Source organism: Ranitomeya variabilis, chromosome 1, assembly GCF_051348905.1.
Source record: "Ranitomeya variabilis isolate aRanVar5 chromosome 1, aRanVar5.hap1, whole genome shotgun sequence".
Lineage (NCBI taxonomy): Eukaryota > Metazoa > Chordata > Amphibia > Anura > Dendrobatidae > Ranitomeya > Ranitomeya variabilis.
In genome coordinates, this window is record NC_135232.1 from 303826194 (window position 1) to 303898282 (window position 72089).

Sequence of the window (72089 nt, forward strand, 5' to 3'; positions counted from 1 at the left end):
GCCTAAACATTGAAACCCCTAACAAGTGACACCATTTTGGAAAGTAGACCCCCTAAGGAACTTATCTAGATGTGTGGCGAGCACTTTGACCCAACAAGTGCTTTACAGAAGTTTATAATGCAGAGCCGTAAAAATAAAAAATCATATTTTTTCACAAAAATGATCTTTTCACCCCCAATTTTTTATTTTCCCAAGGGTGAGAGAAGAAATTGGACCCCAAAAATTGTTGTGCAATTTGTCCTGAGTACGCTGATACCCCATATGTGGGTGTAAACCATTGTTTGGGCGCAGGGCAGAGCTCGGAAGGGAAGGAGCGCCATTTGACTTTTCAATGCAAAATTGACTGGAATTGAGATGGGACGCCATGTTGCATTTAGAGAGCCCTTGATGTGCCTAAACATTGAAACCCCTAACAAGTGACACCATTTTGGAAAGTAGACCCCCTAAGGAACTTATCTAGATGTGTGGTGAGCACTTTGACCCAACAAGTGCTTTACAGAAGTTTATAATGCAGAGCCGTAAAAATAAAAAATCATATTTTTTCACAAAAATGATCTTTTCACCCCCAATTTTTTATTTTCCCAAGGGTAAGAGAAGAAATTGGACCCCAAAAATTGTTGTGCAATTTGTCCTGAGTACGCTGATACCCCATATGTGGGTGTAAACCATTGTTTGGGCGCAGGGCAGAGCTCAGAAGGGAAGGAGCGCCATTTGACTTTTCAATGCAAAATTGACTGGAATTGAGATGGGACGCCATGTTGCATTTGGAGAGCCCCTAATGTGCCTAAACATTAAACCCCCCCACAAGTGACACCATTTTGGAAAGTAGACCCCCTAAGGAACTTATCTAGATGTGTTTTGAGAGCTTTGAACCCCCAAGTGTTTCACTACAGTTTATAACGCAGAGCCGTGAAAATAAAAATTATTTTTTTTTTTCACAAAAATGATTTTTTAGCCCCCAGTTTTGTATTTTCACAAGGGTATCAGGATAAATTGGACCCCAAAAGTTGTTGTCCAATTTGTCTGGAGTACGCTGATACCCCATTTGTGGGGGGGACCACTGTTTGGGCGCATGACAGAGCTCGGAAGGGAAGGAGCGCCATTTGGAATGCAGACTTAAATGGATTGGTCTGCAGGCGTCACGTTGCATTTGCAGAGCCCCTGATGTACCCAAACAGTACAAACCCCCCACAAGTGACCCCATATTGGAAACTAGACCCCCCAAGGAACTTATCTAGATGTGTTGTGAGAACTTTGAACCCCCAAGTGTTTCACTACAGTTTATAACGCAGAGCCGTGAAAATAATTTTTTATTTTTTTTTTCACAAAAATGAAATTTAGCCCCCAGTTTTGTATTTTCACAAGGGTATCAGGATAAATTGGACCCTAAAAGTTGTTGTCCAATTTGTCCTGAGTACGCTGATACCCCCTATGTGGGGGAGAACCACTGTTTGGGCGCATGACAGAGCTCGGAAGGGAAGGAGCGCCATTTGGAATGCAGACTTAAATGGATTGGTCTGCAGGCGTCACGTTGCATTTGCAGAGCCCCTGATGTACCCAAACAGTACAAACCCCCCACAAGTGACCCCATATTGGAAACTAGACCCCCCAAGGAACTTATCTAGATGTGTTGTGAGAACTTTGAACCCCCAAGTGTTTCACTACAGTTTATAACGCAGAGCCGTGAAAATAAAAATTATTATTTTTTTCACAAAAATGATTTTTTAGCCCCCAGTTTTGTATTTTCACAAGGGTATCAGGATAAATTGGACCCTAAAAGTTGTTGTCCAATTTGTCCTGAGTACGCTGATACCCCCTATGTGGGGGGGAACCACTGTTTGGGCGCATGACAGAGCTCGGAAGGGAAGGAGCGCCATTTGGAATGCAGACTTAAATGGATTGGTCTGCAGGCGTCACGTTGCATTTGCAGAGCCCCTGATGCACCCAAATAGTACAAACCCCCCACAAGTGACCCCATATTGGAAACTAGACCTCCCAAGGAACTTATCTAGATGTGTTGTGAGAACTTTGAACCCCCAAGTGTTTCACTACAGTTTACAACGCAGAGCCGTGAAAATAAAACATATTTTTTTTCCCACAAAAATGATTTTTAGCCCCCCAAATTTTTATTTTCCCAAGGATAACAAGAGAACTTGGACCCCAGAAGTTGTTGTTCAATTTGTCCCTAGTACGCTGATACCCCATATGTTGGGGTAAACCCCTTTTTGGACGCACGGGAGAGCTCGGAAGGGAAGGAGCACTGTTTTACTTTTTCAACGCAGAATTGGCTGGAATTGAGATTGGACGCCATGTCGCGTTTGGAGAGCCCCTGATGTGCCTGAACAGTGGAAACTCCCCAATTCTACCTGAAACCCTACCCCTAACCTCACCCCTAACCGTTTACTGAACATTTTCTGACAGTCATAAGTGCCACGTATATAAGTGCCACGTATATAAGTGCCACGTATTTAAGAGCCACGTATTTAAGAGCCACGTATTTAAGTGCCACGTATTTAAGTGCCACGATATTTCAGTGCCACGTATTTCAGTGCCACGTATTTCAGTGCCACGTATTTCAGGCACTGAAAAATACGTGGCACGTAAATACTTCAGTGCCACGATATTTCAGTGCCACGATATTTCAGTGCCACGATATTTCAGTGCCACGTATTTCAGTGCCACGTATTTCAGGCACTGAAAAATACGTGGCACGTAAATACTTCAGTGCCACGATATTTCAGTGCCACGATATTTCAGTGCCACGATAGTTCAGTGCCACGTATTTCAGTGCCACGTATTTCAGGCACTGAAAAATACGTGGCACGTAAATACGTGGCACTGAAATACGTGGCACTTAAATACGTGGCACTTAAATATGTGGCACTTATATACGTGGCCACTGAAATATCGTGGCACTTATATACGTATATACGTATATAAACGTATATTTCAGTGCCACGTATTTCAGTGCCACGTATTTCAGGTTAGGGGTAGGGTTAGGGGTAGGGTTTTTTGTTTTTTTCTTGTTTTCTTGTGTTTTTCTATAAAAACGCATGCGTTTTACCGCGTTTACATGCATTTTTTCACACATGTGGTTTTTTTAAAAAACTCATGCAGATAAAAACGCAAGTGTGAAACCAGACTAAAAGACGCTTTTTATAGCAAAAAAGTTTTTGCGTCTCCACATTTTGAGACCTATAATTTTTCCACATTTTGGTCCACAGAGTCATGTGAGGTCTTGTTTTTTGCGGGACGAGTTGACGTTTTTATTGGTAACATTTTCGGACACGTGACCATTTTTTATCACTTTTTATTCCGATTTTTGTGAGGCAGAATAACCAAAAACCAGCTATTCATGAATTTCTTTTGGGAGAGGCGTTTATACCGTTCTGCGCTTGGTAAAATTGATAAAGCAGTTTTATTCATCGGGTCAGTACGATTACAGTGATACCTCATTTATATCATTTTTTTATGTTTTGACGCTTTTATACGATAAAAACTATTTTATAGAAAAAATAATTATTTTGGCATCGCTTTATTCTGAGGACTATAACTTTTTTATTTTTTTGCTGATGATGCTGTATGGCGGCTCGTTTTTTGCGGGACAAGATGACGTTTTCAGCGGTAACATGGTTATTTATATCCGTCTTTTTGATCGCGTGTTATTCCACTTTTTGTTCGGCGGTATGGTAATAAAGCGTTGTTTTTTGCCTCGTTTTTTTTTTTTTTTTCTTACGGTGTTTACTGAAGGGGTTAACTAGTGGGCCAGTTTTATAGGTTGGGTCGTTACGGACGCGGCGATACTAAATATGTGTACTTTTATTGTTTTTGTTTGTTTTTTTAGATAAAGAAATGTATTTATGGGAATAATATTTTTTTTTTTATTATTATTTATTTAGGAATTTTTTTTTTTTTTTTTTACACATGTGGAAATTTTTTTTTTAACTTTTTTACTTTGTCCCAGGGGGGGCATCACAGATCGCAGATCTGATAGTGTGCACAGCACTCTATCAGATCGGCGATCATACTTTCATCGGAGCAGGCTGCAGCTTTCATCTGCAGCCTGCTCCGACCCGGAAGTGCTCCCTGCAGGACCCGGATACAGCCCCTCGGCCATTTTGGATCCGGGGCCTGAAGGGAGAAAGGGAGAAGACGTTCGGTACGAGGTGAGTACATCACCTTGTACCGATCGTCTCAGGGAAGCACGCAGGGAGCCCCCTCCCTGCACGATGCTTCCCTGTACCGCCGGTACACCGCGATCATGTTTGATCGCGGTGTGCCGGGGGTTAATGTGCCGGGGGCGGTCCGTGACCGCTCCTGGCACATAGTGCCGGATGTCAGCTGCGATATGCAGCCGACACCCGGCCGCGATCGGCCGCGCTCCCCCCGTGAGCGCGGCCGATCGCGTATGACGTACTATCCCGTCGGCGGTCATGGGGGCCCACCCCACCTCGACGGGATAGTACGTCAAATGTCGGGAAGGGGTTAAGCTGTTCCATCCTGCATGTCCACATGTATATTTTTTTCTCTCTGAACCCTGCTTATACAGGTACTATACAGATAATCAGGTTTTAAATACATCAGATAGGGATTGCATACATTAGTTAGGACTGCTCTATAAGGGTATACCTTGGCGATTTGGTGGAGCAGCTTAGTATACATTTTTTTGCAAAAAAAGTATCAACTAAATACCCTGTTTTCTTTACATCTTTTGACTAGCACTTGCTTATTACTGTGATTTTTTTACAACAGAGTATTTTTGACCTCACTGTGCTTTTTTGTGTCTTCAAGTTTTCTGGTGGTGTGAACAGGTTCCTACAGACTTGTTCAGTGTGCAAGTAGCCCATGTGTTTCTGGTTCTAATTGTTCTCTTGTTTCTACAAGACTGGGGAGTCAACCACTCCTCTGTGGGTCATTTGCATTTAAGCTGTTCCATCCTGCATGTCCACATGTATATTTTTTTCTCTCTGAACCCTGCTTATACAGGTACTATACAGATAATCAGGTTTTAAATACATCAGATAGGGATTGCATACATTAGTTAGGACTGCTCTATAAGGGTATACCTTGGCGATTTGGTGGAGCAGCTTAGTATACATTTTTTTGCAAAAAAATGTATCAACTAAATACCCTGTTTTCTTTACATCTTTTGACTAGCACTTGCTTATTACTGTGATTTTTTTTACAACAGAGTATTTTTGACCTCACTGTGCTTTTTTGTGTCTTCAAGTTTTCTGGTGGTGTGAACAGGTTCCTACAGACTTGTTCAGTGTGCAAGTAGCCCATGTGTTTCTGGTTCTAATTGTTCTCTTGTTTCTACAAGACTGGGGAGTCCACCACTCCTCTGTGGGTCATTTGCATTTAAGCTGTTCCATCCTGCATGTCCACATGTATATTTTTTTCTCTCTGAACCCTGCTTATACAGGTACTATACAGATAATCAGGTTTTAAATACATCAGATAGGGATTGCATACATTAGTTAGGACTGCTCTATAAGGGTATACCTTGGCGATTTGGTGGAGCAGCTTAGTATACATTTTTTTGCAAAAAAATGTATCAACTAAATACCCTGTTTTCTTTACATCTTTTGACTAGCACTTGCTTATTACTGTGATTTTTTTTACAACAGAGTATTTTTGACCTCACTGTGCTTTTTTGTGTCTTCAAGTTTTCTGGTGGTGTGAACAGGTTCCTACAGACTTGTTCAGTGTGCAAGTAGCCCATGTGTTTCTGGTTCTAATTGTTCTCTTGTTTCTACAAGACTGGGGAGTCCACCACTCCTCTGTGGGTCATTTGCATTTAAGCTGTTCCATCCTGCATGTCCACATGTATATTTTTTTCTCTCTGAACCCTGCTTATACAGGTACTATACAGATAATCAGGTTTTAAATACATCAGATAGGGATTGCATACATTAGTTAGGACTGCTCTATAAGGGTATACCTTGGCGATTTGGTGGAGCAGCTTAGTATACATTTTTTTGCAAAAAAACGTATCAACTAAATACCCTGTTTTCTTTACATCTTTTGACTAGCACTTGCTTATTACTGTGATTTTTTTACAACAGAGTATTTTTGACCTCACTGTGCTTTTTTGTGTCTTCAAGTTTTCTGGTGGTGTGAACAGGTTCCTACAGACTTGTTCAGTGTGCAAGTAGCCCATGTGTTTCTGGTTCTAATTGGTCTACCAGATTAGGTTCCTCATAAAGCACTCCAAGCGCCAGAAAAAACGCATCCACATTTAGCAATGCAGGATCTCCTGGCGCCAGAGAGAATGCCCAATCCTGAGGGTCACCACGCAACAAAGAAATAACAATTTTAACTTGCTGAACCGGATCACCAGAGGAACGAGGTCTCAGAGAAAGGAATAATTTGCAATTATTTTTAAAGTTCAAAAACCTAGATCTGTCTCCGGAGAACAACTCAGGAATAGGTATCTTAGGCTCTGACATAGGACTGTGAACTACATAATCCTGAATGCCTTGTACTCTAGCAGTGAGATGATCCACACTAGAAGACAGACTCTGAAGGTCCATGGCTGCAGCTGAATTCTGAACCACCCAGAGATTAAGGGGAGGAGAGAGGCTAGACACACTGCAGAAAAAAAAAAAAAAATGAACTCAGGATTTCTCTTATCCCTCTTTTGCGATGCATTAACTCTTTACTGGCCTGCTGTACTGTTATGATCCGGTGGTAGGATCACCAAACTGACCTGATAGGTAAACCAGAATATTAGGACGAGCTCTGGGGATGTGGAAACTATACTGACCAACACTGAACCTATCCAAAACACACTAAAGGCAGCCGTGGAGCGTTACCTAAAAACCTAGTCGCCTCGTCACAGCCTGAGGAACTAACTACCCCTAGAGAGAAAGCCAAGCCTCACTTGCCTCAGAGAAATGACCCAAAAGTTTAGACAGCCCCCACAAATAATAACAGTGAGTTAAGGGGAAAATACAAACGTAGTAATGAAAAACAGGTTTAAGCAAATGAGGCCCGCTAACGCTAAACAGACTGAAGATAGCAAGGGATCTGTGCAGTCAGTACAAAAACTATCAAAAACTATCCACGCAGAAAATACAAGAACCCCCACACCGACTCACGATGTGAGGGGCGCACTCTGCACCCCAGAACTTCCAGCAAGCAAAAAATCACATAAAAGCAAGCTGGACTGAACTCATCATATAATGAAACATATTTTCAAGAGAAAAATGAGCAAACATGAACTAGCAAGACTTAGCTTCTCCGGATGGAGACAGGTCACAAGGAAGTCCAGAGAGATCAGAACCAGTACTGAATACGACAGCAGGCAACAAACAAAGGTAAAAAAAAAAAAATTGAGACAAAACCAGCTCACCTACTAGGCATTTGTTGTGGGGAAGCCCGGATGACGTGCAGTCTTCACGTGAGGCAATAGAACAAATAGAGGAGAAAATCCAGCTTCCAAAAATATCAAAATTTATTAAAGATAAAATCCAAAGTCCAAAAACATGGTTCACAGGAGAAGAAATAGCAGCAAGCTACATGTTTCGAACAATAAGTTCTTTTTCAAAGCTGCTCACCATGCACCAGAGTGAGGTTTAAATAGCAGCTGTGAAAATCACAGAAAATCACTCCACCACCTGATGCAGCAGTGATTATATACAATAAAAACGCAAAAATATCACAAAAAACATCACAAAAAAAAAAAGAAATATATAATATACATATGTGAAATATATAGTACAACTAGACAATGTGAATCTCTCAGTAATGAAACATGATTTCCTTGCGAGCATTTAAGCCCATGGGATGGCAAGTGTTAAGGTAAAACATCCAATAAGCTTCACGCGTCATAAGACGTCTCTTCAAGTCTCCTCCTCTGGCTGTCACTCCAAGCCTCTCAATGCCGACAACCCGAAGGAATGCAGTATTTCTTTGATGACTGGTGATAAAATGCTTAGACGCATGAGACACAGAACGATTATTATTAGTGGACACAACAATATCAGTGATATGTTCAGAGATACGCGTCTTTAACATGCGAGTGGTACAACCTATGTAACTTAATTTGCATTTCATGCATGTTATCATATAAACCACATTCTTACTATTGCAGTTAATAAATTGCTGGATTTTATGTTATTATTAAAAAAAAGGCTACCACTTTGTCTGACATTCTCTCACCCAGCCTATTTAAATCTAGTAAAGTCTCCCATACATGGTTACACCATATAGGTTTTTATCACTGTGGTGCTTCTAAATGTCGCACATGTGCCCATTCCGTTGTCACGCATTCTTTTACTGATAGCAGTGATAAACAAGAACATAAAATCCAGCAATTTATTAACTGCAATAGTAAGAATGTGGTTTATATGATAACATGCAATCCTTCGGGTTGTCGGCATTGAGAGGCTTGGAGTGACAGCCAGAGGAGGAGACTTGAAGAGACGTCTTATGACGCGTGAAGCTTATTGGATGTTTTACCTTAACACTTGCCATCCCATGGGCTTAAATGCTCGCAAGGAAATCATGTTTCATTACTGAGAGATTCACATTGTCTAGTTGTACTATATATTTCACATATGTATATTATATATTTCTTTGTTTTTTTGTGATGTTTTTTGTGATATTTTTGCGTTTTTATTGTATATAATCACTGCTGCATCAGGTGGTGGAGTGATTTTCTGTGATTTTCACAGCTGCTATTTAAACCTCACTCTGGTGCATGGTGAGCAGCTTTGAAAAAGAACTTATTGTTCGAAACATGTAGCTTGCTGCTATTTCTTCTCCTGTGAACCATGTTTTTGGACTTTGGATTTTATCTTTAATAAATTTTGATATTTTTGGAAGCTGGATTTTCTCCTCTATTTGTTCAACAAACAAAGGTACAGGTGGAGTTAAATAGGAACCAGCATAGCAGGAAATGAGGCAGCTGAGCCCAGCTCCAGACCCGCAGTATCGCTAAAGGCCACCAGAGGGAGCCCAGACGGAATGCACAACAGTCTAGGACGTGTTAGGTACATCCCACGGCTACTTCTAGTTGCGGTGTTAGATTAGGGTTTGCGGTCAGTACAGGTACCACCTACTCCTGAGAAAGTCTCTCATGCGGCTCCAAGGTCACCAGATCATAACAGCCATGTTGCGTTTGGAGAGCCTGATGTGCCTAAACATTGAAACCCCCCACAAGTGACACCATTTTGGAAAGTAGACCCCCTACGGAACTTATCTAGAGGTGTGGTGAGCACTTTGACCCACCAAGTGCTTCACAGAAGTTTATAATGCAGAACCGTAAAAATAAAAAATCATATTTTTTCACAAAAATTATCTTTTCACCCCCAATTTTTTATTTTCCCAAGGGTAAGAGAAGAAATTGGACCACAAAAGTTGCTGTACAATTTGTCCTGAGTATGCTGATACCCCATATGTGGGGGTAAACCACTGTTTGGGCGCATGGGAGAGCTCGGAAGGGAAGGAGCGCCGTTTGACTTTTCACTGCAAAATTGACAGGAATTGAGATGGGACGCCATGTTGCGTTTGGAGAGCCACTGATGTGCCTAAACATTGAAACCCCCCCACAAGTGACACCATTTTGGAAAGTAGACCCCCTAAGGAACTTATCTAGTGGTGTAGTGAGCACTTTGACCCACCAAGTGCTTCACAGAAGTTTATAATGCAGAGCCGTAAAAATAAAACAAAAATTTTTTCCCACAAAAATTATTTTTTAGCCCCCAGTTTTGTATTTTACCGAGGGTAACAGGAGAAATTGGACCCCAAAAGTTTTTGTCCAATTTGTCCTGAGTACGCTGATACCCCATATGTGGGGGGGGGGGACCACTGTTTGGGCGCATGGAAGGGCTCAGAAGGGATGGAGCAGATGGAGCGCCATTTGGAATGCAGACTTAGATGGAATGGTCTGCAGGCGTCACATTGCGTTTGCAGAGCCCCTAATGTACCTAAACAGTAGAAACCCCCCACAAGTGACACCATTTTGGAAAGTAGACCCCCTAAGGAACTCATCTAGATGTGTTGTGAGAGCTTTGAACCCCCAAGTGTTTCACTACAGTTTATAACGCAGAGCAGTGCAAATAAAAAATATTTTTTTTTCCACAAAAATTATTTTTTAGCCCCCAGTTTTGTATTTTCCCAAGGGTAACAGGAGAAATTGGACCCCAAAAGTTGTTCTCCAATGTGTTCCGAGTACGCTGATACCCCTGATGTTGGGGTAAACCCCTGTTTGGGCACACCGGAGAGCTCGGAAGGGAAGGAGCACTGTTTTACTTTTTCAACGCAGAACTGGCTGAAATTGAGATCGGATGCCATGTCGCGTTTGGAGAGCCCCTGATGTGCCTAAACAGTGGAAACACCCCAATTATAACTGAAACCCTAATCCAAACACACCCCTAACCCTAATCCCAACGGTAACCCTAACCACACCTCTAACCCAGACACACCCCTAACCCTAATCCCAACCCTATTCCCAACCATAAATGTAATCCAAACCCTAACCCTAACTTTAGCCCCAACCCTAACCCTAACTTTAGCCCCAACCCTAACTGTAGCCTTAACCCTAGCCCCAACCCTAGCCCCAACCCTAACCCTAGCCCTAACCCTAGCCCTAACCCTGGCCCTAACCCTGGCCCTAACCCTAGCCCTAACCCTAGCCCTAACCCTAGCCCTAACCCTAGCCCTAATGGGAAAATGGAAATAAATACATTTTTTAAATTTTTGAATTTTTCCCTAATTAAGCGGGTGATGAAGGGGTGTTTGATTTACTTTTATAGCAGGTTTTTTAGCAGATTTTTATGATTGGCAGCCGTCACACACTGAAAGACGCTTTTTATTGCAAAAAATATTTTTTGCGTTACCACATTTTGAGAGCTATAATTTTTCCATATTTGAGTCCACAGAGTCATGTGAGGTCTTGTTTTTTGCGGGACAAGTTGACGTTTTTATTGGTAACATGTTCGGGCATGGGAGATTTTTTGTTCGCTTTTTATTCCGATTTTTGTGAGGCAGAATGACCAAAAACCAGCTATTCATGAATTTCTTTTGGGGGAGGCGTTTATACCGTTCTGCATTTGGTAAAATTGATAAAGCAGTTTTATTCTTCGGGTCAGTACGATTACAGCGATACCTCACTTATATCATTTTTTTTATGTTTTGGCACTTTTATACGATAAAAACTATTTTATAGAAAAAATAATTATTTTGGCATCGCTTTATTCTGAGGACTATAACTTTTTTATTTTTTCGCTGATGATTCTATATCGCGGCTCGTTTTTTGCGGGATAAGATGACGTTTGCAGCTGTACCATGGTTATTTATGTCCGTCTTTTTGATCACGTGTTATTCCACTTTTTGTTTGGCGGTATGAGACTAAAGCGTTGTTTTTTGCCTCGTTTTTTTTTTTTTTCTTTTTACGGTGTTCACTGAAGGGGTTAACTAGTGATATAGTTTTATAGGTGGGGTCGTTACAGACGCGGCGATACTAAATATGTGTACTTTTATAGTTTGATTTTTTTTATTTAGATATAGAAATGTATTTATGGGAATAATATATATATTTTTTTCTTTATTTAGGAATTATTTTTTTTTTTTACACATGTGGGAATTTTTTTTTAAACTTTTTTACTTTGTCCCAGGGGGGGACATCACAGATCGATGATCTGACAGTTTGCACAGCACGCACGGCACCCGGAAGTACTCCCTGCAGGACCCGGATGCAGCCCCGTGGCCATTTTTTGATCCGGGGCCTGCAGGGATAGGAGGTAAGAGACCCTCGCAGCAACGCGATCACATCGCTTTGCTCCGGGGGTCTCAGGGAAGCCCGCAGGGAGCCCCCTCCCTGCGCGATGCTTCCCTGTACCGCCAGCACACCGCAATCATTTTTAATCGCGGTGTGCTGGGGGCGGTCCGTGACCGCTCCTGGCACATAGTGCCGGATGTCAGCTGCGATAGGCAGCTGACACCCAGCCGCGATCAGCCGCGCTCCCCCCGTGAGCGCGGCCGATCGCGCTGGACGTACTATTCCGTCCTTGGGAATTAGGGCCCACCCCACATGGACGGAATAGTACGTCCAATGGCAGAAAGGGGTTAATAATAACGACCTTCATTTCAAAACTGCATTTTGTGTTTACTTATGTTATCTTTGTCTAATATTTACATTTGTTTGGTGATCTGAAACATTTGTGTGCCAAACATGCAAAAGAATAAGAAATCAGGAAGGGGGCAAACACTTTTTCACACAGCTTGTTGTACATGTACTTTAGTAGCAAATAATTTATTTTCTCAAAAAAATGTAATTGGGTCCCCCAAAATTTTAGTTACCATCAGAGATAAAGCGGACATCTGGGGGCAGATGTTTATAGCCTGGGAATGGGATAATACTGTCATGGTCAGGACATGGCTAATGTCCTGTGCTCTCAGGGTTAATATCGCTAGCCTCTTTTCCAAAATAGGAGGGGTATTTATACTCCTATAACAGATCTGAATGATTTACATCTGTTATCCAGCTTGATTACATGTGGGGATTCCCTAGCAACCAGGCAACCCCCACATGTACTTATGCTGGCTAATAGCTGTAAATCATTCAGCTGCGGCAAGAAAAACTAAATCTCCGAGCACTAAAAAATAGTCGGAGGTCACCTGAGCATGCTCGGGAAATCTCGAGTAACGAGTATATTCGCTCATCACTAGTAACTACTGTATGTATACAAGTCCAGTGGGCGGTCCTACTAGTGATTGACAACTATCGCTGCATGCACAGTCACAGAGAGAAGACTGTCAATCACTATTAGGTCCACCCACTGGACTGAAATATATACAAACATCAGTGATTTCAGTGAATAAAATACAAGTTATAGTGAAAATGTTCCGACAGAAAGGTATATCAGGTATATATAACGTATAGATCTGCTCCACTTCCTCTATAACATCCTGCCTAGAGGTCAAATACCATTTTCAACATGAGAAATTCCCTATTAAGGGGTTGTCCTACTTCACTGCGTGTGTACTGGGGCCCTACATAGGTTAAAAATAAAACTGCGTCATACTCACCTGCTGTCACCCCAGAATCAGATGTTCTCTAAAGTGCTGTTCTCGTCACCTTACCTCTGCAGCTAATCACAGCGTCATGTGACAGAAGAACGTGACCGAGTACTTTCAAGGCTGATGCTGACCTCCAGAGCAGCCTGCAGTGGATCCACAAGCATGTTTGGGGTTTAGGTTTGGTGCATGGTTTAGAGAAGCTTGACAACCCCTTTAAAGTGGTCCAAATCAATAAGCCAGCTGCCACTCTCAGTGACTTATGAATCCCCCAGCGCATTCACTGTACACTGCGGGGATTGGCTGGTGTCTGAGCTGGGGTCGGAGGGTATGTATACGTTATACATACTCCCAGCCAGAGCCCAACTTGTGGACGTGACTGACTAGGGGGTGCAGCCTCGCTCAATGCAAGTGTATAAAGCGAGGCCACACCCACTATACAGGCTCTGGCGGGGAGTATGTATAACTCATACATACCCTCTGGTCCTGGCTCAGAAACCAGAGAATCCCAGCAGAGCACAGTTCGTTCGCTGGGGGGGATTCATAAGTCTACAGTCACACAGAGTGATGGGGGATTCATAAGTCTGCAGTCACACAGAGTGATGGTGGATTCATAAGTCTACAATCACACAGTGATGGGGGATTCATAAGTCTGCAGTCACACAGAGTGATGGGGGATTCATAAGTCTACAGTCACACAGAGTGATGGGGGATTCATAAGTCTGCAGTCACACAGAGTGATGGGGGATTCATAAGTCTACAGTCACACAGAGTGATGGGGGATTCATAAGTCTACAGTCACACAGAGTGATGGGGGATTCATAAGTCTACAGTCACACAGAGTGATGGGGGATTCATAAGTCTACAGTCACACAGAGTGATGGGGGATTCATAAGTCTGCAGTCACACAGAGTGATGGGGGATTCATAAGTCTACAGTCACACAGAGTGATGGGGGATTCATAAGTCTACAGTCACACAGAGTGATGGGGGATTCATAAGTCTACAGTCACACAGAGTGATGGGGGATTCATAAGTCTACAGTCACACAGAGTGATGGGGGATTCATAAGTCTGCAGTCACACAGAGTGATGGGGGATTCATAAGTCTACAGTCACACAGAGTGATGGGGGATTCATAAGTCTGCAGTCACACAGAGTGATGGGGGATTCATAAGTCTGCAGTCACACAGAGTGATGGGGGATTCATAAGTCTGCAGTCACACAGAGTGATGGTGGATTCATAAGTCTACAGTCACACAGAGTGATGGGGGATTCATAAGTCTACAGTCACACAGAGTGATGGTGGATTCATAAGTCTACAGTCACACAGAGTGATGGGGGATTCATAAGTCTGCAGTCACACAGAGTGATGGGGGATTCATAAGTCTGCAGTCACAGAGTGATGGGGGATTCATAAGTCTGCAGTCACACAGAGTGATGGGGGATTCATAAGTCTGCAGTCACACAGTGTGATGGTGGATTCATAAGTCTGCAGTCACACAGTGATGGGGGATTCATAAGTCTGCAGTCACACAGAGTGATGGGGGATTCATAAGTCTACAGTCACAGAGAGTGATGGGGGATTCATAAGTCTGCAGTCACACAGAGTGATGGGGGATTCATAAGTCTGCAGTCACACATAGTGATGGGGGATTCATAAGTCTACAGTCACACAGAGTAATGGGGGATTCATAAGTCTACAGTCACACAGAGTGATGGTGGATTCATAAGTCTGCAGTCACACAGAGTGATGGGGGATTCATAAGTCTGCAGTCACAGAGTGATGGTGGATTCATAAGTCTACAGTCACACAGAGTGATGGTGGATTCATAAGTCTGCAGTCACACAGAGTGATGGTGGATTCATAAGTCTACAGTCACACAGAGTGATGGGGGATTCATAAGTCTGCAGTCACACAGAGTGATGGGGGATTCATAAGTCTGCAGTCACACAGAGTGATGGGGGATTCATAAGTCTGCAGTCACAGAGTGATGGTGGATTCATAAGTCTACAGTCACACAGAGTGATGGGGGATTCATAAGTCTACAGTCACACAGAGTGATGGGGGATTCATAAGTCTACAGTCACACAGAGTGATGGGGGATTCATAAGTCTACAGTCACACAGAGTGATGGTGGATTCATAAGTCTACAGTCACACAGAGTGATGGGGGATTCATAAGTCTGCAGTCACACAGAGTGATGGGGGATTCATAAGTCTGCAGTCACACAGAGTGATGGGGGATTCATAAGTCTGCAGTCACAGAGTGATGGTGGATTCATAAGTCTACAGTCACACAGAGTGATGGGGGATTCATAAGTCTACAGTCACACAGAGTGATGGGGGATTCATAAGTCTGCAGTCACACAGAGTGATGGGGGATTCATAAGCCTACAGTCACACAGAGTGATGGGGGATTCATAAGTCTGCAGTCACACAGAGTGATGGGGGATTCATAAGTCTGCAGTCACACAGAGTGATGGGGGATTCATAAGTCTGCAGTCACACAGAGTGATGGTGGATTCATAAGTCTACAGTCACACAGAGTGATGGTGGATTCATAAGTCTACAGTCACACAGAGTGTTGGGGGATTCATAAGTCTGCAGTCACACAGAGTGATGGTGGATTCATAAGTCTGCAGTCACACAGAGTGATGGGGGATTCATAAGTCTGCAGTCACAGAGTGATGGTGGATTCATAAGTCTGCAGTCACACAGAGTGATGGGGGATTCATAAGTCTGCAGTCACACAGAGTGATGGGGGATTCATAAGTCTGCAGTCACACAGAGTGATGGGGGATTCATAAGTCTACAGTCACACAGAGTGATGGGGGATTCATAAGTCTGCAGTCACACAGAGTGATGGTGGATTCATAAGTCTACAGTCACACAGAGTGATGGGGGATTCATAAGTCTGCAGTCACACAGAGTGATGGGGGATTCATAAGTCTACAGTCACACAGAGTGATGGTGGATTCATAAGTCTACAGTCACACAGAGTGATGGGGGATTCATAAGTCTACAGTCACACAGAGTGATGGGGGATTCATAAGTCTGCAGTCACACAGATAAAATAAAAGACCTAGCACTCAACTTAAATGCTCAAGTGAGGAATTTAATGTAGTACTCCACAAAGTGGAGGATGGGGGATTCATAAGTCTACAGTCACAGAGAGTGATTGCAGTCTTATTGACTTGGGCCGGACAACCCCTTTAAGCAATTTTAGGTTGACAATAAAGGAATTTCCACAATGGCATTTACAGCTGATCCACAGGAAAGGTTATATTAAAGGGGAGCAGTCATCAGAAACTGGCCTATTGTACAAGCTAGACTTTGTATATATAAAAGAAACAAACATTCTGCCAAGGTTTTTATTATGTCATGATATTACAATTTTGTTTTCTGCACTGGGGCTTTTTGGGAGGAGTATTCAGCAGGCTCCTTATCATCAGATGCAGGATTATAATGACAGGTAACACCTTTATACACAGCTGACTACACAGGATCCACCAGTCACCCTCCTCCCTTTACACACTCATTAGATGCTTCAGTACAAAACATTGGGTCAGAGTTTGACCATTGTGGCAATTTAGATTGTGAGCCCCATCGGGGACAGCGATAATAATATGTGCAAACTGTAAAGCGCTGCGAAATATGTTAGCGCTATATAAAAATAAAGATTATTATTATTATGTACATGTGTTGTTTCCTGAAACAACAGGAAATTAAGAGTCCAACACCACTTCAGTGGCCACTGTGAAAATTGCAAGACTTCTATATTTAATTCAGATAAAACAAATTGCAAAGAAATTGATCACGTATAAAAAATCTATGTAAAATATCTATAAAATTCTTAGTAAAATATTATCCGTGAATATAGACCAATATATGAATACGTGGATAGTCGTGAAAAAACCACAAAGAAAACAACAAGAGAAAACGACCATAAATCCACTAAAATCAATTTTATTAATATATAGTTACAAGATTTAAAAATAGCGGTAAAGAGAAAATTACAGGTTTCAAAATTGTAAGACGCTGTTAAAAGTCAATATTTCCCATAGCACTGAAAGATAAATATATACTTTAAAAATTTATGTGCAGAAAAAATCATGTGCAAAAAATGCCCGAATAAACAAATTTTGTTCTCTTTAAATCTTGTAACTATATATTAATAAAATTGATTTTAGTGGATTTATGGTCGTTTTCTCTTGTTGTTTTCTTTATATTTAATTCAGGTTGTGATAAAGAAACCAATTGCCCTCCAAAAAGTAAACATTTATAATAAAAAACTGATTCAAACATAAGGTCATTTTCTGACAATAGCTTCCCTTTAAATGGCTGATCGCCGTTCTCTCTGTCCCTCCTCACTGGGGACATGCAGTGAGTAGGAAAAGGGGCTTGGGACCCTAAAAAGGGTTGTCTGGGACCAACATATTGATGGCTTAAGGCTTCTTTCACACTTCCATCTTGAGACGGCCGTCATAATGCGTCGGCGCGACGTATCGCCGGACGTTGGAAAAAGATTGGCAAACAGATATAACGCATCCGGTAACCTGACGGATCCATCGAATTTGGTAGTATCTGAATTTTTAATGCATAAAATTCATTCGAGAGAGAGACTCACTTTTTCCCGGAATTGAAAATCCTTCCGGACATGCTCAGAGGGGAAAAACGGGATCCGTCGCAGGATTCCTGTGTGTGACGGTGAACGACGGATCCTGTGCCCATAGGCTTCCATTGTAGCCGACGACGGGCAGCGCAGGACCCGTCACTGAACGATTTTCCGATGTACAGAAAAATCGTTCCTCTGTGCGTTGTCTCCGCCCGACAGCAATTTTCTGACGGATCCAGCGCACGACGGATGAAACAGATGGCCATCGTCATAATCCATCGCTAATACAAGTCTATGGGAAAAATCAGGATCCTGCAGAAAAATTTGCAGGATCCTGTTTTTTCAAAAATCGACAGATTTCGACGGGAGGAAAAAGACGGAAGTGTGAAAGAGGCCTTCTCCACCGGTGCTGCTCCGCTCCATACATTGCTTATAGCCGGCGGATGGGTGGGGGTGCAGGGTGAAGGACCCCTACCTTTCTCATACTGATGGCCCAGCTAATCTACTAGACATTATTGGATGGAGAACCCCTCGGATTTGGGGTCTGTGGCTCTGATTTGGGGTCTGTGACTCGGATTTGGGGTCTGTGGCTCGGATTTGGGGTCTGTGCTGCTTTTCCCACTACTCAGACTAAATCCTGATAATTGTCCACTCCGGGATCTTCCTCTGCTCCACAGCGGGAGGTGGGGGTCACGCATGTACAGCACAGGAGGACCCCCGGGGCATGACTGCCTGCAGCGGTGCCCTGGGCGCGTGCACCTCTGACCCCTCCGCACGGAGCTCCGTTATATTATCCACCTCCGGGAGGAGGAGCCGGCGAGCTGTGCGGGGACTGAGCATCACTCCGGGGCCAGGAGCAGCTCCCGCAGCCGCCATCCCTCCTCAGCCTGGGCGGGATACGTGTGCTGTGGGCCCGGCACTGGGAGCCGGCCTGTGAAGCAGCAGCGCCCGCACCTGCCTCCTGACCCCGGGACACCCGCTGCCCGTCTGCTGCCCCCGGCACCGCTCACCCCTGATCATGGCCTTAGTGACTCTCCAGCGATCCCCGACGCCCAGCGCCGCCTCCTCCGCCAGCACCAGCGAGGTGAGAGCGTCCTCCCGCAGCCGGGGCTCAGGAAAGGTCGGGGCAGCTGCAGCATACCTAGGCCCCGGCCCGGTCCTGCCAGTGCCGGCTTTGTGCCAGCAGTGTCACTTATCACCGGTGCTGGGTACCAGGCTGAGGATGCCCAATGCTGCCTCTTCTAATGTACTGATAGGAATTGTATCAAAATAGACTCTGTGGTATTGTTTTATAGACTCCTGGCACAGCTGATACCGAGTGTCAGATCCTGTCATGGGCACAGCTGATGCCGAGTGTCAGATCCTGTCATGGGCACAGCTGATGCCGAGTGTCAGATCCTGTCATGGGCACAGCTGATGCCGAGTGTCAGATCCTGTCATGGGCACAGCTGATGCCGAGTGTCAGATCCTGTCATGGGCACAGCTGATACCGAGTGTCAGGTCTTATCATGGGCACAGCTGATGCCGAGTGTCAGATCCTGTCATGGGCACAGCTGATACCGAGTGTCAGGTCCTGTCATGGGCACAGCTGATGCCGAGTGTCAGATCCTGTCATGGGCACAGCTGATGCCGAGTGTCAGGTCTTATCATGGGCACAGCTGATACCGAGTGTCAGATCCTGGCATGGGCACAGCTGATGCCGAGTGTCAGATCCTGTCATGGGCACAGCTGATGCCAAGTGGGAGATCAGATCCTGGCATGGGCACAGCTGATGCCGAGTGTCAGATCCTGGCATGGGCACAGCTGATGCCGAGTGTCAGATCCTGGCATGGGCACAGCTGATGCCGAGTGTCAGATCCTGGCATGGGCACAGCTGATGCCGAGTGTCAGATCCTGGCATGGGCACAGCTGATGCCGAGTGTCAGATCCTGGCATGGGCACAGCTGATGCCGAGTGTCAGATCCTGGCATGGGCACAGCTGATGCCGAGTGTCAGATCCTGGCATGGGGTACAGCTGATGCAAAGTGTCACATCAGATCCTTGCATGGGTACAGCTGATGCCAAGTGGGAGATCAGATCCTGTCATGGGCACAGCTGATGCCAAGTGTCAAATCCTGTCATGGGCACAGCTGAAGCCGAGTGTCAGGTCCTGTCATGGGCACAGCTGATGCCGAGTGTCAGGTCCTGTCATGGGCACAGCTGATGCCGAGTGTCAGGTCCTGTCATGGGCACAGCTGATGCCGAGTGTCAGGTCCTGTCATGGGCACAGCTGATGCCGAGTGTCAGGTCCTGTCATGGGCACAGCTGATGCCGAGTGTCAGGTCCTGTCATGGGCACAGCTGATGCCGAGTGTCAGGTCCTGTCATGGGCACAGCTGATGCCGAGTGTCAGGTCCTGTCATGGGCACAGCTGATGCCGAGTGTCAGGTCCTGTCATGGTCACAGCTGATGCCGAGTGTCAGGTCCTGTCATGGGCACAGCTGATGCCGAGTGTCAGGTCCTGTCATGGGCACAGCTGATGCCGAGTGTCAGGTCCTGTCATGGGCACAGCTGATGCCACTATTGCGAGTGGAGTGACACGTCTGCATACATCAAGGGACTGCAGGCGCATGTAGGGTCTTACCGGATATACACAGTAAGGTATTACTTAGATTAGACTAACCTGATGTGTCCATAAGAAAAGCATGTAATGTGCGCGTCATCTGCAGCCGATCCACGGGTCAGTGAGACTAAATAAAGGGATATTAGTGGATGGTTTCCACGCAGCTAGATGAACTTGAGACATATAATCTGGTGAAATAAGTGAAGGGTAGTGATTTATAAGTGGAATAAACTATGACCTTTCACTTATTTCACCGGATTATATGTCTCAAGTTCATCTAGCTGCGTGGAAACCATCCACTAATATCCCTGGGTAACTAGTGTCTGGCTGCCATCGGGGTGGTATTATGCCAACGTATAGACCAAATATGCCATGAACGGAGCCAAATACACTAATCTTTAGGTTTTGATCACATGGAGTTTTTTGGCCAAGTGCATCCCTCCGTTCTCTCTGGCAGTCCCATAGACAAGAATAGGCCTGGCCATTGCTCTATTCGATGGGCCACTCCAGGGGGTCACATGTACAGTATTTCATAATAATATGGTGCGTACAGGGGCCTCGCCTATCTGATAAAATACACAGGTGACGGGGGGTTGACTATGGAATTCAAATAAACAGTTTGTTTTTAGCCGGTTACCATGGCAATGCATATGTTTGCTTTAGAGCCATAGGATCAAGACTATTTTGAAATTTGCTTCTATTTTGCTTTAGATATTTTGATGCATTAAAAATGTTTGGTGGCAAAAGTGAACATGGCAGAATATACTTTGTGCTTAAGGATATATCACTAGTGAATATGGAACGGCGATCAGTGTGTGATCAGTGTAAGTCAGTGTAATCCACAAAGGTCTGGAGTAAGAAGGGACCACTGCCCCTTTAATTCTGTCATTTACTTGGGGTCCTAGAAGAAATATTGTATTAAAGGAGTATTCCGGGCTACTGGAATTATTCCCTATACTCTGGACAGGTAATCACTTTTAGATTGGTGTATGTCCTACCAGTGGCCACATCGGAGGGTTGTGCCCCTGTCCATTCTGGGGCTGGAAGATCGTGACCAGAAGAAATGCATGGAGCAGCAATGTGCAGCGCTGTGCTCGGCTTTCTTCTTCCGTGCCCTAGTCTGTGACAGGGCATATGCCAAGTGACTCAATGGCAGTGCCACATCAATGGCCGTGTGCATGTCATATAAAAAAGGAGGAGATTAGCGGCTGCCAGGCACAGGGCACTATTTATCAGCCTGACCAACCCGTACATATTGTCCCCATAGACCAATGTTTCCTGCCTTCTTACAGTAGTAGTGGTGAATAGCAGTGATGAGCGAAAGTGCTCAGATAAAGTGTTATCCGAGTATGCTCAGGTGCTAACCGAGTGTCATCGGTGTGCTCGAAAAATGTTCCAGTCTCCACGGCTGCATGTCTCACGGTTGTTCGACAGCCGCAATACATGTGTTTCATAGGCAATCCCTGTATGTGTTGCGGCTGACGAACAGCAATGAGAACTGCAGCCGCGGGGACTCAAACATATTATTCGAGCATGCCAATGACACTCGGTTAGCACCCGAGCATGCTCAGATAATACCTTGTCCGAGCACGTTCGCTCATCACTAGTGGCAAACTCATTTCAGCCCATTCAAAGATGGTTGGCATATCCCAGCCAAATTATAGTGCTGGGCTGCGATGTGACCTGCCCCACCACCCTGCTTCTTGGCAATAGGAGTCGGTGCATCACCATGAATGGCCACCACTAGATAGTTTTGCATCTGAGAACATAATTGTTGTTATGGTACACACGTGGTCAAAATTGTTGGTACCCCTCGTTTAATGATGCAAAAGCCCACAATGGTCACAGAAATAACTTGAATCTGACAAAAGTAATAATAAATAAAAATGTATGAAAATGAACAAATGAAAGTCAGACATTGCTTTTCAACCATGCTTCCACAGAACTAAAAACAAAAACAAAACCTCATGAAATAGGCCTGGACAGAAATGATGGTACCCTTAACCTGATATTTTATTGCACAACCTTTTGAGGCAAAAACGATTCCTGTAACTGTCAATGAGACTTCGACAGGTATTTTGGCCCACTCCTCAAGAGCAAACTGCTCCAGTTGCCTCGTGTTTGAAGGTTGCGTTTTCCAGTTGGCATGTTTCAGCTCTTTCCAAAGATGCTCAATAGGATGTAGGTCAGGGCTCATAGAAGGCCACTTCAGAATAGTCCAATGTTTTCCTCTTAGCCATTCTTGGGTGTTTTTAGCTGTGTTTTGGGTCATTATCCTGTTGCAAGACCCATGACTTGCGACTGAGACCAAGCTTTCTGACACTGGGCAGCACATTTCTCTATAGAATCCCTTGATAGTCTTGAGATTTCATTGTACCCTGCACAGATTCTAGACACCCTGTGCCAGATGCAAAAAGCAGCCCCAGAATATAACAGAGCCTCCTCCATGTTTCACCGTAGGGACAGTGTTCTTTTCTTGATATGCTTCATTTTTCCGTCTGTGAACATAGAGCTGATGTGCCTTGCCAAAAAGTTCAATTTTGTCTCATCTGTCCATAGGACATTCTCCCAGAAGCTTTGTGGCTTGTCAACATGTAGTTTGGCAAATTTCAATTTGGCTTTTTTATGATGTTTTTTCAACAATGGTGTCCTCCTTGGTCGTCTCCCATGAAGTCCACTTTGGCTCAGACAGCGATGGAGGGTGCGATGTGACACTGATGTTCCTTGAGCTTGAAGTTCACCTTTAATCTGTTTAGAAGTTTTTCTGGGCTCTTTTGTTACCATTTGTATTATCCATCTCTTTGATTTGTCATCAATTTTCCTCCTGCGGCCACATCAAGGGAGGTTGGCTACAGTCCTATGGAGCTTATATTTCTGAATAATATGTGCAACTGTAGTCAAAGGAACATCAAGCTGCTTGGAGATGGTCTTATCACTTTTACCTTTAACATGTTTGTCTATAATTTTCTTTCTAATCTCCTGAGACAACTCTTTCCTTCGCATCCTCTGGTCCATGTTGAGTGTGATGCACTCCATGTTACCAAACAGCACAGTGAGTATCTGTAGCCCTATATACAGGCCCACTCACTGATTCCAAGATTTCAGACACCTGTGATGCTAGTTAGTGGACACACCTTGGTTTAACATGTCCCTATTGTCACATTATTTTCAGGGGTACCATAATTTCTGTCCAGGCCTATTTCATGAGTTTTATTTTTTTAGTAATTCTGTGGAAGCATGGTTGAAATGCAATGTCTGACTTTTATTTGTTCATTTTCATACATCTTTTATTATTACTTTTGTCAGATGCAAGTTATTTCTGTGACCATTGTGGGTTTTTCTGTCTTTAAACGAAGGGTACCAACAATTTTGACCACGTGTGTGTATATAGGAGACATAATGACCGATCACATATTACCGGATATGAACTGTGATCTGAGCCATTATGTGCTGATCATGTTTCCGAATTCTGTCATTTTTCCTTTACACAATTGGCATGCTTCATATTATACAATCAGCTTGGCATTGACCCTCAGTGGAAATGCAGTATTCATGGTAAACCAGTAATAGGGTGGATTTACTGTGCAAAATATCCAGATGGCAGGAAGCTTAGATCAGGAGATGTGAGGTTAAACATGAGCTTATGTCACATGCCTTGTGTCTGTGTGTGCTGTACTCAGGGGTTTTCTACCCTCGGCCAACATGATCTCCAATGTGTCTCCCATCTGAGTGCTAGATGTGATTCCAGCCCATTGATGTCATGACAAAGTGGCTCAGACATTCCTGCTCCCGATCCCTCTAGTGAAGTTTTGCTTTGAAACATCTTTTATGTAAAAACCAATGCCATGATGATATTGGAAGCGCTCGCCCAATATGTGGAAGTATATTACGCCAAGGGTGCATGTTTATTAGGAAGTGCACGAGCATGAGACTTGAACGCCAAGAAGAAAAAGTCGTGGAATTATGGAAATCACCGGATGGATAAACATGTTACTGATATGAAAATGATGAAAAAATGGAAACAAAGAGCCAGATTCATCAAAGCTTTATGCTAGAATTCTGACGTAAAAGCTTTGAAAAGTTACAAAATTTAGACCCAACTCTGAGTTGGGCAGGGGCTTGGCGGCCACCATAACAAATGGAAGCGTTCATTACCCCACAAGGATTTGTGGCGAGGGGGACAAAGTGGTGTACGCTGCTCGTCTGGAGCGGAGTCATGAAGTGGAGTAGGCCTGACTTCAGCACGCCCCTCATCAAGACTGCGGTGAACAATGCTGTTCTTGATGAATTGGGTCGAAAACTTTAAAAAAAAAACTCGATTTATTCGGTATCGAGTATGAGCGTCATGTGCAGAGATGCACACACTTACACGACACTTGGCATGTTACCAATGAAGTTATTAAAGGGAACCTGATATTAGAAAAGTTCCTATGAAACTAATCCCGTTACCCCGAGTCATCGGGGCAGTATGGTATACTGGTCAAGTCATCGAGTCATGGTGTGAAGAGGCAACCGTTCCCTTTATTTGATCTCTCCAGTCAGATGATGTCTTTGAAATCCAGTGCAGACACTGCATGGTCTGGTCCCAGAACTCCTCTGTGCTTGGTCTGTTTGATGAGGCTGAGGTGTATACTCCTGGGCTCACGGTACATAACGGAGGCGCCCAAATCATGCAACTGTATGCGATGGGTTTCTAAAATGTCTACACTACTACACTAACGTCACTTGGCTGGAGAGACCAGTCAAAAGAATGGACGCTTTTTCAAACCATGACTTGGTCAGTATACTGTACTGCCATGGAGAGAAGGGAAGCAGAACTTACCTATGTCCAGGTAACGCTGGCACTGCAGCCTGTTCCAGTTTCTATTGATTATCACATTTTCCGTAATGTACTGGTTAGGGGTCGAGTAGCATGGCGGAATCAGTGTGGATTTGTATGGTGGATCATAATCAGCTTGGAAAGGAGCATGGTGTGGATTTTCTGATCTGCAGCATGCTTGCTAAAAGGCGGAAAGGTTGCATATTTTCATTGCAATGCATTGGGTGTAATCTACAGTGAAATCCACATAGAATACATGGTTTGTACCACAAATTTGTAACGACCCTGCCCAGGATCTACTGGGAAATGAATTACTGAAGAAATAAATCTAACAAATCTGGACTTAGCCTAAGATCTCAGTCACACTTTAAAGTTTCACTTATCTGTTCTTTCTTTCCTGCTGATAGAACACATATAGATGAAACGGTCAATACACTAAAACATATTTATTTATTTTTGCGGACTGGTGGTCAGCCAAAAAAGAGACTAGGTATGGCCTAAGTTTTTCTGATTTACGGTCCAAACTTATCCAGACAAGTAAATTGATCTGCCAAAAAATGGCCAGTAAACTGATGACATCTGAGGTTCATCCATGTACTGTCCAACTTTCACTAATGCTGGAAGAAGCTTGGGAAACCTCCATAATTGTTTCCTATATGAGCCAGCCATATGACGCATATAGATGGTAAAGAGAAATAGACAAACCAAAAATAGCTGAAAACACTGTAGCTTCGTGTTATAACTACAAGAAAAAATACTGATATTTGAACTCGGCCTAAGACAATGTTTAGGCAGGATTTTGTGCAAACACTTCTCCTTAAAAGGGTTTCCCCACTAACAAAAGCTCATTTTAATCAGTATATCTTGGAATTCGAATAACTTCCACAATTGAATGTGTTTAAAAAAAAATGTTCCTGTGCTGAGGTAATCTTATAAATGTGCCCCTGCTGTGCACTGTGTAATGGCCGTGTCTGCAGGAACATGGTGTGCTCATACCACAGCTCCTGGGCAGGGGAGGACACAAAAGGATATACAGACAGGACAGCACATGATCAGCTGATTCTTTGTTTGAGGTAAAACATTTTTTAAAAACAGGCAGGGAAATGATTTACCTCACAAAAAGAATTAACTGTGATCCTGCATTTTATTTAAACACATCCAGTTGTGGAACTTTATTATTATTACAAGATCTGTTGATTAAAATTAACTTTTTTTTCTGGGAAAAACCCTTAAAACATAAAAAATATAAACCTAATAAAAGAATATAGAAAAAATTTCCACGTAAATACAATAAAATAAACTTAGTTGATGCTAAAATACCGATTATTTGACTATTTTTGTTAATTTTTGTTCTACAGGAGTTTGGCAATGATGAAGAGCGCAAGACAAACCTAAGGTGAGTGGTTCTTGTGTAGTCCTGAAGATAATAGATGAAGTGATTTGATGGGAAATATTACTCTAATGCAGAAGTGGTGACAATATTACTTCACCACAGCTGTCAGCTTAAAGGGGTCATCCAGGACTTTGCTTCTCTGTCCCTATGGGGCAAAGAACTTACAGGCAGGGAGTTGGTAACTACCTATCTGTTCTGCCCGGCGCCAATCTCTGCCACCTCATAGTGGTCAGGGACCGCTTCTGCCGGCGACTCTGCAGTTTCTGATGATTTCACCTCGACAGCAGCATCTTCTCTCTGCCTGCTCTGTCGATATGGCATCACTGCCATTGTTATGCTGACTGACAGCTGGCTCCCTGCTACCTATCTGCAGGGAGCCCTGTCAATCAGTGTGATGTCCCATCGGAAAGATCAGGCAGGAAGAGCTGATGCGAGGAGAAATGAAGCAGCAGAATTGCCGACAGGAGCGGTCAGTGACTGCTCTGAGCCACCAGAGATCGATGCCAGGCAGGTAGCTACCAACAACCTGCCTGTAAGTTCTTGGCCCCGTAGATGAAAATATGCAAAGTACCACATAAACCCTTAACTCTTACTGGTGACCAGGCAAGAAAAACTGTCATGGACATCAGTAGAAAACCCTGGCTAGATGCCAATCCTGTATTTCATAGCACTTTGGTTTCTTGATTCTTGGGATTTGACCTGCAATGAATATGCTGGACGTGCAGTCAGTCAGGTGGCCGCTGCACTGCAGTTGCTGCTATCGCCACAAGGTGGTGACACTAGGTTACGTCACAGCTACAAACTTGTCCCTGCCTCATTGTATTGTGCCTGTCGCTACTACATGGGCATTGCAGTGAACGGGAACATAATTGAGCCTTGTGTCTATTATTCAGAGTATAGTATTATGTCACTATTCTATTGGTGCTTCATGGAAAGTTATTTTAAAGTATCTGTATTTTGTTTAGCTTATTGCCTCTTTGAAAATGTCATTTCATAGCTGTGTAGGACTTCATACTTAGATCTACAGATTTGTTTTATGATTTATATTTTTGATTCTTTTAGAAATGTGAAGATTAGATTGGTTTTTGAAATTCCTATTGTGTTGTACTGTGCATTGCTGCATATTTGTGCTGTGTAATTAGCACCAAAAATCCTTTTAGAAGGAATGTAGTATTCAAGAACATGATATATTACCTCCATACGTCAGGAAAGGGGTGATGCACTACCCAAATCTAAAACATACTTCTTTTATCAGCAGTTGATATTAAGGTAAGGCGCCATGGATTCCGGAATGGCAGATGGGTGAGGGGCTTTCTAGTAGGAGCTCTCACTGCATTGTTTCAGGTGCATCTCAAAGACGTTAAGGGGTTATTCTCATCATTCTCAATTGTTAGAATTGGAACGTGCTTGTAAAAACTCACCATTTTGCAATTTACTTATTAAAAATCCTCTTCTAGGCCCGGATGATTTGTTAATTTTACTGTTAGCAGCTTGTTGCCTAGGTTACTGGCCATCTCTGCAGTCTCTCAGGGTGGTCGTACGTGTGCAGTGGTTACAAGCTGTTTCCAATAGTGCCTGTAAGCGCTGCTCCCGATCCCAGCTAGCTGCAGGGCACATTGGGGAGTGCAGAGTTCAGGCCAGCGGTCCAAACTGTCAATCAAGTAGGAAGTCGGAGATAGATGAGCAGAGAGCACTGCTGTAGAAGAAATTGAGACCACTTCTTTCAGTAGTAATGACTAAAAATGCATAAATAAAATGTAAAAGTATATACAGCCTCAATAAAACAAAAATGTGGGACTCTGTGTAAAATGTAAAGAAAATAAGAATGCAATGATTTGGAAATCTCTTATAGCCGAATGTTATTCACAACAGAACATAAAACAGAAATTGGCAGCAACACATCTCAAAAAAGTTAGGACAGGCGCATGTCTACCATTGTGTACACATCTTATTTCAGTAGTCTGTAAACCTCTGGAAAGTGAGGAGAACGATTTCTGGAGTTTTGGGAGAGGAATGCTGTCACATTCGTGGCTGCTGTGGGATTCTTGCTGCTCAACAGTTATGGGTCTTTGCCAGAGTTTTCTTTTCATAGTTCACCAAAAGTTTTCTATTGATAAAAAGTCTGGACTGCAGGCGGCCAGTTCATCACCTGAACTCTTCTGTGACGCCTACTACTCTGATGGATGCAGTATGGGGTATAGCACAGTCTTGCTGAAATATGAAAGGCCTTCCCTGAAACAGACGGTGTCTGGATGGGAGCATATGTGTCACGCGAGCACAGTTCGTAGTCACCTGGCAACTCCAAAAAAGCAACCATGAACAATCTGGGGATCTGGACTTACACAGGGGTCCCGGGCGAGGGCCACAGAGTCAGCTGCTGTTCGGTGATGCAAGCTGGCAAGAAGAATTGTCAGGTATCTAGATCAGATCCAAGAGGTCGCTTCAGGAACTGAATCCTAAGACAAGTGGATTGTCAAAATTCACATGGAGCTAAGAAAACTGGAGGAATCAAGAAAACAACAGAAGCAGAACACAAGTCAGATAGCAAAAGCTAATTGACTGGCAGTGGAATTCATAGACCCAGGGGTTTAAATAGCAGGCAACCCAGGCCAAGGCTCTCAGAAAGGAGTAATTAAAAAAACAGATAGTTAGCCCCAGAGCTCCAGGACTGATCCTGTCACGCATCACAGGCAACAAAGGCATGGCGCTGCCTATTGGCCAAAGCAGGGACAAAAGGGACAGGAGCCAGCACAGCTATTACAATATGTTGTTCTAAATCTCTATATAATGTAACCCCATACCATCAGAGATGCAGGCTTTTGAACTGTGCGCTGTTAACAAACTGGATGGTCCAATGAGTTCTCAAGACCATAGTGAATTTCAATTTTGACTCATCTGACCATAGGACAGTTTTCCATTTTGCCTGAGTCCACTTTAAATGAGCTTTGGCCCAGAGAAGATGGCATTGTTTCTGAATTGTGGTGTTATATGGCTTCTTATTTGCATGACATAGCTGTAACTTGCATGTGTAGATTACACGGAAAACTGTGTTCACAGACAGTGATTTCTGGAAGCCCATTCCAGGCTTGGTTTTAATGCAGTGCCGCCTGATGGCCCCTAGATGACAAGCATCCAATATTGACCACTTGTCCCTTGTGCACATGGATTTCTCCAGAATCTCTTAATATTTTGATGACATTATATACTGTAGATGGTGGGATATTCAAAGTCTTCGCAATTTTATATTGAGTAATATTTTTCTGAAATTGTTCCACAATTTTTAGACACCATTGATGATAGATGATATTGGTAGATTTCTGACCATCTTTGCTTCTGAGGCTCTGCCTCTCTAACATGCTCTTTTCATATACAGTCATGTGACTTAGGTGAAAACTGTCTCTCCATCTCTTTTTTTATTAGTACCACTTACTTTTTCAGCCCTTTGTTAACCTTGTTCCCACTTTTTTTTACTTGTGTTGCTGTCCTCAATTTTTTAAATGAGTTAGTTTTTAAAATGAACTGGAGAAATGTCTAATGTTCATCTTCCGATGTTTGTTCTATGCTCTGTTGTGAATAAAATATGGCTATAAGAGATTTCAAAATCATTGCATTACATTCTTCCCAACTTTTTTGGAATTGGGGTTGTACACAAAGTGTGTGTTGTATTCCTTACACTGGTTAATATGCCCCTAGTAGTGTAAATGCAGGAATCATATCCTGGCTATGGTGGGCAGGTGTTCCTACTGCTAAAACTTAGCAGTATACTAGTAAATGGCACGAAACCTGTGTACCGAATCAGCCATACATACGCATTAAGAGCCACTCATTTACTCTATGTACTGTTCTCTGGAGTAGCTTAGAGCGGATGTGGCCAATGACAGATCATAAACCCTGGCTTTCAAAAAGTCATAAAGGCACCATAATGTGATGGCCCCATTGTCTCTCCATCTGAAAGCCAGATATAGATAAGAGGCATGTTCACAATTGGCTAATAGGATGAAATGGAAGGTAGAAGTCCAAGGTTCATGTCTACAAAACTCATATATGACATCGGGCTTATCATAGTCTACTGCCAGGAAGAAAAAACCTTTGGTCGGCAGACTCCCTCTTGGCAACAACTGCCTTTCTGACTTGTGTCCTCCTGTGGAAACAATTCACTTTGATTTTTAGATGTTTTTTTCTTTATTTGACCAATACCTGGGTGTGCAGTTAATAGAGGCATCAGTTCCTACTAAGGCCCTTTTCACTAGGGCATCATAGATCACAATAAATAATATACATTAGTGTAAGGGGTTTTCTAAGGTATTTAAAAAATGTGCCTAAAGGATGTAAGTCCCATAAAAAAGTAAAGTAAACATTATATACCTGATGAATCCCATATGGCATGTACAGACGTGACCCACCAGCCGTTCATTGACCTCTGTGAAGGTGGCACAAGACTGTGGTGACTGTGTAGACTGGCGGGAGTAATAATGGAGTGTCATCACTGGAGTGACCTAGGAAACCTGTATTACTGCTCACCAGCTCTGTCTAATAGAGGACGGTCCTGAGCAGGAACCCTTCTGTATCACATCCATAGAACACGGGTTGTCCTCCTGAGGGAACCCCAGTCATAGCTGCTCTGGTATGGAGTACATTAACGGAATTATCATTTTATATTTTTGGAACTAAAATGTTGAGAAATGTATGTTTTACCCCCCAAAAATGACTTTATACCCCTAACCCACACCTTAATAATATTCTTGATAAATGGTGAATATAAGGGAGAACATTTACCGCCATAAGCTTCGATCTAACACAGGGGTGTACAACCTACAGCCCGAAGCCACATGTGGGTCGCCATGCCTTTCTGTGCGGCCCCCATCCATATGGACAGAAAAATGCTTGATTGACCGGTTAGATCTAAGCTTATGATTAACGCTATGTGAACAACCACATACAGGAGAGTAGTGGCCGGCAGCGGAGCAGGGACTGGCAAGTACTAATGGTGCTCTGTGTAGACATCTCTGGATGCCTGATACAGGCGAATAGCGTCCCGTAACACGTTTGGCACTGCAGAAAGGAGCATGTGAATTATACCGGAGCCTTCCGTCACAGAAGGTAATACCCTTTTCATTTATACCCAGTCCCTCGGATTGGTTCAGGATGATAATGTGACCCTTGATCTAACAGGTTAAAGATGAACATCAAGAAACTGGCCGTTTTAGCTGTCTCTGGAGCCAGTGCCGCATTTCACATGGTTTCACGGTGGGCAGAGTACATGGCATAAAATGAAGTTTGTGCCCACTCCAACCCATGAAGCTATCAATTGTTTGTTTTATTTTTTACAGACAAAACCGTGTTCTCTGTAAATTCTCTATTTGTCCCAAAATAGAGCACATTAATGCAGAACTTATGCATGTGACGTCAGGAGGTGTACAGCTCAGCACAATGGGTTTATATTTTACTATGGATGCGGCAAGCCAAGAAAAGGTTAACGCTGCTAGTAATTTTGTGCTTCTTTTAGCCACACAGCTGGATCTTTTTTTTCTTCTGCAGCCCCTTTCCTTTGTATTTCTTCCTCAAAAGGTCACTTGCCGAGGCTGAGTCAGAGCCAGACGGACAATGAACCGCATTTCTTACTAGGAGAGGGGGCTCTGTGCGCCTTAATCTGCTGACTCATATCATCAAACGTGACACACTGGGAAGGCCACCATCAGGGAAGGCCAAATATCATCTTATTAACTCGTTCCGATCGTATTCTGTATATGCTTCAGGGCTTGTCATCGTTTAAATGGAATCTATCATGGCAGGCAGACTCCGACCATATGGTAACATAGGCCGGCGGTATAATCCTGAGACCCCGGCAGAGTCGCTAACCCTTAGATCTGTGGGATTTTACCCCACTCTTGTTATACATAGCTTTCCTTTTTACCATCACATTTTATGCCTATATCAGTCATTATTACTAGGATATATCTGCTGTTATTTGGGCATTTCTCCATTTTTAGAGGTGCCTCCAACTTCTGATGATCCTTTTTAATTTAGACTTATCGAGTTTTGAAATATCACATAGTATATTTAATCATTTGTTATATTTTTATAAAAGTTGTGAACCCCGACCACCATTTTGGTTTAAGTTTTTAATTTTCATGTGACTTTAGATCTTTTTGACCAATGGTGAATTATTGGTCAACAGCTGCATAGTACAGCAGCCATTCGATGCCTCCAGCTCCCAGCATTCCCTGAGAGGTAGATTAATGGCCTTGAGAATTACAGCTTCACATTACGTGGAGAAGCAAGGAGAGTCTCACCTAAACCTTATCACTAGGGCTGGTGTCACCATGTGAGTGACTCAAGAGCAGAAGATGTTCACCCCTACCAAGGGCAGCATGAATCAGGGTCTGGCTGCACGATTGCAGCCGGTATGTTTTATTCTGCATCACTTTGAGGACGTTTCAGACAGAACATACTTTGAAAAACCATCTCGCGACTATGGGGCCGATTCATCAGGACTGGAGTAGTGCATATTCACGCAATGCCAGTCTTTCTGGCATAGGAAATGCCAAATTCACTAGGAGGCACATATCACTTAAAGAATTCTGAGCCTCTTTTGAGTGGCGTGTGCTTCTGAGTGCCATGCTAGAAATGCTCCTCCCGTCAGGGATGTACAAAACTCGGGCCCTTTTGATAATTGTCAGGCAGGCGTGGCTACGCCCCTGTCCCTCTTTAGGTTCTCCATAGTGCTGCCCATTTTATCAGTCCTGATTGAACCTGTTGTGAAAATGTCAAGTCACAAAATGTTTGTTCCTCAAAATTTTGTGAATTTTCAAAGCGTTTACACTAGTGTTTTTTTGAGTCAAAGCTTTGTTGAATTGGCCTCTGTGTCTCGGCTGACAACTATGATACAGTCCTGGGTGCATTCTCCCTGCCCTGATGCCTTTGAGAAACCTCTCTCTCTATGCACATACATCGAACTGTCAGACAATTGGAGTGGGGCAAGGAGAAGCCGGCCGGGGGCTCGCCTTGGACTAGTCAGCAGAGACGCACAGACCCCAGAACGGCTTTTCAAAGTTTCAATTGGGCAGCCATTTGTCTAATTTATGCTGCCTGGGGTTCAGACCTGTATCTGGTTGCATATTTTCTTTAACAAAAATGCCATACATCATCAATATATAAAACATACCAATATATTTTTACTCCCAACACAGTACCATGCTCGACACAGTGCTGTGTGTGAAGGGAGCTGACTGATTTCAGTACCTAAGCCAGTCTCCTCCTGTGTCAGTTGGCAGAGAAGGGCGTGGTTTGGCTATTGAAATGAGCAAGGTAGCCAGTCCCCTTCACACAGCACCAATCACATGGTGACATAGTCCTATGTTTACGTGTCAAACACGGAACTGTGCTGATGTCTGAAGATAAAGGCACCCGTTGTTGTGACTGAGCCCCCCTGATACCATGATAAATGGATCGTGTGTCACTTGAGAATTTTGGAAAGGAGTAGCTGCCTTGCCAGTAGCATAGGACATGGAGAAAGGCTTGTATTGTAATGTTTCTATGCTCTTCAGTAAACGGTGTGCTTTGATGAAGCATCCAACACTTGATTGACAGAATCCATGCACCTGTGAAAAAAAAAAATTCAGATCCATGTTTTATTTTATTTTCATGTTTACAAGCTCAAAGCTTCTTTCTTGGGAAAAGTGGCCAAAATTGCTGAAATAAACATTCTAACACATCCTACACAATGCCAATATCTGTTCTAGGACTTAGACTAAGACTAAGACTTAGGACTTAAAGTAGCCGACTTGTGCATTACCTCATTCTCACTTTACTAAAGAATATGAAATGTGTTTAAGAAAACTGCCAGTGACCTCACCGGATGCAGGTCTTCTACAGTCGGACTTTTAGGATTGGGGTTAATGCTTTGGGCTAAAGGGTCAAACTGGAGGCCATAAGTGCAATTCCTAGTGGAGGATTGAGCCTCGGTGCTTGCTTCCACTTTACTTACCACTGACTACAATACTTCTTGACTTGACATAATTGCTATTCATGTATGCTGACGGTGACCGAACCTCTCTGCTTGGCCACTTCTGGTTTGCAGCTCTCCTTACATGTCCTTTTTACTACATATGTAGTATTGAGCATCTTTTCCTATATCTCTGCATGGTACTGTTTCTCTCTTTTATTTTTAATTGACAGCTGGGTGTCACCAATCCCCTTGTGTTCCTACGCTGTCTGAGATGTCAGTACTGATTGGCAGGTGTCGGACCGAGTCAAAATATATTTTCATAAAATACCCCAATAGGTGGTGTGGTACATTAAATAATATACTGACAAATCTCCCTTGGGTAACAGTTTATCTAACAATGTTCACCTTCTAATTAAAATATAACTTTTATTGCATACTAGATGGAGGCCTGATGCTATCGCATGTTACGATGGGGGCAGGCATGCGGTGCTGTTGTTGCCTAATGGCATCTTGTGATAATCTAGTGACTTTTGCATTAGGGAACTCGTGTGCTTGACGCCTACGCTTATATGCATTGCTGTTGCTCTTCAAGAGTCTCATTTGCCCTTTGTTGTCTTCGCTATTGTGCCTTTGCTGCTTTCCTTTCATTGTCATTGGAGTACTTTTTAGGAGGAGCCATGTTGATATTTGCTTTTTAAATAGGTTTTCCCATGAACAAAAGTTCATTTTAAAAATTGTCTGTGTCTGACCGTGTACCGAACATGCCAGAGCTCCTGGGCAGGGGAGGAAGCAAAAGACAATACTGACATTACAGCAGGAGATAGCAGAGGATACATTTTGTGAGGTAAAATATTTTTTAAAAAGTCAGTGAAATATTTTACTTCACAAAATGAATCCACTGTGATCCCCTGCTGTAATGACAGTATTATCTTTTGCTTCCTCCCCTGCCCAGGAGATGTGGTATGCTCCGTACACGGTCAGACACAGTCAATTTTTAAAATGAACTTTCGTTCGTGGGAAAACCCCTTTAATGTGACTGGCTTCCTCTGTCTGTAGACACGTCGCACATCTGCTGCCGGGATCAGCCGAATGATTCACTACGCCTGCGCGTAATTTGCGCAGGCGCAGTAAATCAGACCGCCGTCATCTTTGTGAAGACAGATAGCGGTGGTCACATTAAAACTGCGCATGCACTCCTCCTGTACAAAGATGGCGGCGGTCAGTGAATCGTTCGGCTGATCCCGGCGGTGGCGTCGTCTTCACGATGGTAGTCCGCTGGTGGTACCGCGCAAGAGGCTGCGTGAGTGTGTGATTAGCTCTGTAATTGTGATGATCTGTCATCAAATGATTGGCTCTGTGTTGATTGATCTGTCATCCAATGAATCATTTATGACAGATCAATGGGGGCACAGCTACTCTGCTTTTTTGGTGGATGCAACTGGTCTTGGAGGGCATTGGGAATTGATAAAAAGCCCCTTTACTGGCATGCCTTTGTACTACTGATGATGCCAATGTGTTATATATTAAGGTGGGTATTATTATTTACTCTTTTAACTATGAATGTTGCAGCAGACTTAAATTTATAGTCAGTGAAACATGTTTTGGGGGGTATTAGTACTTACAATTTTACCTTTTATTGACTGGTACTCATAGTGAATAGTGGTGGAGACGACAGACCACAACTGATGTCGGTTTCTGCGCATGTTGTGATATGGATGAGGCTGCCAACACCATGGCAAATTAGAATGCACTTTTGAGCGATATGGATGGTGATAAAATGTGATATTTTTTTTATTATTTTTGTAGTCATAAGCAATAAAACTTGTATTTTAATTAATAGGTAGACTTTATTAGGTCATCTTGTCCACCAAAATGTCAATTTGGTAATGTAAAGATTGAGTAGGAACATGCTCCCAGTTTGATGAGCCATGATGTTGTACTTTGTGGACAGCCTCAGTGAAAATGCACAATGGACGTCTTTCAGATGGATTCGCAATACTTAGCAATATCAGTAGTGATGAAGGTGCTTGATCAAACCCTCATCATGATGGTAAGGCATTTACGGTCCTGTTCTAAATATTGTTTAATGTCTAAAAATGGCATGCAATGTTCTGGCTAGTAATGTCAAGACTATAATCCCTGGACACCAAGTGATTTTACTATATGGGGTTTGTGTCTGTATAGCATTGCCCACAATAGTCTGTAAGATATTATTGGTTCATAAAAATACAACCATAAATTCAATGTGTAATCCACCATAGTGTTTCAGATGAATCCTTTTATGAGCTGCTTATTCTTCCTGCTATCTGAATGGTTCATAAGTCACCGGCCCAGAAGTGACCTAATAATACTGCATTAGGATGACTTATAGAAATGTGAAGTCATCATCCCTAAGTAGAGAAGATGGTGCCAAGCTATTCACTCTGGACCCTTGGCTGTCTGGCAATGAGGCAGTGGCTACAAGGCTGCAGGAGATCTCCAGAGAAGGTCTTTCTTCCATCGGACTTGGAATGAGTCTTAGAAGTCTTCGCCTCGCTCACATGTCTCGCACTTGAACATGAGTGATGCCAAATTAACAACAGCCAAGTTACTTCCATTGTAGGTGGAGACATCTGTAGGCTAGTGTTATTGGTAATGATGAAATTGCGGTGGTCTTTTATTTTGGGCTGTACTCCAAATTCTATGCTGTCTGGATTGACACATACCTTTAAGAGCATCTCTTTACATAGATATTCCTGAATGTTTGGTAGTTGAGGACTCGATGGTTCCTGTAGGTTCTGGATGATGCGTTACCTTTTCTGTCATTATGTGAATATATGATTTACCCCAGAGCACGTAATGTATAAACCTTTTCTTTCCCTCTTTTATATTCTAAATGGTAAAGGTTTATTAATTTCTGCATTTTTTAGGCAGTATTAGTGCAGAACGGTGCTGTAAATGTAATGTCATCTGGCAATTTTCTTGACAGACCTGGTACAAGTCGTAATGGTTTTCTATGTATGTGCAATGTAAATCTTACAGGATATGTTTCTTTCAGCTTGAGTGACAGTTTCTTCATGGTGAAAGGAGCTGCCCTCTTCCTTCAGCAAGGAAATAGCTTCCAAGGACAAAGAAGTCTTCTGCACTTGCACAAGAATGCTGGTACGGGGTGGCCGTAAGGTCAGCAGCTTTCTGAGGGATACGGGCAAGAGGTTGGCTTTGCTACTAATTGTGTTACTTGGATCCCTCGGGGCAGATCACATGCATGCTTGTCAGCGTGACAGATGTTCAAGGACCTAACCTTCTGCATTATCCCATATACTGCTAGCCGACCTCATGGGAAGATGATGTCAGAATTGTCTGAACTGTAGCTAATGCATGGGAGGTCAAGATCAGCAATCTCTTGTTCCCCTCCACTAGGAATGGATATTAATTAAGAAATGTGCATCTTATAAAGCCAATAACCATTATTACTATAGAGTGCAAGTGATTTTTATTTTTATATATTTTATCTAGAGGATATCCCTGTGTGTAAATACTGAGCTCGGCTTCTTAGGTTGACCAGCCAGTCACGATTTTTAGTCTCAGTCCACTCCTCTTCTGGGTTCAGTCTGCAAAAGAAAGAAAGAGCTCCCATTTATTTCAACATATGACATGTGAAAGGGGGCTGGCTGACTGGTTCAATATAATAGCTAAGCGAGCTCCTGTTTCTGTCTCTGCATATACACAGCTTAATATCTGATCTATGAGCCAATTAAAAATTACATAGTCTGGCTTATGAATGGAGAATCCATGCATGTAGATGCATACATAAAAATAAAGCCCCCCCCCCCCCCCATACACTTTAGATGGCTGCCAGCTGAACGATCGGCCAAACCGCTATCTCACTCAACTTTCCTGTACACGGGAACTTTTGCTCGGCCCAGTGCTCTTGTGCTGTTTTTGAAAGAGTTGGTGCCAGACATCTTTGGCGGCACCTTTTCTAAGGGAGAACAAAAGGATTAGCTCTAGAAATTGAATATGTCAGATCTTTATCTGCCCAGAAAATGTTTATACATACAATACCGGTCAATTGTGTGGACACACCTGTTCAGGCACTGGTTTTCTTTGTTCTGATTTGAATGTGCACATCCTAGATTCAGGTTGGCAGCAAAACTACAAATGACCACATGTAGAAATAAGCCATAAAGAAATGTGTGAGAAGCAAATCAGACTGTGTTGTACTTTTGGATGGTGCCCTCTACAGCTCTTACCTTACAGCTCTTACCTTACTCTAACAGCTGTACACCCCTTTGGCATTCTCTCAAGCAGCTTCTTCAGGTAGAGACCTGGAATGGCTTACCAACAGGCTTGAAGGAGTTCCAAGACATGTTGAGCACTAGTTGCTGCTTCTCCGTCACTCTGTTGTCCAACTCCTCTCAAATTATATTGGTTGGGTTAAAGTCGGATGATTGTGAAGGCCATGTCATCTCACACATCACTCCGTAACTCTCCTTCTTGGCCACATAGCCTTTACATAGCTTGAAGGTGTCTTTTGGGTCATTGTTTTGTTGCACCGCAATGATGGTCCTACTAAGTGTAAACTAGATGGGATGGTGTGTCATTGCAGAATGCTGTAGTAGCCATTCTGGGTAAGTGTGCCCTGAATTTGGAATAAATAACCAACAGTGTCACCAGCAAAGCACCCCAATGCCCATTATATTTCCCTCTTCATACTTCAAGGTGTGCACCACACATGTAGATAACATACGTTCACCTTTTCTGCCTTTCATAAAGACATTCCTTTTAATACTAAGAAACTCAAATTTTGACTTGTCAGACCACAGTACAGATTTCCAATAATCTAATGTACAGTCTTTGCTGTGCTTGGCTCAAGTCTTTTTTTTCTAGTTTAAGTTGTCAGTAGTGGCTTCTTTGTAGCAATTCAACCATAAAGTCCTGCTTTTGTCAGTATTTCATGGGCAGTTGATGTTATGTGTTTGCCATTTCATGTCTGTGCATCATTTATGAGGCGTGTTATCTTAGGTGCTCTGAGGCAGATAACTCTGATGAACTTACCTTCTGCAGCAGAGGTAATTCTTGGTCTTCCTTTCCAAAAGCAATCCTCATGAGAGCCATTTTCATGACTGCATTTGAGAATACCTTCAAAATTCTAGCAATTTACCAGATTGAATGACATTCATATCTTAAAGTAATAAACTGTTGTTTCTCTTAGGCTTCTTTCACACTTCTGTCTTCCAAATCTGCACAGGATCCTTCAAGACGTTGAAATGACGGATCCTGTGCAGATTGTGGAAAACGTGTGCACTGGGCCCGTCTTTCTGACGGACCCGTCGATGCTATGTGCACCTGTTGTGTATGCGTCTTCGCAGCAGTTTTCCGCTGCGAAAACGCATACACAACACAAACCAGGTTAAAAAAAATAAAAAATCGCAGTATTCTCACCTACCGACGTCCCGCAGAGCGATGCTCCCGGCAGCTAGCGTTCCTAGTAATACATTGCGACTTCTCGTGAGATTTTGCAATGTATTACTAGGACCGCTAGCTGCCGGGAGCAACGGTGACGCTGCGCGGGACATCGGTAGGTGAGAATATTGCGATTTTTAAAAATTATTTTTAACATTATATCTTGTTACTATTGATGCTGCATAGGCAGCATCAATAGTAAAAAGAGAGCGAGCGAGAGAGAATTTCCCTGATGGGAAATTCTTGCACGCATGCTCAGTTTGAAAAGACAAGACCTGTCGCTGGATTCCTGCTTTTCACAGTCAGCGACGCATCCTGCGCCCATAGGCTTCCATTGTAGCCAGTGACGGGCAGCGCAGGATGAGTCGATGACCGATTTTCCGACGTGCAGAAAAAACATTCCTCTGAACGTTTTCTCTGCCCAACGGACCGTTTTTTTACGCAGGATCCAGTGCACGATGGATGGTCACAATCCGTCGCTAATACAAGTCTATGAGAAAATGCAGGGTCCTGCATTCTCAAGAATCGACGGATTGTGACGGGAGCTGAAAGACGGAAGTGTGAAAGAGGCCTAAGTTGAGTGGTTCTTGCCATATTTTGACTTAGAAGAGTTGTGGAATAGAGATCATGTCTGCACAACACATCTGTTGGTTGCAAACAGTTTCTGAAGGCCAGTGAATCTAGAAATAAACTCTTGACGAGTCATTCCTGTTCATTGCAAGAAAGCCAAGGGGGGGGTGTAAATCTGTTATCAGATGAAAAGAGGTGCTTTTGAGAAATCTTAAGATTTAATATGTATTCTGGTTTGTTTCAAAAGTGTTTCTTAGTCTGTTTCCATGTGTATTTCATGCCTGTATCCTAAATCTACAATGTGCACATTCCAATAAGAACAAGGAAAACCACTGCATAAACAGATGTGTCCAAACTTTTGACCATTAATGGACATGAAGATGCTATGTATGATGATTTCTTTTTCTCCCCAGGTAATCTTCCTCAGCATCTTCAGGTTATGATCAATCTTCTTCGGTGTGAGGATCGCATCAAACTAGTAAGTCGTTGCTTCAAAATGAGTGTTGAGCTGAGATTGAGGCGATCATTCTGATCAGTGGTATGGTTAAGACGAATCTGACTTCCCTAAGACTCAAATTAAAGAGTTTGTTCAGTGTAAAATGAAAATTCTGCAGTCACTCCATTACTCTCGGGCAGAATCCGCCTAGTGGGCGTGGTCACTTGTACGGAGTGAGGCCACGCCCACTAGACAGCTTCTGCTTGGGAGTATGCATATCCCATACATCACCGCCGTTCCTGGCGCAGAAACCAGCGAGTCTTTGCAGCGCACAGTGTGTATGCTGGGGGAATTCAAAAGTCTGCAGTCACATGGCGTGACTGCAGACTTTTCATTTTAGGACAGACAACCCATTTAAACCATTTACAAAATCATAGTGGTGAATTAGCCCCTATCAAAATAATACGTGTAGTCAGCATCGGACTGGGTTGGCAAAGGTCTACCAGTAACATTAATTATTGGGGCCCACAATTCAGCTACATGCAAAAATAACCTGAGCCTAGTACACAAATATATTTTTGCTTCTATATAATATCAATTTGGCTAGCTTATTTAATGAATGATTAGATGATACCTTTTCCTGCTTATTGTGAATCAAGTGTAATAGCACTACTTATTAGCAATTCTTCATAGGGCCTACCAGAGGATTCTTCGGTTCTCCTGTAGGCCAGTCCAAGCCTGCTTGTAGTGCAGACTTAACTTGAAGCTTTTTTATCAGATAAGTACATAAATATCCGCCCTCTGAATTACAATCCTCCGTACCTCTCATTATAATGAGTGACCGTGCTCTCTTTGGAGCACTGCCTGCATTCAATCCGCAGCCCTAAAACTGACACTGCAGGAGCCGATCACACACACTTGTGTGCAGGTGCATTTTTCTTGCTCTCCTGTTAGGCTTCTTTCACACTTCAGTTGTTTGGCGTCAGTTTGAATCTGCCGTTTTCGTCAAATAGCGGATCCGCCATTTTTTTGGGGCGGATCCGCTATTTTCCCATAGACTTGCATTAACGACGGATTGTGGCGGATGGTCGTCCGTTCCATCCGCCATGTGAGATTTGGCGGACGTCATCTACACATAGACGGACATTATAACGTTTTTTGTCTGCGCCGAAATGGCGGTTCGCGACGGATCCGTCGCGGCCGCTATTCCATAGAATGGCCGTCTATGGGCGACGGATCCATCGCGACCGTCATTTCGGCGGATCCGTCGCCCCAATCCGCTTTTTCAATTGCGCATGCTCCAAAAAGTAAATACTTTTCCCAGACAACCCCCAAGTAACGGATCCGTCAAAAAAACGGATCCGTTAGAACCGTTTTCTCAACAATTGTGACGGATCTGTCACTATGTCGGAGCAGACTGACGCCAAACAACTGAAGTGTGAAAGAAGCCTTAGCTTTGGCCACCTGCTACTGTGTGATTGTGCAGCTAGCGGATGCTGCAGACAGGAGATGGATCACATGCGCACACTCTGTGTGTGCTCACTGCTTCTTGTCTGTGTGTGGAGGTCTGATTCATTTCAGGCAGAGCACCACAGCGAGTGCTGTGAATTAATAAAAGGGATGGTGCAGAGGATTGTAATTGACAGGCTGAAATGGTGATCTGAGCTCTAGGCCATGCCAAGGTTACACTGAAGCCCCCTCGTTTGCATTTTAAATATAACATTTTTATATAAAACATAATAAGGAAAGTCTACACTACTAGTGTGATGTAGGGGGCTAAGTCCCCTATACGAATGTAGAAATGGTTTATTTTGGCGATGATAGACTCCCTTTAAAGAGATTGACCTACAGAGCTTTATTCATGTACAGCAATACATGAAAGGTCTCACCTACTGGAGGCTGCAGTGTAAAGAGATTTGCTCCAAGCAAATGATCAGAGCTCCAACCCCTGAATAAGTATGTTGAAAATAATTCCTAAATAAAGTAAAATGCTATTGTTATACACTTACATTGTAACTATTGCCAAGATTTCTCAAATGCTACAAGTAATCATTGAAGACTTTGGATCTAATGCATATTCGTGTTAAAATTACCGTTTCAGACTTCTCGTTTTCATCTCGTTTCCTTCCTCTACTAACTAACCAATACTAATATTGCAATTTCCTTGGGTGGCTCAACCATAGCTCCAAAACAGTACGTTCGTGGTCTTGGGTCACTCGCTCATGTCATATGCACCTTAAAAACTTTTACTTATTCGTTCTTGCCTGGGCTACTGCAACTCTCTTGTAATCGGTCTTCCTCTTACCAAACTTTCTCCTATCCAATACATCTTGAATGCTACAGCCAGGGTTGTATTTCTGTCCAGCGCTTCAGTGATGCCTCCACTTTGTGCCAGTCATTGCACTAGTTACCCATCCGCTACAGAGTACAATATAAAATGATCACACTGACCCACAAAGCTCTCCACAGTTCTGAAACCTCATACATCTCCTCCCTCATCTCTATCACTCTACCTTTCCTTCTGTTCTGCAGCTAATTTAAGACAGCCTCCTTAATCTGAACCTCAACTGCCTTTTCCAAGACTTTTCTTGTGCTGATTAATACCTAGCCCCACATTTTAAGCATCCTTTAAAAACATATCCTATTACCTCACTTCACTAATCTAAGGGTACCGTCACACAGTGCCATTTTCATCGCTACGACGGCACGATTCGTGACGTTGCAGCGTCGTATAAGTATCGCTCCAGCGTCGTATACTGCGGTCACACGTTGCAATACATGGCGCTGGAGCGATAATTTCATGACGTATTTGCGATGTAGAAGCCCGTTGGTTACTGTGCGCACATCGTATACAACCTGTGTCACACAATGCAATCATGCTGCCACAGTGGGACACTAGACGACGAAAGAAAGTTTCAAACGATCTGCTACGACGTACGATTCTCAGCGGGGATCCGGATCGCAGTAGCGTGTCAGACACAGCGATATCGTAAATGCATCGCTGGAACGTCACGAATCGTGCCGTCGTAGCGATCAAAATTGCACTGTGTGACGGTACCCTAACTCTTGCCTGTTCCCCCTTTTTAAATGTTTCTCAGAATGAAGTTCCTCCTATTCATCTGTGTCATCTTCCCAATAGCACTTGGTAAAAGTACTTGAAAAGGTACTGGCCGATAATCGGATCAAGCATCTTTATTTGAAAACCCAGAGTTATTATGATGGTTCCTGTACCATACACGACTCACACTTTTTGCCTATTGTGCCCCCCCCCCCTTATTTCTTTATAGACTACAAGCTTGAGAGCAGGACCCTCACTCCTCCTGTATCTGTTGAGTCATGTGTTGCTCAATAATGTCTTTATTGTCTGTACATGTCCTTGCTTAATTGTAAAGTGCAGCGGAATATGGTGGCGCTCTATGAATCTGGGCCTATATCTATCTATTGACTTTACGAAGCCTAAACGTACAATTTGGACTAATGATAAATGGAGAATATGAGCTTTGTGTCTTCATAGATGGTAGGTGGTCCTGAGTTTTGCTCTGGGGCAACTGGAATGCGATAGCTAATATAATGTCTTTGATAATGCTGTTATGTTATCATCTTACAGTATTGATGACTTATCTTGCATCTTTTAAAATAGTTTTTTCCTTCTTTGGCATAAAGGTAAAGTGAAATTGTGTTACTGCTAAATATAAGAGCATCTGTTACTGAGAAAGCCTGGACTATCGTCCTGGACCAACAGATGGTGACAGATGCTCTTTAACCCATTATGTTGCATGTATTTATTAGACACCTCTACAATAGTGCTATGTTTGTTCTATTATTTTAGGTTGTCCGTCTAGAGAGCAGCTGGTCAGATCGTGTACGCTACATGGTGGTGGTCTACAGTAATGGACGTCAGGACACAGAAGAGAATATTCTACTTGGGGTAGATTTCTCCAGTAAAGAAAGGTAATTATTTATTATTATTATTATTATTATTATTATTAAAACCGTTATAAATCGGGACACTAAAGCAATCACCCGGCCCGGGATATGTGAAATACAGGCTTTTCAACCTACTCATGGATATCACTTGAACAATACCCTCCAGACTTAACAAATTGTACCACAAGGGAAGAGAAAATCCCAGTCTAGAAGAGAATACCTACGAGTGCAACTATCGTGAAAAGGGCCTGTTTGGCCGAAACGCGTTGACACTCACAGGTTGCTCTTATGTAATAAAAGAAATCTTGTTTGCATTCAAAAGGATTGTGCAATTGATATTTATTCTATATAGTCTGAGGGACCTCACCAATCCCCTCAATTGGCACCTCCGATAGTGAAAAACCTCAGTGTGCACGCCAATATCTACTTTACATAAACTGGGATTCGTTATTTAGAACATGTTTCTACTTGATAGGAAATGGATGTATCATATCTCGCTTACAAAAAAAATTGCAGCTCAATCTTTTAAACTCCTTACACAACAGATTTAAAAAGGAAAATTGAACATGGAAACTTCACACCTTGCCATCTTCTCATTTGGCCAAGATACCCGAACAATGCTGAATTCTAATAGTACCAAGACATATATTGTTCGTTTACGTACTTTAGGAAATGGCATAATGGAGAAAACTACGGTATCTACAGCCTATAATTGTAACCCAAAGCATTTGTCATTAAAAGGGTTTACTTACTAAGGTTTGCTTAGCTCCATTAAAATAAACCCCCCCCATGCTCTCCTCCTGTGCCAGTGGCTTTCCAGCGGTGTCGACACTCGCGTTCCCAGCATTCACTTGCGGTTATGACACGTGAGCCCTACATCTAGTCAGCTCTGGCGTCCCTATCCCCACCTAAATAATCAAGAGCAAGTGACCGGCCACCTGCAGCTCTCACTTCCTCTTGATTAGGTAGACCTTCAAAGGCAAGGACAATGACTCCAGGATTGATTGAGTGCAGTGCACACATGTCATAACTGCACCTGGGACCCGGGAACGCGAGTGCCGACACCCTTGGAATGGAGCCGAAAGGGGACGTGAGTATAAGTGGTTTTTCATGGGGGCAAAAATTCAGATGGAGAAGGGGTTGTACTAGTAGTGGACATTTAGCTATGTCATCCTGAGCTTACATATGACTCTTTATTGGCATCAACAATCAAGAAAAGAAGAGAGTCCAGGCTTGTGGTAATCACAAAATGAATAAAATCATATTCGTTTTATTAAATACAATTTACAAAATATCTAAAAACACAACAGACACAATCCGATTAGCAGGTAAAGGAAATTTACGTGGTTTGGTTTCTAACCTCCCCTTCCTTCTCCCATACAAGTGAAGAAAAGTAACAAGCACATGATAACAAATAAGTATCAAGAGAACGGTACCATAATAGACCAGTTAATGTCCTGAAAGGGAAGTGAAACCTAAGTAAATACTATAGTAGCATGATACAACATTGGATCACCCACCAAAAGCACGTTTCGCCTTGTGTCTTTACAAGAGTATTCTAACTAGGAACATTTCTTGTTTGTTCACAGGATAGGTGATAAATAAATGCTAGAACCTTCAACAGTCACTAAACAGAGCTCCTCCTCGCCAAAAGTCAGGGGCTCGGGATTTCAGCTTTAGTGATCATAGGAGTCCTTTATCACGTCCTTTTACATTCCATATACTGACATCACCATTATTATTGACTGACATTGTTAGCTGATTCTTTCATTTAGCAAAGTAGGAGTCATTTATGTTTCGTGTTGAGCAGACGCCGTCATGCTGTCTGAATAGCCCCAACCAGCGCAGACAGTTGGCACAAGGAGTCAGATTATTCATTCCTCGCTTCCTCTTGCTCACACTTTTTAAGGGATACAACCCAGGTGATATACATTTAGAAATTCTCAGAGATTCAATCGTTAAAATATGAGCAAGGTTAATCTTCATTTTCAGCTAGACCGTGTTCAGCCATGATTTTCTGAATCTAACAAACTCTTGATCGCAGATGTTCCCCCTGTTCTTTCCTCCTTATAGTAAAAGTTGCACTATTGGCATGGTCCTGCACTTGTGGAGCGACACCACCATACGTTTGGATGGAGATGGGTAAGTGACCGCAGCCAGCATGCAATCATTGCATTTTATACAGACGTCGGGGATGATAAATGTGTTTTAACCCACAGAGATTGTAGGATTGTGATACGATCTCTCACCAGGCGTGTATCATCTCATAGTAGTGACTATTAAAGGTTTTGTGAGATAAGAAAACCTTTAAAGAAACCCTCCCATCAACGTTTTTATCCTCTTAATACAAGGTGGGCCATTTATGTGGATACACCTAAATAAAATGGGAATGGTGGTGATATCAACTTCCTGTTTGTGGCATATTAGTATATGGGAGGGGGAAAACTTTTCAAGATGGGTGGTGACCATGGCGGCCATTTTGAAGTTGGCCATTTTGGATCCAACTTTATTTTTTTCCAATGGGAAGAGGGTCATGTGACACATCAAACTTATTGAGAATTTCACAAGAAAAAACAATGGTGTGCTTGGTTTTAATATAACTTTATTCTTTCATGAGTTATTTACAAGTTTATGACCACTTCTAAAATGTGTTCAAAGTGCTGCCCGTTGTGTTGGATTGTCAATGCAGCCCTCTTCTCCCACTCTCTACACACTGATAGCAACATTGCAGAAGAAATGCTAGCACAGGCTTCTAGTATCCGCTGTTTCTGATACTGCACATCTCGTATCTTCACAGCATAGACAAGTGCACCACAACACTATTTGGGCATCAGGTTCGAGCATTCCTACATGAACAGTTTCCTGGAAAGTGGATTGGTCTCTCATGACCAGCTGAATGGCCACCAAGGTCTCCCGATCTGACCCCCTTAGACTTTTATCTTTGGGATCATCTGAAGTCAATTGTCTATGCTGTGAAGATACGTGCAGCACTTTGAACACATTTTATAAGTGGTCATAAACTTGTAAATAACTCATGAAAGAATAAAGTTACTTTAAGGCTATGTGCACACTCTGCGGATCCGCAGCGGTTTTGACGCTGCGGATCTGCAGCTGTTTTCCATGAGTTTACATTACCGTGTAAACCTATGGAAAACAAAATCCGCAGTGCACATGCTGCAGAAAAAAACGCATGGAAACGCCGTGGTTTACATTCCGCAGCATGTCAATTCTTTGTGCGGATTCCGCTGCGGTTTACACCTGCTCCTCTATAGGAATCCGCAGGTGTAAAACCGCAGGTGGAATCCGCACAAAAACGCGGTAATTCCGCAGTGAATCCTCAGTGCGGTTTACCTGCGGATTTACAAAAGCAGGTGCAGAAAAATCTGCAGACATCCCACCTACGTGTGCACATACCCTAAAACCAAGCACACCATTGTTTTTCTTGTGAAATTCTCAGTAAGTGTGATGTCACATGACCCTCTTCCCGTTAAAAAAATAAAGTTGGATCCAAAATGGCCAACTTCAAAATGGCCGCCATGGTCACCACCCATCTTGAAAAGTTTTCCCCCTCCCATATACTAATGTGCCACAAACATGAAGTTGATATCACCAACCATTCCCGTTTTATTTAGGTGTATCCATATAAATGTCCCACCCTCTATACTGCAGTCATCATATTATATGGCACTGTGTACTTAAAATTGCTCATTTTTCCCTTCTACCCAGTTAATTCTTCTCTTTTCCATTAGGTCTATGACATCACATGATTAAAAATGACCTAGCTGAATCCCTCTAACCCCTATGTAGAAACAGGAGGTCAATTTTCCCTGTATGACTCATGAGTCGCTGCAAAAGTTCCTGTCGGGGAGGAGGAGCAGCTGGGTCAGGAGTTGAAGAGGGAAATTTTAAATGCAAGAACAAGAGACGTCCTGTTTCTACATAGAGCAGAGAAAAGAGAAGAATTGTTCTGGGTAGAAAAGTAAAATGAGCAATTGTAACTACACAGTGTAATATAATATGATGATTTCAATATATTAAGAGGATAAAAACTTTAATGAGAGTGCTTCTTTAAGTTAGTCATGGCAATATCATTTTTCATGAGAGCCTTCAACCGGCTGCACAGATAATTCTTAAGAAAAAAAAAAAAAGTCCTATATGTGTAAAAATGATTACAAAACCAAGTTATAAAAAAGGCAAAAAGGACTTTTATCACTGTTTATTCATAAAAACTGCCTGGTCACGAAGTCCCAAAAATAAGTGGAAATTCCGCTACTCATTCATTATTGCCGCTTTCTCTCCTGTAGAGAGGTTGAGATGATGAACTGATGATGATGATGAACTGTCCATCTCTGCACTCCACCACATTATACAGATTGGATGGTCTTTCGGTTTCTAGAGTTATAATATTATGTCTCTAAATGGACAAATACTATATATTTTTTTGTAATCACATGATTTTTTTTGTATTTGCTTTTAGGGGGTTTAGTGTCAACACTGCTGGAAGAACTCATGTGTTCAAACCAGTGTCGGTCCAGGCAATGTGGTAAGTGACTGTAATATCATTTTCTTCACCCTTTACTTTTATTACTAAAGGACTCGTAATCCTGTTGCCATGTAGTCCTCCATATTCATGTGCTCTGTGTAACCCCACCACTGATTGGCAGCTTTCTGCCTATGCACAGTGTACACAAAAATCTGTTGTGTGAGTGTGGTTATACAGAGCTCAGCATTCGGAGAACTGGTAAACCTTCAGCAGGTAACATTGCTGCACCAACCAGCCCAGTAACTGATACATCGCTGGAATCAGGGTCTCTTCCCCTACATCATGGTGTTCTGATGCTGGAAATGGAGCAGCTGAGACCTGGGACCGAAGTTGAGATCTTCAAATTGGGACATCTTTCTTGATTAAACTGGAAATTGTAATTTAATTTCACTTGCAGATTATTATTATTTTTTTTTTTGAAAGTGAACAATGCCTTTACCTTCCACTGTGCCCATCAGTTTACATTAGTGTAATACATTGAACCATTTTCTATTTTTCTGGCAAAAATTACAGAATTTGATGCAGATGTGAACCTAGCCAGATCATATATTTATTTTACAGATTGGTAACCTTGATAATTACCATTACAGTGTGAGGTTTGTCGAACAGAAGTGTTTGGCTTGTGTAATGTAATCTACACATAGGAACCAGCACTTTATGGAGCAGAAGCCTAGCAGACATGGGGGAGGGGGTGATTGCACTGATAATTGCTTGGTGTAGACAGTAGGTTCACATTTGCCTGTGATAAGGGGAATAGCCTGAAAGCAAAGGGCGGATAGCAGCCACTGCTTCCAGTTGTGCTGCCATATGGTAAGCCGTAATGCGTTTTTGTATGTAATGGTTATTGCCTCCTGTTTCCTCTTGGAATGTGTATCCTTACATGACTCTGCATCTAACAGGTCAGCACTTCAGATCCTCCACAAGGCCTGTGAGGTCGCCCGACGACACAATTACTTTCCTGGGGGACTTGCACTTGTCTGGGCCTCCTACTATGAGAGCTGTATTGGCTCTGATCAAAGCTGCATCAATGAGTGGAATACCATGCAGGACCTGGAGTCCACTCGGCCAGATTCTCCCATCCTCTTTACGGAGAAGTGAGTTTTCATAGGAAACAAGACGTTCCTTTCTAGCAAATGTTCATTTTAGATCACATTTCTAGAAGTGCTCGTTTCAGTTGTAGTGGGGTAATGGCTTAGAGGAATTCTTCATCCTTTTGTGGTTCTTTCTTGCTTCTCTAACATCTTGTCTGTTGTAGACCTAGTGAAGGAGAAAAGACCGAATGGGTCATAAAAGCAACACTGAGAAGCATCATGATGAGCGAAGACTTGGAGAATGTGACCTGCAAAGAGGTGAGGTTCTTAAAGAAGGCTACCATTTCACCAATATGCTTTACAGCTTGTAAATTACTTTCTGATCCTTGTCTTATTTAGATCCGGAATGAGCTGGAAAAGAAGTTAAGCTGCAATTTGAAGGAGTACAAGGAGTATATAGACAATGAAATGTTACTAATCCTTGGGCAGATGGATAAAGCTTCTCTAATCTTTGATTACCTTTACCTGGTATGAGGAAAACGTGGTATAAATACATTCAGTAGCCAGATTCGGTTGATCATCATTCAGTCCATGTGTGTGCAGCATCTTTGGGTCAAAAAGAGTCATGTAGTGTTAAGCTACGATTGACTTATTGAACTCTTGGCCGAAATGTGGAAGCGATGTTCATATACTAAGTTTCACCTTGAGCAACAGACCCCCTAGGTAGCAAAACTTGTCAAAATAAAAGGCATGTACAAGGGGTTGTTGCCTCTTTTTAAAGAGGTTTTTTTTTTTCATTTTGCAACAGAAGACTTGAGGCCATATCCCACCGGTTATGGTTGCAATCCTTTGACCATTCTTTTTTTTAACTCCTTAACCCCATAAAATTGCCGCCTTTGGCAGATTATAGTTTTTTTTCACACAAAGTAGTGATCTAAGTGGTGGCGTGCGTATGTTTTATGCATGTGGTACATAACATTTCCCTAGATGATATTATTAGAATGTCACATGCTGTGTGGGTGAGTCTCGGACAAGTAAGTGTTTGAAAGCAAAAGGAGAAAATGGTGAATACGTCATTTATTTAATATTTTGGGAAGAGATGGCATTGATCTGGTTCACTGGGCTTTGTGTTTTAGGGTTCTGAGTGGAACGCATCAAACTTGGAAGAGTTGAATAACGCAGGGTGAGTATAACCAAATTAATTTGTTTGGCTGCTTTATGCTTGCAGTGAAACATTAGTGTACAGTTAATGCTGCTCCTATTATTAGTGAATATCAGAGGTACAGCTGCCAATTATTATTTCCGTATACACATACAGTGAGGAAAATAAATATTTGATACACTGCTGATTTTGAGTTTCAGCTCCCTCTAAAGATTTTCTATTGGGTTCAGGTCTGGAGACTGGCTAGGCCACTCGAGGCCCTTGAAATGCTTTTTACAGAACCACTCCTTAGTTGCCCTGGCTGTGTGTTTCAGGTCATTGTCACGCTGGAAGACCCAGCCAAAACTCATTTCATTGCTCTAACTGAGGGAAGGAGGCTGTTGGCCAAAATCTTGCAATACATGACCCTATCCATCCACCCTTCAATATGGTGCAGTCATCCTATCCCCTTTCCAGAAAAGCACCCCCAAAGTTTGATGTATCTCCCACCATGCTTCATGGTTGGGACGGTGTTCTTGGGCTTGTTACTCATCCTCCTTCTTCCTCCAAACATGGCAAGTGGAGTTGATACCAAAAAGTTCTATTTTGATCTTATCTGACCACATGACCATCTCCTGTGCCTCCTCTGGATCATCCAGATGGTCATTGGCGGTCTTCAAATGGGCCTGGACATGTGCTGGTGTGAGCAGAGGGACCTTGTGTGTCCTGCAGGTTTTTAATCCATGACGGTATAGTGTGTTACTAACGATAATGTTTGAGACTGCGGTCCCAGCTCTCTTCAGGTCATTGACCAGGTCCTCCTGTGTAGGTCTGGGCTGATTGCAGACCTTTCTCAGAATCATCCTTTTGACAGACCTCTTTTGGTTCTTCCATTTCCAATAATTGTGCCAATGGTTGTTGCCTTCTCAAGCTGCTTGCTTATCGTCCTGTAGCCCATTCCAGCCTTGTGAAGGCCTACAATTTTGTCCCTGGTGTCCTAAGACAGCTCTTTTGGTCTTGGCCATGGTGGAGAGGTTGGAGTGTGATTGATTGATTGAGTGTGTGGACAGGTGTCTTTTATACAGGTAATGAGTGCAGAGTAGGAGGGCTTCTTAAAGATAAACTAACAATACTTATTTCATGCAATAAAATACAATTTAATTATTTAAAAATCATAAAGTGTGACTTTCTGTTTTTTATTTTAAGATTCTGTCTCTCACAGTTGAAGTGTACCTATGATAAAAATTACAGACCTCTCCATTCTTTGTAGATGGGAAAACTTGCAAAATTTGCCGTGTACCAAATACTTATTTTCCCCACTGTAGTTTCTTACCATCTACAGAGCGCCTTTGGAGTCGCATGCTACTTTGCATCATCTCTAACACTCATTCTTGACAACAAATACCAGTATTCTCTTGACAATAAAGCAGAGTCCCATATAGACCATTAATTACAGCGCTCGACAACTGCTATTGAAGGCACTTCTCGCAAGAAAATGCATTAAGAGCTGGAATTTTGGATTTAATAATATAAGGATACATTGAATATGGGTCATGGAATGTTATTTGAAAAACTGAAGCTCTAAATTACATATCTAGTCATAAACTATAATTGGAGAGATATTTGAGAAATACTACTTAATGGTGTGATTGATCTTTAGGTTGTTATACAGGAGATTCCTGGAAAAGATTCTATATAATTTTGCTTTGAAAAAAATTGAATGGGTTAGGGAGATTGGGGTATAAATCTTAATATTTGTCTATTCTGTATATTTATATACAATTTGTTTAAGTTTTAATAAAATATGTAAAATGTTCAAGTGGTTAATAAAAAAAATAGTATGATTTGTATATTGGCTTTCTTGGCATAAAAATGAAGATTTCTGAGCATATAAGTACAGACATGAGTATAAGCGCCTATTTTACTGTATTACGGCAGCTTGTAGCTTATATATAAATAGGATATCATTTATTTGACTGAGGATGCAATGATAATATTTTTTTGTCATTCCAGGGTTGGCTACATACTGAATGTGACCAGGGAAATAGACAACTTTTTTCCGGGCCTTTTTGCTTATCATAATATCCGAGTATATGATGAAGAATCCACTGACTTATTGTCACACTGGAATGATGCCTATAACTTTATCAATAAAGCAAAGTTAGTATTGCTTTACACTTGTATAGTGGTGCAAACACAATGCAGGAAATTTACTAAGCTAAATATTCTAGAATCCTGGCTGATTTTACATCAAGAGGTTGGGATACATACCATGTGGCAGATTTCTCACGGATATCAGAAGCTTTTTGCGCCACACTAAGCAGTGCTTATTGACGCTGGCTTAAATAAAAGGATTCAAATTGTACCAATATTTTAGCTCAGGTTGTTGGCATAAAATAGCATAAGGAAATGTGTCCAGCAAGATGCACCAAATTTATCATACAGCTTGAACCACTATGAAAAATGTGGCACGTCTGCCTGAATAGTCAAGTTTTAGAGGAACATGTCATGTTGAAAATGGTATCTGATCTACAGGTAGGATGTTATACAGAGTAAGACAATAATAAATCTGCACCAATCAGCTTGTCCATAGCGTAGGTGGAAAGCGTTTGCTTGTTGGCGCTTCCTCCACTGTGATCCCCACTGATCACTAACATGAGTGTCCTGAGCCCATGGTCACAAGAGCGAAGTGTCAGCTCTTCTCCTCCAGGAATACCTGAAAAAGTCAGTTATAAAGTCTGTAGACCAAAGTGTTACATGACATGGAGAATGACGTGTTGTTGGAACATTACATGAGCATTATGACTTTTAATTTTGTTATTTTGCCAACAGAAAAAATCACTCCAAGTGTCTGGTGCATTGCAAAATGGGAGTCAGTCGCTCAGCTTCCACAGTAATTGCTTACGCAATGAAGGAGTATGGCTGGTCCATGGAGAAAGCATATAATTACGTGAAACAGAAACGCAGTGTAGCAAGACCAAATGCAGGCTTCATGCGTCAACTCTTAGAGTATGAAGGAATCCTTGATGCCAGGTGAATTGAACTCCTCTTTTGTGTAGCAAATGCATTTTTACTGTGAGTCTTTACTCTACATAAATTATACTGATTAATAAATGTAGAAGTGGAAGTGATCTCCCACTGAAACCTGCGACGCAGTACGCATGCGGGACTACAGCGCAATTTACTTGTATAGGTCTGTGGGAGTGGATAGAGTGGTGGGCACCATGCACATTTCCAATTCATATACACTGCAGATATGGGAGTCCTGTTACTGTGATCTCGGCAGTCCCAGTCATCAGACTTCCACCGATCAGCTGTTTTCATCTCTGGATTAAGTCGAATGTGAACAGGGCTGAACAGTGGCGTTCTGTTCACTGAGTAGTGTCCGTTGTCAAGAACTCCTTTTAATTTCAACAGGAGACTGAGCTGAAGCACCTGAGAATGACATTATATAGTGCACATTGGGCTCTGTATAGTGTTAACGATCAGCCAAGTGTCGGCCCCCCACCAATCTGTTGTTAATCACCTATCCTGAAAATATCATCAAAATCATGCGCCTACATTTCCCCTTTTAGGTATGCTGAGTGGTAGGTGGCCAGCATATGCCAAAAGAACCCAAGGTACCCCTTGGATATATTCAGCTTATGTGCCAGAAGGTGTCCCAAAGCAAACATGGAACACATTTGACCCATGGGGTGTGGGCAGAACTAAGTTTGCGGAAAAATAAAAAAGACTAAAAGTCGTAAGAGGAGATGTAGTAGAATCATGGATTGCCGTAATGGTTTACCTTAGTTTTGATTATAAAAAAAAAACCCTCACAGGTCAACATTTAAACTTCAGATTTCTTTGTATACTTTGCATATAAAAGAAGCTGTCAATCAGCAATGGGGGCCAGAGCTCATGAATATCAAGAACCACATAGCAGTAGTATTTGTGGTTCTTGATATTCATGAGAGGACTAGCAGAGCTGCAGCAGATAGGCCTAGTAAATAGTTTAGTTCTGGAATCAAAACCTATGCTTATACTATATATATATATATATATATATATATATATATATATATATATATATATATATATATATATATATATATATATATATATGTGTGTGTGTGTATGTATATATATATATATATATATATATATATATATATATATATATATATATATATATATATATATATATATATATATATATATATATTATATTATATTCCAGATAAATTAACCACATTTTTTGTTCTTATTTTTAATATTAGTAAACAGCGACACAATAAACTATGGAAGAAGCACGTAGAACAAGTTGAATTTGAGTCAATGTTTCCGTCTGGCTATCAGCCACCTAATCTGGAATCTGACCTTCAATACAGAATAAATGAGGAAGATGAACAGGTTTTACATGAAAGTAGATGTTTAGGGAACCTTCCAGAACCTCATGGCTTTATTGAGCCAACTATGCTGCTGGAAGTCCAAGATCTTGAGCGAGATGCCTTAATAGTAGATGCTCCTTTTCCAGAATCATTCTGCACAGTAGAAACCAAAGACAAAACTTGTAACAAGGCTGGAAGAGATTTAGATCTCCGAGTAAGAAAAAAGTTGGACTTTGAAGACACTTTAAATCCTAAGTACCTTGAAGATGACCTGAGTCCTGGAGAAACTGAGAGACGGAAGCTATCTGCACACATGATGTATTGCAAAGACGATCTGCGTGCTGGCAAGGAATTTTCCAACAATGGCAGCAGTAAGAGAAGCTGTCCAAAAGACAGCGAGGTAAGGATTTCTTCCATTTGTATTTGCAATAATTGCTGGGATAAGAGATTTTCCTTCACAATATTCATATACTGTAACACTTAAGGTGAAGTATACATTTACAAAGTTGAGGTTCATGAAGTAAGTAACATGGATGCAGCTGTGTAATGAAGTAGAAATCAACAACCTCAGATTTGGTCCCAAATAGCTTCTCTAGTGCCCTAAATCGATAACCCATTTAGGACACTTCTTGTATAGAGCACTTTTCAATAGTTATCTCATTATCCAAGACAGTATTATAAAAAGGTAGCTCCTATTTATTTAGATATCAGTAGATCCACCATTTACAATAGTTGATGGTCACAGCTTACCTGCTCCTCCTTCCTGCACATTGACACTTTCTGAGATCACAGAGCATACCTAGAAAACTCCCCCATAGACGCAAATGAACATCTCCTGCCCATTGCTTTGGTCGGTGTAGCTGCTGTAAAGTATAGTACTGAATTCCGTTAACGGCAGCCCAGGCAAGATGGCTACCCCGATAAGAGATGTAAACAAAATAAGATAAGAAAAATCAACCTCTAGAAAATAAATAAAAAAAATTTAATTATAATATGGTTTTAATGAGGAAAAACATACATAATTGATACCCTTCCTGTGATTAACCTATATATCCTTCCAAAGTTGAAAAGGCCAAGGCAAAATTGTGTATTATAAGTAATGTATTGATCATTTCATGTAACAACATACATAAAGACTTTTTTTATTTTTATGATGCTCTATTTCATTCTTCTACCTAGAATTGTTCTTTGATTTTGTAGGAAGATGCCATATTTGGAATCCTCAGCAAGGTCAAACCACCATATCCATCTTGTACGGACTGTATGTATTCCGAGTCACGGGACGAATGCCAGGATTTGGATACAACTGGCACACCTGAAGCACCCGCTGTTTGCACTCAGCCAGCACTATTACAACACATGACTTCAGCAGTTTTGGACAGGATGCATGGACACAAACTAGTTAAATCCACACCATTGCAAACCGATTACAGAGATTCAGTTACAATGCATGAAACTAGTGGTCAAGAATTCTGTGAAGACTCAAAAAGAGATCTCAAGCAGGCGAAAGATCTGAAATATTTATTTTTCAGCAAGGACTTGGAAAAACCTATTATGCCTAGCTACTTGATGCAACACCAAGAATCTATTATTCAGCTTCAGAAAGCTGGTTTGGTCAGAAAGCATACCAAAGAACTGGAACGTCTCAAGGGCGAAGGCTCTTCTGCACTTAAAGAGAGTCCTTTAGAAAAGACAGAGAGCCCTAAACCTGAGACTGCACCGCCACTCACTGTTCAGTCTATCAAAGAACAGGCGGACAGTGATCCATCGGATAGCATGTTTCCCAAGACATCTACTCCATTCTTCTGCAAAACTGATTTGATAAGTAGCTATACAAAGGACTTCCTGAAGACCATCTGCTACACGCCAACATCGTCTTCAATAAGTTCTAATCTCACCCGCAGTTCGAGCAGTGACAGCATCCACAGTGTCCGTGGCAAGCCTGGCCTAGTCAAACAGAGGGCGCAAGAGATCGAAACTCGCATGCGCCTAGCTGGTCTTACTCTTTCTTCACCTCTTAAGAGATCCCACTCACTAGCCAAATTGGGAAGTCTCAATTTTTCCACTGATGATTTATCATGTGACCCTGACACTTTCCAAAGCTCTGAGTGCAAGAGCCCAAGGCTAAGAGACCATCTTGTCTGCACGGACACTCCTTCGTCATCATCAACATTGGAAACTCCATCCGGTCACATGGAGTCTAATAATTCATCAGTGACTGAGACAGACTTTTTATCAAATGTTAATTTTATTGTTTGTCCGATGTAAATGTAATGGGCAGATTTGTTTGTGACCAATATTTTGTTGCTTTTATACCCATTGCAGATTTACTTGATTAACTGTGCACATAATATTACTGCGTTCTTTGCGAATGTTTTTTTTCCTTATTTTTTTGTATTGTGGATTTATTTCTATTTTTATTGTTATTGCCAATTAAGGTACTGTTTTTGTATTTAAGTTACTTTTGGACTGGGTACCACAATATTGTTACAATTTGTAGACAAAGAATGACTAATATATGTATAAATATATGCTGCAATTCACTTTTACTGAATGCTACCTCCATTTATTTTAGTGAGGCTTTATCAAGGCACAATGATATACAGTGCTGTACAATTAAAGAGAATATGCTGCCAGATTACACCCTGGCCTTTTATTTGCGTAGTATGTTGCATTATGCTTGTTATGTAATTAGTTGCATCCTAATAGATAACAATCACCTTTATTAGGAATTAATCCAACATGATAAGAAAGTTTAAAAAAAGGGGGGTAAATGTGGCTTGGCCCACCGATCCAGGACATAGATAAACAGGAAAAAGTACAAAAAATGCAGCCCCAATAGAACGTACAGGACTCAAGACTACATATACTGAGGCCATTGAGTTCCTTAAACAAGGGCACAACAGAGATCTTCAATATCCCACAGTGGGTAATGCACAGTATATATCAGTAATAAATGTACGCACAGAGAAGTCACATAATTAATAGTGAAAATCTAGAAGAGGTGAGGAAGGGTACCCCCAAAGCACTTTTTGCGTTAGCTTCTTCCCAGTGTACATGTATGTGTGTATATACAGATAGGTCCATATATATTTGGACAGAGACAACATTTTTCTAATTTTGGTTATAGACATTACCACAATGAATTTTAAACAAATCAATTCAGATGCAGTTGAAGTTCAGACTTTCAGCTTTCATTTGAGGGTATCCACATTAAAATTGGATGAAGGGTTTAGGAGTTTCAGCTCCTTAACATGTGCCACCCTGTTTTTAAAGGGACCAAAAGTAATTGGACAATTGACTCCAAGGCTATTTCATGGACAGATGTGGGCAATCCCTTCGTTATGTCTTTCTCAATTAAGCAGATAAAAGGCCTGGAGTTGATTTGAGGTCTCGGCGGAGCTTTGGTGGATCCCGGTGGGTGAGTATAGAACTATTTTTTATTTTAATAATTTTTTTTTTAACAGGGATATGGTGCCCACACTGCTAAATACTGCGTGGGCTGTGTGATATACTGCGTGGACTGTGCTATATACCACATGGGCAGTGTTATATACTGCGTGGGCTGTGTTATATACTGCGTGGGCTGTGCTATATACTACGTGCCCTGTGTTATATACTGCATGGGCTGTGTTATATACTACGTCGCCTGTGTTGTATACTGCGTGGCTGCTATATACTGCATGGGCTGTGTTATATAGTACGTGGCCACTGTTATATATTGCGTGGCCTGTATTAACGCATCGGGTATTCTAGAATATGTATGTATGCATATAGCAGCCACATAGTATATAGCACAGGCCACGTACTATTTGTCTGCTATATACTACATCCCTCCTATATACTACGTGGCCTGTGCTATATACTATGTGGCTGCTATATACATACATACATACTGTACATACTGTATTCTAGAATACCCGATGCGATAGAATCGGGCCACCATCTACTATGTGTGTGTGTGTGTGTGTGTATGTATATATATATATATATATATATATATATATATATATATATATATATATATATATATATATATATATATATATGTGTGTGTACAAGTATATATGTGTGTGTATGTGTATATGTATGTATGTGTGTGTATGTGTATGTATATATGTATATATATATATATTGGGGCAAAAAAGTATTTAGTCAGTCAGCAATAGTGCAAGTTCCACCACTTAAAAAGATGAGAGGCGTCTGTAATTTACATCATAGGTAGACCTCAACTATGGGAGACAAACTGAGAAAAAAAAATCCAGAAAATCACATTGTCTGTTTTTTTAACATTTTATTTGCATATTATGGTGGAAAATAAGTATTTGGTCAGAAACAAAATTTCATCTCAAAACTTTGTAATATATCCTTTGTTGGCAATGACAGAGGTCAAACGTTTTCTGTAAGTCTTCACAAGGTTGCCACACACTGTTGTTGGTACGTTGGCCCATTCCTCCATGCAGATCTCCTCTAGAGCAGTGATGTTTTTGGCTTTTCGCTTGGCAACACGGACTTTCAACTCCCTCCAAAGGTTTTCTATAGGGTTGAGATCTGGAGACTGGCTAGGCCACTCCAGGACCTTGAAATGCTTCTTACGAAGCCACTCCTTCGTTGCCCTGGCGGTGTGCTTTGGATCATTGTCATGTTGAAAGACCCAGCCACGTTTCATCTTCAATGCCCTTGCTGATGGAAGGAGGTTTGCACTCAAAATCTCACGATACATGGCCCCATTCATTCTTTCATGTACCCGGATCAGTCGTCCTGGCCCCTTTGCAGAGAAACAGCCCCAAAGCATGATGTTTCCACCACCATGCTTTACAGTAGGTATGGTGTTTGATGGATGCAACTCAGTATTCTTTTTCCTCCAAACACGACAAGTTGTGTTTCTACCAAACAGTTCCAGTTTGGTTTCATCAGACCATAGGACATTCTCCCAAAACTCCTCTGGATCATCCAAATGCTCTCTAGCAAACTTCAGACGGGCCCGGACATGTACTGGCTTAAGCAGTGGGACACGTCTGGCACTGCAGGATCTGAGTCCATGGTGGCGTAGTGTGTTACTTATGGTAGGCCTTGTTACATTGGTCCCAGCTCTCTGCAGTTCATTCACTAGGTCCCCCCGCGTGGTTCTGGGATTTTTGCTCACCGTTCTTGTGATCATTCTGACCCCACGGGGTGGGATTTTGCGTGGAGCCCCAGATCGAGGGAGATTATCAGTGGTCTTGAATGTCTTCCATTTTCTAATTATTGCTCCCACTGTTGATTTCTTCACTCCAAGCTGGTTGGCTATTGCTGATTCAGTCTTCCCAGCCTGGTGCAGGGCTACAATTTTGTTTCTGGTGTCCTTTGACAGCTCTTTGGTCTTCACCATAGTGGAGTTTGGAGTCAGACTGTTTGAGGGTGTGCACAGGTGTCTTTTATACTGATAACAAGTTTAAACAGGTGCCATTACTACAGGTAATGAGTGGAGGAAAGAGGAGACTCTTAAAGAAGAAGTTACAGGTCTGTGAGAGCCAGAAATCTTGATTGTTTGTTTCTGACCAAATACTTATTTTCCACCATAATATGCAAATAAAATGATAAAAAAAACAGACAATGTGATTTTCTGGATTTTTTTTTCTCAGTTTGTCTCCCATAGTTGAGGTCTACCTATGATGTAAATTACAGACGCCTCTCATCTTTTTAAGTGGTGGAACTTGCACTATTGCTGACTGACTAAATACTTTTTTGCCCCACTGTGTGTGTGTGTGTGTGCATGTATATGTGTGTGTGTGTGTGTGTGTGTGTGTGTGAGGCGAGTAATGGGCAATCAACAAATCATGACATGCATTCTGCTAATTGACTAATTTAATGAAAGAGGGGTGTTCTAATTAATAGCAGTGTGGCGTTCAATAATGTGAGGTATATCATTCTGTGAAGAAACATGTCACTTATGGACTTTATTTAACGGAGGGCAGCAAATGTTGTACCTGCTGGTTTTTAGCCCTTGCTAAGTGACTAAGGCTACGTTCACATTTGCGGTCAGCGCCGCAGCGTCGGGCGCCGCAGCGGCGCCGCATGCGTCATGCGCCCCTATATTTAACATGGGGGCGCATGGACATGCGTTGTGCTGCGTTTTGCGCCGCATGGCCGCAAGCGTTGGACGCAAGAAACGCATCAAGTTGCATTTTTTTTGCGTCCAACTTTCGGCCAAAAACGACGCATGCGGCGCAAAACGCAGCGTTTTAGCGTGCGTTTTGCCGCGTTTTTGTTTGCGTTGTGCGCTGCGGCGCCGACGCTGCGGCGCACAACGCAAATGTGAACGTAGCCTTAAATGGGTCGTTCCAGACATTGTACCAAGAGAAAAGGAACTTTGGATCAAGAAGCAGAACACCGACTTCTCCCTGAAGTTCGTGTTACTATTCGGGCTCGGCAGCCCAAACGTCTGGCATTTCCCACTCTGTCATCTGTGTGTGAGCCTGAGAAACACCGGCTCTGGTAAGTTCATTCAGTCCTTTAATTGAAATAAACACCTCCCACCCTCTTGTACCCACTTATTAATGTAAAATTAAAAAATAATAAAAATGCTCAGCCATGAATCCAGGAGACACTAAGTTGAGCGTGACATCATTGAGGTTACTGCTGGTCGCAGGCAGCTGTTCTCAAGCTCAGCTCTGTGTCTCCTGTATGACAGCATGGGAACCGCAGCCCTCTGACTGGTGGTAACGAATTTATCTCGGATCAGCGCTGGTGTTTCCCACGGTGTCACACAGATGACAGCGTCGTAAACGCCGGATGTTAGGGCCCCCATTCATATGAGTGGATTTCGGGTACCTTTCTTGTACCCGAACAGAACTCTTTTTAAATGTTCGTCCGAAGACAATGGACCAGAACATCCATGGGTCCTGCCATCACTAGTGGCCGGCACAATAGTCCCCACATGGTATGTTTGCCCCCATGGTAGGCCCCAAACTGAATAATGGCCCCTGCGTTAGTTCCTACGCTGTATAGTGGCCCTCACATTATCTCCCACTCTATAGGATAGATACACAGATGCAATTGGGTGAGATATGACAGATAGATATATAGTACATAAAAATAATGGAAGCAGCACTTCCTGCCTCCTCTTGTTTTTTTTTCCGCTTCTATGATCTATAAGCAACAAAAGGAGAACCAGGAGCATATGATAAAGATGTGTACAAAAAAATCGTTTTACAGTTGCTGCTGTGGCATGGGTTATTTACCGGTCTAGTATGACGCACTGGCTTGATATTTATTGGTATTACCAGGCACAGCAGTGATTCCTCTAGCTTTCCGTGCCACTATCATTGTTCACATGGAGCTTTTGTTTCTAGCTCTCTATGCAATCATGTTTTTGTACTAGGGTGGGAGAGGGTTGGCTTTTTTCCCCCCTTTTTTTCTTGTGATGTCTTGGAATACGTACTATTATTACTGATGTCTGTTTTTAATGTTTTGTACTAATAAAGATTTTTTTGTACACATCTTTATCATATGTTCCTGGTTCTCCTTTTGTTGCATGTAGTATATGGAGCGGATAAAAATTATCTGGATATTTACTATATATACTGTTATATCTACTTAGATTTCTTGATATGATTTCGGAATTTTGGTTATTATTAATTGCTTCTGTGTGTTTCACAGCTTTTTCCGTTGTTAGTATGGACTTCCGTGCACGTGATCGCACTTGGCGTGCACAGCTTAATGAGGTGTTCCATGATAACACAGAAGGGGGCAATGATGGGCCTACCAGAGAGCTACAGGAGGTCATTACACGCTTTAAGGATTTGTTGCGCAAAAGAACGTGCATTTGGTGGAATTATGAATTCCTGGATAAGTATATCCAAAAAGACCTCATCCCTAGGGGACTCCGCATTCAAGTCTTCCCCTCTTTCCCTATAGATGACGAGGAATTTAGGGGTAAATGGGAAGACTTAGCGAACACCTGCTCTAAGGGTTTCATGACTCTTCTTAAACAGATGAATCAAAAGTCATTGGAACTCATTGAGACTGAGATTGATGGTTTACAGACCATCTTGCAAAAAGATATGACAGGAGATGCCCTCAAGAAATTGAATGATGAGGTCGATGTGGAGCTCCAGAAACGGGCCAGTGAAATACAGTCCACCCAAAAAAAATTTCAGCGAGATACCCAGGATAAACAACTTTCTAGAGTGTATAGGTGGCAGAACCCATTTGGACGGTCTCGTGCTAGGTCTAGAAATGGCTTTTAATCCAGATCTAGGTCCACCTCTATTCGCTCTAATAAATCAACTTGTGACGAGGATGCCACCACTACCCCTCAACCTAGTGGCTCTGCAACTCTGGGACCCATTGATAGGAGAAAGGTTACGAGACAGCATAACAAAACTAAGACGTCTGGAGGGAGGGCTGCCCAGGTTGGAACACAGGGATGTCTACAAGTGCTCAATCTTTCTACACATACCCTTTCAGAGGACCAGGTGTATGTCCTCGGTAGGGGCCTGACTTTCTCTCCCACCAACTCTTTTGATTATTTTTCAGCATTGAAGGACCTTCATTTATTTTCCCGTAAACTGATCCTTAAGAAACTCCATACCAGCAGAGATTTGGCTGAGGGGATGAGTGAAATGGAAAGGGAGACCCTTCGTGATTTGGAGGACTTGCTTGAGGAGCAACATACATCTGATTTAAGTAAGTTTCCTCCTTCCACTCGCCCGAGATCCACCAGGTTTCCCCCCTTGTCCCTGTCCCCGGCAATAGAAATCTTCACTAAATTAGTCGGTGAGGATTTCAAAAAACTTTCTGCACAGCGGACATATGATAATCTGACTTTTAGGCAGCGTCAAGCTATACAACAACTGAAGTCTATGAAAGACGTTGTATTTAAAGCAGCGAACAAGGGGGGAAACGTGATGATTTGGTCGTGTGTGAAATATGAGCGGGAAGTCTTTCGACAGCTCAAAGACTCTAACACATACCTCAAGCTGTCCTCCAACCCCACGGCCCCCTTTCTATGGGAATTACAGAGTATTCTAATAGGGGCCCTCGATGATACTGTCATTACTAAGCAGGTATTTGATGGGTTGATAGTCAGGTCACCGAGGGTTCCAACTTTCTACTTATTGCCCAAGGTCCACAAGGATGCCCTCGACCCTCCGGGACGTCCTATTGTGTCCGGGATCGACGGTATATGCGATCCTGTGTGTCAATTTATTGCCTACTATCTTAAGCCGTTGGTGGAGACCTTACCGTCATATATTAAAGACACCATGGACGTTCTGTCTAGGGTTGATGGCATCCTTGTGGACCAGGGTACTATACTTGTCACGGCCGACGTCGAGAGTCTGTAAACCTGAATAGATCACTCCTATGGATTAGATGCCGTACGCCGCTTCCTGGGGGCCTCCGACCTGGGCGGCCCTTTGTGTGAGCTGATCCTCGAGCTGGTGGAGTACATCCTTACCCACAATTTCTTTGTTTTCAAAGACAATTTCTATCTACAGAAGCGAGGCACAGCCATGGGCGCGGCGTGTGCCCCCTCGTATGCCAACCTCTTCCTTGGTGCCTGGGAGAGGGACATTTTTGGCGACGGGGGCCCACCGCTTGCTGCCCATGTGCTGTGCTGGTATCACTATATTGACGACATTTTGTTTTTGTGGGGGGGTCTGCCCACCAGCTCAGGGATTTTATGAAGACTCATAATAACAACATGCAAAATATACGGCTCACATATATCTCTAACGAGGCGACGGTCGACTTCCTGGATGTCCGTCTGAAGGTTGATCTTGACCGGCGCATTCAGACGGATGTGTTCAGGAAGCCGACCGCCGTTAATTCCTTATTGCATGCTTCTTCTGCTCATTATCCAGCCACCATAAGGGCCGTCCCGGTCGGACAGTTCCTCGGGGTGCGGCGGATTTGCTCCACTGAGACCAGTTTTGAGTCACAGGCAGCTGACTTGAAAGACAGATTTATGGCCCCGTGGGTACAGCCGCAGGTCCATAAAAGCTGGGTATGATCGTGCTCGCAAATCTCCACGGAGTGATCTATTGCACTCCAGTACCCGACGCCGTTCTGTGGGTGGTGATGGACGCATCAGGTTCATTTCCACCTACAATCACGAATGGGAGACCATGCGTTCTATCCTTAAAAGACATTGGCCTGTTCTTCAAACCGAGCCTTCCCTGTGTGCCGTCCTGGGTAGTTTTCCCCTCATGACTCCCAGAAGAGGTACTATAATTTTTTTGGCACAGGTGGTCCTCGTCCAGGGTGTTCTCCCTGTGGGCACTGTCTTGCCTGCGCCAATGTCCTGCGCTGTTCCGATTTTGCCTCGAGTGACGGCTCTAAAGTGTTTCAAATTAGACAGCGTATATCCTGCAGCACTACCAATGTTATATATTATGCCACCTGTCCTTGCCCCAGGATATACGTTGGTCTTACTACCCGTGAACTTAGAGTTCGTGTACGGGAGCATGTGCGGGACATTGGCGCGGCCAGGACAGTGTCCGCAGTGATGGACCTTAAAACAATCCCCCGACATTTTAGGTCACACCATGATTGTAATGAGAAGTTGTTTAAAGTTAGGGGGATTGATGTGCTCCATCTGTGCGTTAGAGGTGGTGACAACAAAAAACGGCTAGCACAGATCGAAACCAAGTGGATTGTTATGCTTGACACCGTGACCCCTAAGGGCCTCAATGAATCCCTAAAGTTTCGCCTCTTATCTTTAACATACTGTCCTCCTGTTTCTCTGATTGGATCATGTTATCTTCCATCATTGTCCTTCCGGTGGGCATTAGTGTCTTTGTTTTTATTTTGTTTTTAACTTGTATTTTTCTTTTTATTACCAGTAATAATTTCTATCAACGGGTCCTGCTTTGGTCTTTTCCCTCCCTTCTCACATTATTTATTGTTGGAATTCATATGCTACCATCTGGGCCAGCTGTATATGTGGATATTCCTTAAGGACAAGTATTGGTCATCTAGTGCCCGCCCAACACACATGGACTTTTCTGCACAGATCTTCTGTCATTCATCCTACAAGACTATATATTTGTGAGGCTACATCCTTTTGCAGGAATTGACTATATTACGAATTTTTTGTGTTGTAGTGTCTATTTTGCAATATTTAGTGCATATGGTAGGATATTATTATTACTTTTTCATTGAGTATAGTTATTCTCGATATACCCATGTGCTTTTGTATAAGTGTACTCAGATGTGGGCCGTTGGCGTTAGTCTGTCAATATTGCTACTATACAGATTTTTTCTGCTTTTCTTCTGGCACTTGATCTTAGCTTTTTACTTTCAATTTCTGTTATTCCATTATAGCACGCCCCCGTGTGGCCGTGCGCATCGCCCTGCGGACTTGCGGTCCCGGCATGTGGGCTGATGTCTGTATACCTTGTGCGCTAGTCCGGGAAATTTCTTCTGGGCATGCGCACTTGGCTTGACGCCTGGCCCTCATGCCGGACTTTCCTGCCGCAGTGGGCATGTGCCGCTAGCGCCACTGCGATTGGCGGCCGCCGGACATGTGATTAAGGTCAGGGGGGGGGGGTTATAAGCAGGTCCTTTTCCACTCCATTCCATATCCCCTTGAGGAAGCGGCGTTTTAGCGCTGCGAAACGCGCATCGGGGCCATCTCACCGGCGGGATTCCTTTCCATCTTCTCCCCCCTGCATTGGTAAGCTTTTGTTTTACAGTTGCTGCTGTGGCATGGGTTATTTACCGGTCTAGTATGACGCACTGGCTTGATATTTATTGGTATTACCAGGCACAGCAGTGATTCCTCTAGCTTTCCGTGCCACTATCATTGTTCACATGGAGCTTTTGTTTCTAGCTCTCTATGCAATCATGTTTTTGTACTAGGGTGGGAGAGGGTTGGCTTTTTTCCCCCCTTTTTTTCTTGTGATGTCTTGGAATACGTACTATTATTACTGATGTCCGTTTTTAATGTTTTGTACTAATAAAGATTTTTTTGTACACATCTTTATCATATGCTCCTGGTTCTCCTTTTGTTGCATGTAGTATATGGAGCGGATAAAAATTATCTGGATATTTACTATATATACTGTTATATCTACTTAGATTTCTTGATATGATTTCGGAATTTTGGTTATTATTCTATGATCTATAAGCCTGAGGAGGAGACAAGTTCCAGCTGCAAGACCTTCACCCCACCAGAAGACAAGATGATGTCCATTTCTATCCATTGCCAGCCCCTACGTTGCCATACAGCCAGGTCTACAGAGAATTATGGGGGAAGAACCAGCTACTGTGTCCCAGGAGACAGAAGGAGGGAGTAACTGCAGGAACAGCCTTTGGTTAGATGTGCTGCACTCTCCATGGCATGGCAGATTACCATCTGCCGGGGAAACCCGTAGTATGCCTGTGAGCAGCTGGGTAGACATTTGGGGCAGAACGCTTATGGTAGGAGTACCAAGTGACGCCCCTGCCTGCTGTTCTGTCTGCAGTCTACAGAACAGAGAAGTTAGGCTACTTTCACACTTATCTGTCAGTACGGGCCCGTCGCAATGTGTCGGGCCGACAGACGCTGTAAATAACTGCAAGACGTGGGCAGCGGATGCAGTTTTACAACGCATCCGCTGCCCATTCTGCAGTCTGAGGAGGAGGGGGCGGAGTTTTGGCCGCGCATGTGCGGTCGAAAATGGCGGACGCGACGCACAAAAAAAGTTACATGGAACGTTTTTTGTGCTGACGGTCCGCCAAAACACGACGCATTCGTTGCACGACGGATGCGACGTGTGGCAATCCGTCGCAATGCGTTGCTAATGCAAGTCTATGGAGGAAAAACGCATTCTGCGGGCAACTTTGCAGGATGCGTTTTTTTCTCCAAAACGACACATTGCGACGTACGTCACACGACGCTAGTGTGAAAGTAACCTTAATGCAGGGAGATCGTGTCTCCTTGCACTACCGCGGGGCTTAACTATTGGCATGCTGTGCACGCTGATATAGTTTACAGAAACGGTACCTCTGGGTGGGCCCCTCTTAGAGCGGGTCCTGGGGCAACCACCTCCTCTGGTAGCTATGCTACTGATCCTAACATTTGTACAGGTTTAGGAAATAAAGAAATAGAGTGCTTTTTTAAAGAGTATCACCATTATGGGACTGCCCTTTTTATTTAAAAACAAGAGCGGGCAGCCCCAGGCATGTGAGTTCATTAAATTATAAATAAATAAGTGCCTGACTTTGGTAGAAAGTCTTAATACCAAAGTCAGGCCGGAACTTCTCAAGCCACACCCTTACGTGGCCACTCTCGCAGTGTAAGATCTCGCTCTCTTTATTAACCCAGCTCTACTGCATACTCTTACTAAGCTATTACCAAGTAGTAACAGCTATAATGATCTTACTGGTCGGTAACCACTTAGTTAAATAGCAGCGGAGGATTACCGCAAAGAGAGAGAGCAGCCTTGTGCAGATGCGGTCTTCCTATTGTTTTGCAGCACAACCACTTACGGTAATTTTGCAGAAAAGCAGCTGTTCCACCTGCAAAACTGTGCAGCAATTATGATCTGTACACATTAGAGTTGTGGTGCAAACATTTATTCTGCCCACAGATATCACTCCTGGACTACCCCGGCTCTGCTGAACCAAGATGTCTCCATGCCACCTTTTTACTTTAATTTGTATACTTGTAGAATTTACCTATTTGCATATTATTTGGATGGCATTTCTGTTCACATAAGGCAAAATATTCACAATTGTGCACACAAACAATATTTTGATTCGGTTATTTGGGGATCATAATTTGGCAACTTATGGGATGTGTGTTGTGAAGTCTACTAAGCGCAAGCTATGAACAGACCAGACGAAGGTAACCATTTAAGGAAAAGGATTTAAGCTCCTGAATCTTGCACTTAATGTGTTCCCTTTTCTAGGATGAAGTATCTTGGAACACTGAAAGCTACTTTATTGAGCTGCAGAGTCAATATTTAACTTAACTTCATCATGTCTAAATAACTCGTTATTCGAAAGAGTCAGTGCTGGCACATAAAAAATGTTCTGACCGAGTATCAGTTCTGCTCTTAAGGATGGTGTTAGTGCTGCTGTACTAGTGCTCTGATCTCACTGCCGAGCTGAGTGGTTGTGAGAGCCAAGTGTCAGTCATTGCATGTCTCACACCGCTAACATTGCCTTTCAACTAAAATAATTTCTTGAGGCAGATTCTCATGCAGATCAGTGTCCGGCCCATATCCTAGAATGGCTCATTTACATATAAGAAAAATATGTATTTCTCATGAATAAGACATCGGATCACACATATTAAGGTGTCATTTTATTCAGCTCCCTATGACCTACTGCACAAAATCTGCACAAAAGTGGTATAATTAAAAACGTCAACTCGGCATGCAAAAAATAAGCCCTCACCTGACCCGAGATCCCGAAAAATGGAAACGCTACGGGTATCAGAAAATGGCGCAATTTTTTTTTTTTTTAGCAAAGTTTTGATTTTTTTTTCACCACTTATATAAAAAAAGAACCTAGACATGTTTGGTGTCTATGAACTCATAATGATGTGGAGAATCATACAGGCAAGTTAGTATTAGCATTTAGTGAACCTAGCAAAAAAGCCAAACAAAAACAAGTGTGGGACTGCACTTTTTTTTGCAATTTCACCACACTTGGAATTTTTTTCCCGTTTTCTAGTACAAAACATGGTAAAACCAATGGTGTCGTTCAAAAGTACAACTCGCCCCGCAAAAAATAAGCCCTCACAAGGCCATATTGACGGAAAAATAAAAAAGTTATGGCTCTAAGAAGGAGGGGAGCGAAAAACGAAAACGGGCTGCGTCTTGAAGGGGTTAAATAAAGCTTTGTTTTTTATACTTCCTGGTATTTGGTTTTTACAAAACTTTATTGATATTCTTAGTTGCGGATTACATGCGGTTTTGATTTGTTTCCGCTGCAGAAACGCACTAAAAACACACATGCGTTTTTTACCTGTGGATTTTCAGCATCTGATGCACGTCTATGGGAACAAACAAGGTCAGACAAGTTTGCTGTCCAATCAAGCACAGTGATACTGTTGTTTTTAAACCAGGTATTGGAACTTTTGGCAGTGTGGACAGGTGCCAAGTCCTGCTGGAGAATGAAATGTCCATCTCCAAAAAGCTTGCCGGCAGAGGGAAACATGAAGTGCTCTGAAATCTCTTGGTAGACGGCTGCGCTGACTTTGGTCTTGATTAAACACAGTGTACCTATACAAGCAGATGATATGGCTCCTGAAACCATCATGATTGTGGAAACTTCACACTAGACCTCAAGCAGTTTGGATTATGTGCCTCTCCACTCTTCCTCCAGACCCTGAGACCTTGATTTGCAAGGTGTAATGTGAAGTATCCACAATCAGTGATGGTTTCGGGAGCCATGTCATCTGCTGGTATGGTCCACTGCAGTCGCGTAGCTACCGGGGGGGGCAGAGGGGGCCATCGCCCAGGGCCAGGTGCTCAGAGGGGGCCCACCCAGAGCTACGCTATTGTAGCTGTATCGGGGTGCACAGCCGCTATCGATCTCCGTGCTCTGCCACTATGTTGCCACTGAGCAGGCGGGGGGCCCGGTGCCAGCAGTGGGCCCCTCGCCCGTCATCGTAAGGTCAGCTGTTTTGGCATTTAGCCGATACAGCTGACCGCATCGATGAGGGAAGGAGCGCTGTGCTATGCTCCTCCCATCATCCCTCTGTCAGCGTCTGACGTCACAGACGCCGACATTGACAGCGGGCACAATGATGAGATGAACAGGAGCTCGCAGCACTGCGGGAACAAGGAGGAAGAGAGGTATTTATTTACTGTTTTTTACTGGTTTTTTTAATGGTGGCTGCCTTATACTACAGGGTCTGCCTATGAGGTGCTGCCTTATACTATAGTCTGCCTATGGGGGTGCTGCCTTATGCTACAGGGTCTGCCTGTGGGGTGCTGCTTTTTACTACAGGCTCTGCCTATGGGGTGCTGCCTTGTGCTATAGTGTCTGCCTATGGGGAGTGCATTATACTATAATAGATGGTGGCCCGATTCTAACGCATCGGGTATTCTAGAATACGTATGTACATCGCGCTGTGAGTGGGGGTTAAATTCCGCACCAATATCGCTGATTGGCCGCGCCCGGCTGGCCGATCAGCGAAGCGTGGTTCAAGTCTGGCGCCAATTCGCGGCCGGACTGCATCTGTCACTGATTGGTCGCGCCCGGCCGGCCGCGACCAATCAGCGAAGCGTGGTTTAAATCTC

At 42.8% G+C, this 72089-nt stretch overlaps 1 protein-coding gene across 3 annotated transcripts; it reads left to right on the top strand.

The window, feature by feature from the left end:
* The first annotated feature begins 18095 nt into the window (after window positions 1-18095).
* Window positions 18096-58409, top strand: SSH1 (slingshot protein phosphatase 1). 3 transcript variants are annotated; one of them, XM_077296155.1, is made up of 15 exons: window positions 18096-18184; window positions 26421-26458; window positions 37441-37544; window positions 40832-40896; window positions 44684-44805; window positions 46855-46923; window positions 49259-49324; window positions 50224-50418; window positions 50580-50673; window positions 50755-50883; window positions 51492-51538; window positions 53510-53656; window positions 54329-54529; window positions 55756-56266; window positions 57067-58409. In XM_077296155.1, the coding sequence occupies exons 3-15, from the start codon at window positions 37460-37462 to the stop codon at window positions 58132-58134; spliced, it is 2799 nt and encodes a 932-aa protein (XP_077152270.1). In that variant the 5' UTR covers window positions 18096-18184; window positions 26421-26458; window positions 37441-37459; the 3' UTR covers window positions 58135-58409. The 3 variants fall into 3 exon arrangements, with proteins under 3 accessions (XP_077152270.1, XP_077152261.1, XP_077152278.1); XM_077296146.1 differs by lacking the exon at window positions 18096-18184 and adding an exon at window positions 18458-18726; XM_077296163.1 differs by lacking the exons at window positions 18096-18184; window positions 26421-26458 and having other exon boundaries at window positions 37479-37562.
* The last annotated feature ends 13680 nt before the right edge of the window (window positions 58410-72089 follow it).

Bases quoted from the DNA above. Each gene is read 5' to 3' on its own strand.
- SSH1 (XM_077296146.1), top strand. From the start codon at position 18,661: ATGGCCTTAGTGACTCTCCAGCGATCCCCGACGCCCAGCGCCGCCTCC. The intron at 46,924-49,258 runs GTAAGTGACCGC...ATTTGCTTTTAG, and splicing joins ATACGTTTGGATGGAGATGG to GGGGTTTAGTGTCAACACTG. The intron at 49,325-50,223 runs GTAAGTGACTGT...TGCATCTAACAG, and splicing joins GTGTCGGTCCAGGCAATGTG to GTCAGCACTTCAGATCCTCC.